Source organism: Oncorhynchus tshawytscha, linkage group LG30, assembly GCF_018296145.1.
Source record: "Oncorhynchus tshawytscha isolate Ot180627B linkage group LG30, Otsh_v2.0, whole genome shotgun sequence".
NCBI classification, from domain to species: domain Eukaryota; kingdom Metazoa; phylum Chordata; class Actinopteri; order Salmoniformes; family Salmonidae; genus Oncorhynchus; species Oncorhynchus tshawytscha.
Window position 1 is genome coordinate 48,209,282 of NC_056458.1, and position 72,089 is coordinate 48,281,370.

Here is a 72,089-nt window from a genome sequence, read left to right on the forward strand (position 1 = left end):
CTCCAGAGTGTTAGTACATCTCCAGAGTGTTATAGCACATCTCCAGAGTGTTAATCCATCTCCAGAGTGTTATAGTACATCTCCAGAGTGTTATAGTACATCTCCAGAGTGTTAGTACATATCCAGACTGTTAATCCATCTCCAGAGTGTTAATCCAACTCCAGAGTATTATAGTACATATCCAGAGTGTTATAGTACATCTCCAGAGTGTTATAGTACATCTCCAGAGTGTTAATCCATCTCCAGAGTGTTATAGTACATCTCCAGAGTGTTATAGTACATCTCCAGAGTGTTAATCCATCTCCAGAGTGTTAGTACATCTCCAGAGTGTTATAGTACATCTCCAGAGTGTTAATCCATCTCCAGAGTGTTATAGTACATCTCCAGAGTGTCAGTACATCTCCAGAGTGTTATAGTACATCTCCAGAGTGTTATAGTACATCTCCAGAGTGTTATAGTACATCTCCAGAGTGTTATAGTACATCTCCAGAGTGTTACAGTACATCTCCAGAGTGTTATAGTACATCTCCAGAGTGTTAGTACATCTCCAGAGTGTTAGTACATCTCCAGAGTGTTATAGTACATCTCCAGAGTGTTATAGTACATCTCCAGAGTGTTAGTACATCTCCAGAGTGTTAGTACATCTCCAGAGTGTTATAGTACATCTCCAGAGTGTTATAGTACATCTCCAGAGTGTTATAGTCCATCTCCAGAGTGTTATCGTACATCTCCAGAGTGTTATAGTACATCTCCAGAGTGTTATAGTACATCTCCAGAGTGTTATAGTACATCTCCAGAGTGTTATAGCACATCTCCAGAGTGTTAATCCATCTCCATGGTGTTATAGTACATCTCCAGACTGTTAATCCATCTCCAGAGTGTTAATCCAACTCCAGAGTATTATAGTACATATCCAGAGTGTTATAGTACATCTCCAGAGTGTTATAGTACATCTCCAGAGTGTTAATCCATCTCCAGAGTGTTATAGTACATCTCCAGAGTGTTATAGTACATCTCCAGAGTGTTAGTACATCTCCAGAGTGTTAGTACATCTCCAGAGTGTTATAGTACATCTCCATAGTGTTATAGTACATCTCCAGAGTGTTATAGTCCATCTCCAGAGTGTTATCGTACGTCTCCAGAGTGTTATAGTACATCTCCAGAGTGTTATAGTACATCTCCAGAGTGTTAGTACATCTCCAGAGTGTTATAGCACATCTCCAGAGTGTTAATCCATCTCCATGGTGTTATAGTACATCTCCAGACTGTTAATCCATCTCCAGAGTGTTAATCCAACTCCAGAGTATTATAGTACATATCCAGAGTGTTATAGTACATCTCCAGAGTGTTATAGTAAATCTCCAGAGTGTTAATCCATCTCCAGAGTGTTAGTCCATCTCCAGAGTGTTAGTACATCTCCAGAGTGTTATAGCACATCTCCAGAGTGTTAATCCATCTCCAGAGTGTTATAGTACATCTCCAGAGTGTTATAGTACATCTCCAGAGTGTTAGTACATATCCAGACTGTTATAGTACATCTCCAGAGTGTTATAGTACATCTCCAGAGTGTTAGTACATCTCCAGAGTGTTAGTACATCTCCAGAGTGTTATAGTACATCTCCAGAGTGTTATAGTACATCTCCAGAGTGTTACAGTACATCTACAGAGTGTTACAGTACATCTCCAGAGTGTTATAGTACATCTCCAGAGTGTTAGTACATCTCCAGAGTGTTATAGTACATCTCCAGAGTGTTATAGTACATCTCCAGAGTGTTAGTACATCTCCAGAGTGTTAGTACATCTCCAGAGTGTTATAGTACATCTCCATAGTGTTATAGTACATCTCCAGAGTGTTAGTCCATCTCCAGAGTGTTATAGTACATCTCCAGAGTGTTATAGTACATCTCCAGAGTGTTAGTACATCTCCAGAGTGTTATAGCACATCTCCAGAGTGTTAATCCATCTCCATGGTGTTATAGTACATCTCCAGAGTGTTAATCCATCTCCAGAGTGTTATAGTACATATCCAGACTGTTATTCCATCTCCAGAGTGTTAATCCAACTCCAGAGTATTATAGTACATATCCAGAGTGTTATAGTACATCTCCAGAGTGTTAATCCATCTCCAGAGTTTTAATCCATCTCCAGAGTGTTAGTCCATCTCCAGAGTGTTAATCCATCTCCAGAGTGTTAGTACATCTCCAGAGTGTTATAGTACATCTCCATAGTGTTATAGTACATCTCCAGAGTGTTATAGTCCATCTCCAGAGTGTTATAGTACATCTCCAGAGTGTTATAGTACATCTCCAGACTGTTATAGTACATCTCCAGAGTGTTAGTACATCTCCAGAGTGTTATAGCACATCTCCAGAGTGTTAATCCATCTCCAGAGTGTTAGTACATCTCCAGAATGTTATAGTACATCTCCAGAGTGTTAATCCATCTCCAGAGTGTTAATCCATCTCCAGAGTGTTAATCCATCTCCAGAGTGTTAATCCATCTCCAGAGTGTTAGTACATCTCCAGAGTGTTAATCCATCTCCAGAGTATTATAGTACATATCCAGAGTGTTATAGTACATCTCCAGAGTGTTAATCCATCTCCAGAGTGTTATAGTACATCTCCAGAGTGTTAATCCATCTCCAGAGTGTTATAGTACATCTCCAGAGTGTTATAGTACATCTCCAGAGTGTTAGTACATCTCCAGAGTGTTAGTACATCTCCAGAGTGTTATAGTACATCTCCAGAGTGTTACAGTACATCTCCAGAGTGTTATAGTACATCTCCAGAGTGTTAGTACATCTCCAGAGTGTTAGTACATCTCCAGAGTGTTATAGTACATATCCAGAGTTTTAATCCATCTCCAGAGTGTTAGTCCATCTCCAGAGTGTTAATCCATCTCCAGAGTTTAATCCATCTCCAGAGTGTTAGTCCATCTCCAGAGTGTTAATCCATCTCCAGAGTGTTAGTACATCTCCAGAGTGTTATAGTACATCTCCAGAGTGTTATAGTACATCTCCAGAGTGTTATAGTACATCTCCAGAGTGTTAATCCATCTCCAGAGTTTTATAGTACATCTCAAGAGTGTTATAGTACATCTCCAGTGTTATAGTACATCTCCAGAGTGTTATAGTACATCTCCAGAGTGTTACAGTACATCTCCAGAGTGTTATAGTACATCTCCAGAGTGTTAGTACATCTCCAGAGTGTTATAGTACATCTCCAGAGTGTTATAGTACATCTCCAGAGTGTTAGTACATCTCCAGAGTGTTAGTACATCTCCAGAGTGTTATAGTACATCTCCATAGTGTTATAGTACATCTCCAGAGTGTTATAGTACATCTCCAGAGTGTTATAGTACATCTCCAGAGTGTTATAGTACATCTCCAGAGTGTTAGTACATCTCCAGAGTGTTATAGCACATCTCCAGAGTGTTAATCCATCTCCATGGTGTTATAGTACATCTCCAGAGTGTTAATCCATCTCCAGAGTGTTATAGTACATATCCAGACTGTTAATCCATCTCCAGAGTGTTAATCAAACTCCAGAGTATTATAGTACATCTCCAGAGTGTTATAGTACATCTCCAGAGTGTTAATCCATCTCCAGAGTGTTATAGTACATCTCCAGAGTGTTATAGTACATCTCCATAGTGTTATAGTACATCTCCAGAGTGTTATAGTCCATCTCCAGAGTGTTATAGTACATCTCCAGAGTGTTATAGTACATCTCCAGACTGTTATAGTACATCTCCAGAGTGTTAGTACATCTCCAGAGTGTTATAGCACATCTCCAGAGTGTTAATCCATCTCCAGAGTGTTAGTACATCTCCAGAGTGTTATAGCACATCTCCAGAGTGTTAATCCATCTCCAGAGTGTTAGTCCATCTCCAGAGTGTTTTTCCATCTCCAGAGTGTTAATCCATCTCCAGAGTGTTAGTACATCTCCAGAGTGTTAATCCATCTCCAGAGTATTATAGTACATCTCCAGAGTGTTATAGTACATCTCCAGAGTGTTAATCCATCTCCAGAGTGTTATAGTACATCTCCAGAGTGTCAGTACATCTCCAGAGTGTTATAGTACATCTCCAGAGTGTTATAGTACATCTCCAGAGTGTTATAGTACATCTCCAGAGTGTTATAGTACATCTCCAGAGTGTTATAGTACATCTCCAGAGTGTTATAGTACATCTCCAGAGTGTTATAGTACATCTCCAGAGTGTTAATACATCTCCAGAGTGTTAGTACATCTCCAGAGTGTTATAGTACATCTCCAGAGTGTTATAGTACATCTCCAGAGTGTTAGTACATCTCCAGAGTGTTAGTACATCTCCAGAGTGTTATAGTACATCTCCAGAGTGTTATAGTACATCTCCAGAGTGTTAATCCATCTCCAGAGTGTTATAGCACATCTCCAGAGTGTTAATCCATCTCCATGGTGTTATAGTACATCTCCAGACTGTTAATCCATCTCCAGAGTGTTAATACAACTCCAGAGTGTTATAGTACATCTCCAGAGTGTTATAGTATCTCCAGAGTGTTATAGTACATCTCCAGAGTGTTAATCCATCTCCAGAGTGTTAATCCATCTCCAGAGTGTTAGTACATTATAGTACATCTCCAGAGTGTTATAGTACATCTCCAGAGTGTTATAGTACATCTCCAGAGTGTTATAGTACATCTCCAGAGTGTTATAGTACATCTCCAGAGTGTTATAGTACATCTCCAGAGTGTTATAGTACATCTCCAGAGTGTTATAGTACATCTCCAGAGTGTTATACATCTCCAGAGTGTTAATCCATCCCCAGAGTGTTAGTACATCTCCAGAGTGTTATAGTACATCTCCAGAGTGTTATAGTACATCTCCAGAGTGTTAAGTACATCTCCAGAGTGTTAATCCATCTCCAGAGTGTTATCCATCTCCAGAGTGTTATAGTACATCTCCAGAGTGTTAATCCATCTCCAGAGTGTTAGTACATCTCCAGAGTGTTATAGTACATCTCCAGAGTGTTAATCCATCTCCAGAGTGTTATAGTACATCTCCAGAGTGTATAGTACATCTCCAGAGTGTTATAGTACATCTCCAGAGTGTTATAGTACATCTCCAGAGTGTTATAGTACATCTCCAGAGTGTTATAGTACATCTCCAGAGTGTTATAGTACATCTCCAGAGTGTTATAGTACATCTCCAGAGTGTTATAGTACATCTCCAGAGTGTTAGTACATCTCCAGAGTGTTATAGTACATCTCCAGAGTGTTATAGTACATCTCCAGAGTGTTTCCATCTAGTACATCTCCAGAGTGTTATAGTACATCTCCAGAGTGTTATAGTACATCTCCAGAGTGTTATAGTCCATCTCCAGAGTGTTATCGTACATCTCCAGAGTGTTATAGTACATCTCCAGAGTGTTATAGTACATCTCCAGAGTGTTATAGTACATCTCCAGAGTGTTATAGTACATCTCCAGAGTGTTAATCCATCTCCAGAGTGTTATAGTACATCTCCAGAGTGTTATAGTACATCTCCAGAGTGTTAAGTACATCTCCAGAGTATTATAGTACATATCCAGAGTGTTATAGTACATCTCCAGAGTGTTATAGTACATCTCCAGAGTGTTATAGTACATCTCCAGAGTGTTATAGTACATCTCCAGAGTGTTATAGTACATCTCCAGAGTGTTATAGTACATCTCCAGAGTGTTATAGTACATCTCCAGAGTGTTATAGTACATCTCCAGAGTGTTATAGTACATCTCCAGAGTGTTAGTACATCTCCAGAGTGTTATAGTACATCTCCAGAGTGTTAGTACATCTCCAGAGTGTTATAGTACATCTCCAGAGTGTTATAACATCTCCAGAGTGTTAGTACATCTCCAGAGTGTTAATCCATCTCCAGAGTGTTATAGTACATCTCCAGAGTGTTATAGTACATCTCCAGAGTGTTAATCCATCTCCAGAGTGTTATAGTACATCTCCAGAGTGTTATAGTACATCTCCAGAGTGTTAATCCATCTCCAGAGTGTTAGTACATCTCCAGAGTGTTATAGTACATCTCCAGAGTGTTATAGTACATCTCCAGAGTGTTAATCCATCTCCAGAGTGTTAGTACATCTCCAGAGTGTTATAGTACATCTCCAGAGTGTTATAGTACATCTCCAGAGTTTTATAGTACATCTCCAGAGTGTTAATCCATCTCCAGAGTGTTATAGTACATCTCCAGAGTGTACAGTACATCTCCAGAGTGTTATAGTACACCTCCAGAGTGTTATAGTACATCTCCAGAGTGTTATAGTACATCTCCAGAGTGTTATAGTACATCTCCAGAGTGTTATATTACATCTCCAGAGTGTTAATCCATCTCCAGAGTGTTATAGTACATCTCCAGAGCATTATAGTACATCTCCAGAGTGTTATAGTACATCTCCAGAGTGTTATAGTACATCTCCAGAGTGTTATAGTACATCTCCAGAGCGTTATAGTACATCTCCAGAGTGTTATAGTACATCTCCAGAGTGTTATAGTACATCTCCAGAGTGTTATAGTACATCTCCAGAGTGTTAGTACATCTCCAGAGTGTTAGTACATCTCCAGAGTGTTATAGTACATCTCCAGAGTGTTATAGTACATCTCCAGAGTGTTAATCCATCTCCAGAGTGTTATAGTACATCTCCAGAGTGTTATAGTACATCTCCAGAGTGTTATAATACATCTAGTGTTAGTACATCTCCAGAGTGTTATAGTACATCTCCAGAGTGTTAATACATCTCCAGAGTGTTATAGTACATCTCCAGAGTGTTATAGTACATCTCCAGAGTGTTAATCCATCTCCAGAGTGTTATAGTACATCTCCAGAGTGTTAATCCATATCCAGAGTGTTATAGTACATCTCCAGAGTGTTATAGTACATCTCCAGAGTGTTATAGTACATCTCCAGAGTGTTAATCCATCTCCAGAGTGTTAATCCATCTCCAGAGTGTTATAGTAAATCTCTAGAGTTTTATAGTACATCTCCAGAGTTTTATAGTACATCTCCAGAGTGTTATAGTACATGTCCAGAGTGTTAGTACATCTCCAGAGTCACGACATTCCCATTCCGTCGAAAATTTGCTTCAAAAATAAGTAAAATATTGACGGCGTGTGAACAGATTGGCAGAGTTCAATGTGAAAACTCTGGATCAAATAACCATCAGCCCCAAGTAGTAAATTTATTTAGTGTTTACGCTTTGATTTTGTTTTGCACAGATTTAGCTTGCCTCAATTTACCATTCTTCTTTTTGGCTGTCTTTAAGAAATGAGCATTCCTGAAAAAATAATGAGGCTTCAGACTCTGTGTGTGTGTGTGTATGTGTGTATGTGTGTGTGTGAGAGAGAGAGAGAGAGAGAGAGAGAGAGAGAGAGAGAGAGAGAGAGAGAGAGAGAGAGAGAGAGAGAGAGAGAGAGAGAGAGAAGAGAGAAGAGAGAGAGAGAGAGAGAGAGAGAGAGAGAGAGAGAGAGAGAGAGAGAGAGAGAGAGAGACAGAGAGAGAAAAAAAAATCTTAAATTCACACAGGACACCGGATAAGACAGGAGAAATACTCCAGATATAACAGACTGACCATAGCCCCCCGACACATAAAATACTGGAGGCTGAGACAGGAGGGATCGGGAGACACTGTGGCCCCGTCCGACGATACCCCCAGACAGGGCCAAACAGGCAGGATATTATAACCACATGCTCACAAACACTCACAAACATGTTCACAACTTCATGGTTGCTAGATTTACAAAGGAGAATAGCACACAGCTCAATGATGAGTAGATGGCGCCCTCTGCTGGACTGGACTGTACATTTCATGAGGCTTTAATAGCTCGGGCTGCGTTCCAATTCTCTACTCGCACTATGCAGATTTGACAAGCTTAAACAAATTGGTAGAAGATTCACGTAGCCTTTCACGATGGAGCTACTACCACGATGGAGCTACAACCACGATGGAGCTACTACCACGATGGAGCTACTACCACGATGGAGCTACTACCACGATGGAGCTACTACCACGATGGAGCTACTACCACGATGGAGCTACTACCACGATGGAGCTACTACCACGATAGAGCTACTACCACAATGGAGCTACTACAAGATCCACCTGTCACATCTTCACAAGTGCATAAGGCCTATCCAGGGTCTATGGGTCGATTGGATCTGAGTGTGCTGTTCTACATCCTTGTGGATTTAAAAGGAACAGACCGGTGTGAGGTGTATGGTGGAACCTCCCTCCATCCATTATTTCAACAATCCAATACCAGTTTCAGAGGTTAAACTGGAAGTGAATCAAACAGTCCCTGTCTATCAGAGAGTCTAAACTGGAAGTGAATCAAACAGTCCATGTCAATCAGAGTCTAAACTAGAAGTGAATCAAACAGTCCATGTCTATCAGAGTCTAAACTAAAAGTGAATCAAACAGTCCATGTCTATCAGAGTCTAAACTAGAAGTGAATCAAACAGTCCATGTCTATCAGAGTCTAAACTAAAAGTGAATCAAACAGTCCATGTCTATCAGAGTCTAAACTAGAAGTGAATCAAACAGTCCATGTCAATCAGAGGTTAAACTGGAAGTGAATCAAACAGTCCATGTCAATCAAAGTCTAAACTGGAAGTGAATCAAACAGCGTTTCTAATCTATTCATAGTCACTTCACCCCCACCTACATGTACAAATTACCTCTCTATGTCCCTCTCCCTCTTCCCCTCTATATCTCTCTCCCTCTTCCCCTCTCAATCTCCCTATTCCCGTCTCTATGTCCCTCTCTCTCTTCCCCTCTATGTCCCTTTCTATGTTCCTCTCTCTCTTCCCCTCTCTATGTCCCTCTCCCTCTTCCCCCTCTCTATATCCCTCTCCCTAATCCCCTCTCTATATCGCTCTCCCTAATCCCCTCTCTATATCCCTCTCCCTCTCCCCTCTCTATATCCCTCTTCCCCTCTCTATATCCCTCTCCCTAATCCCCTCTCTATATCGCTCTCCCTAATCCCCTCTCTATATCCCTCTCCCTCTCCCCCTCTCTATATCCCTCTTCCCCCTCTCTATATCCCTCTCCCTAATCCCCTCTCTATATCGCTCTCCCTAATCCCCTCTCTATATCCTTCTCCCTCTCCCCCTCTCTATATCCCTTTTCCCCTCTCTATATCCCTCTCCCTAATCCCCTCTCTATATCCCTCTCCCCCTCTCTATATCCCTCTCCCTCTCCCCTCTCTATATCCCTCTTCCCCCTCTCTATATCCCTCTCCCTCTCCCCCTCTCTATATCCCTCTCCCCCTCTCTATATCCCTCTTCCCCCTCTCTCCCAGCTCTCAGATGAATAAGTTCTTTCTGGGGGAGGTGTCTGTACAGGAAGCAGCACCATCTCTCTCACTGGGTCTCTTTCTTCATCTGGGTTATGCTGCAGAACCGCAGCAAGATGTTAGGAAAGATAAACAACATGATCACTGATAATCCTGGTGCTGGATTCCTATAAACAATCTGTAAAAAAATGACAGCACGTTTAGCAATGCAATGATGCGTTTTAAGAGACAAAATGATTTACTGTATCTCCCTCTCTTTCTCTCTCTCTCCTAATAAAGCAAAAATCTGTCTCTCATCTGTCGCTCTCTCTCTCTCTCCCTCTCTCTCTCTCGCTCTCTCTCTCGCTCTCCCCTAATAAATAAAAAATGTGTCTCTCTTCTGTCGCTCTGTCTGTTTCTCTCTCCCTCCTCCTCGCTCTTTCCCAGTCAGGGGAGTCTGTACTCAGTGCTCAGGCAGTCTGTAAGATGCTGAGTGAGCTGTCAAACATGGATAGTGAGAAAGAGACCAAGCTCTTTTTAAAATTAAATTAACTATCCTCCATGAAGGAGTTCTCCCAGAAGTTTGATAACCTAGTCAAAGGTAGTGCTGTCTGTGCGTGTGTCTGTGTGTGTGCCTGTGTGTGTGTTTCTGTGTCTGTTTCTGTGTGTCTGTGTCTGTGTGTCTGTGTCTGCCTGTGTCTGTGTCTGTGCGTGTGTCTGTGCCTGTGTCTGTGTCTGTATCTGTGTGTCTGTGTCTGTGTGTCTGTGTCTGTGTCTGTATCTGTCTGTCTGTGTCTGTGTCTGTGTGTTTCTGTCTGTCTGTGTCTGCGTCTCTGCCTGTGTATGTGTGTCTGTGTCTGTGTCTGTGTGTCTGTGTCTGTATCTGTCTGTCTGTGTCTGTGTGTCGGTGTCTGTATCTGTCTGCCTGTGTCTGCGTCTGTGCCTGTGTGTCTGTGTCTGTGTCTGCGCCTGTATCTGTGTGTCTGTGTCTGTGTGTCTGTGTGTCTGTGTCTGTGTGTCTGTGTCTGTATCTGTCTGTCTGTGTCTGTGTGTCGGTGTCTGTATCTGTCTGCCTGTGTCTGCGTCTGTGTCTGTGTGTCTGTGTCTGTGTCTGCGCCTGTGTCTGTGTGTCTGTGTCTGTGTGTCTGTGTCTGTGTGTCTGTATCTGTCTGTCTGTGTCTGCGTCTGTGCCTGTGTCTGTGCCTGTGTGTTTTTTTGTCATTCATCTTTATAAAACTAACCAGACCCTTAGATTTTCAGAGCTTGTGTATTGGAACATGGAGGATAGTTAATTTAATTTTCTCAGGACTAACTCAGCAAAAAAAAAAATGTTTGTAGAAAAATATTAAATGGGAAATATTTTAGTTGTTGTTGTAACGTTTAATTAACAACCATTTTTTTTTGACTAACTAACAACAAAGTCATTATCAACTCTGCGTTATGTCACGGTCAGGTTTAAGAAGCATATCTACAGTACATTTTTTTACATTTAAATTCTTATTTTCAATGAGGGCCTGGGAACAGTGGGTTAACTGGTCTAGGAACAGTGGGTTAACTGGTCTAGGAACAGTGGGTTAACTGGTCTAGGAACAGTGGGTTAACTGGTCTAGGAACAGTGGGTTAACTGGCCTAGTGGGTTAACTGGTCTAGGAACAGTGGGTTAACTGGTCTAGGAACAGTGGGTTAACTGGTCTAGTGGGTTAACTGGTCTAGGAACAGTGGGTTAACTGGTCTAGTGGGTTAACTGGTCTAGGAACAGTGGGTTAACTGGTCTAGGAACGGTGGGTTAACTGGTCTAGGAACGGTGGGTTAACTGGTCTAGGAACGGTGGGTTAACTGGTCTAGGAACGGTGGGTTAACTGGTCTAGGAACAGTGGGTTAACTGGCCTAGGAACAGTGGGTTAACTGGTCTAGGAACAGTGGGTTAACTGGTCTAGTTAACTAGGAACAGTGGGTTAACTGGTCTAGGAACAGTGGGTTAACTGGTCTAGGAACAGTGGGTTAACTGGTCTAGGAACAGTGGGTTAACTGGTCTAGTGGGTTAACTGGTCTAGGAACAGTGGGTTAACTGGTCTAGTGGGTTAACTGGTCTAGGAACAGTGGGTTAACTGGCCTAGGAACAGTGGGTTAACTGGCCTAGGAACAGTGGGTTAACTGGCCTAGGAACAGTGGGTTAACTGGCCTAGGAACAGTGGGTTAACTGGCCTAGGAACAGTGGGTTAACTGGCCTAGGAACAGTGGGTTAACTGGCCTAGGAACAGTGGGTTAACTGGCCTAGGAACAGTGGGTTAACTGGTCTAGGAACAGTGGGTTAACTGGTCTAGGAACAGTGGGTTAACTGCCTGTTCAGGGGCAGAACGACAGATTTGTACCTTGTCAGCTCGGGGATTTGAACTTGCAACCTTCCGGTTACTAGTCCAACGCTCTAACCACTAGGCTACCCTGCCGTCCCCAGAGGAGTCCGCTAGGTGCTAGATGTTTACCACCCACAACCTGAGTAACGTTGTCAAAAAAAGAGCAGGCTACTCTGGGGCCCGACATCAGCATCATTGTACGAGATGCCCTCATGCAGCCTGTTGGGAAAAGTGCAATCACTTTGCAAAACACTTCAAAAAAGTAAGGTAACATGAAATAGTAGAGGCTCCCGAGTGGCACAGCGGTCTAAGGTACTGCATCTCAGTGCTAGAGGCGTCACTACAGACACCCTGGTTTGATTCCAGGCTGTATCACAGCTGTCTAAGGTACTGCATCTCAGTGCTAGAGGTGTCACTACAGACACCCTGGTTTGATTCCAGGCTGTATCACAGCGGTCTAAGGTACTGCATCTCAGTGCTAGAGGCGTCACTACAGACACCCTGGTTTGATTCCAGGCTGTATCACAGCTGTCTAAGGTACTGCATCTCAGTGCTAGAGGCGTCACTACAGACACCCTGGTTCGATTCCAGGCTGTATCACAGCTGTCTAAGGTACTGCATCTCAGTGCTAGAGGCGTCACTACAGACACCCTGGTTCGAATCCAGGCTGTATCACAACCGGCCGTGATTGGGAGTCCCACAGAGCGGCGCACAATTGGCCCAGTGTCTAGCCGGGTTTGGCCGGGGTAGGCCGTCATTGTAAATAAGAATTTGTTCTTAAACTGACTTGCCTAGTTAAATAAAGGTTGAATAAAAATAGTAACTGTTGCCAGTCGACTTTGTAACACCAGACTAACCGTGTATCTCTTTCTCTACTAATGAGGAGATAGTTTGTTGTTTGTGATGGTTCTCTGGGTGGATCCCGTGATGGTACTCTGGGTGGATCCCGTGATGGTTCTCTGGGTGGATCCTGTGATGGTACTCTGGGTCCATCCCGTGATGGTTCTCTGGGTCCATCCCGTGATGGTTCTCTGGGTCCATCCCGTGATGGTACTCTGGGTCCATCCCGTGATGGTTCTCTGGGTCCATCCCGTGATGGTTCTCTGGGTCCATCCCGTGATGGTACTCTGGGTCCATCCCGTGATGGTTCTCTAGGTGCATCACGTGATGGTTCTCTGGGTCCATCCCGTGATGGTTCTCTGGGTCCATCCCGTGATGGTTCTCTGGGTCCATCCCGTGATGGTACTCTGGGTCCATCCCGTGATGGTTCTCTGGGTCCATCCCGTGATGGTACTCTGGGTCCATCCCGTGATGGTTCTCTAGGTCCATCACGTGATGGTTCTCTGGGTCCATCCTGTGATGGTTCTCTGGGTCCATCCCGTGATGGTACTCTGGGTCCATCCCGTGATGGTACTCTGGGTCCATCCCGTGATGGTTCTCTGGGTCCATCATGTGATGGTTCTCTGGGTCCATCCCGTGATGGTACTCTGGGTCCATCCCGTGATGGTTCTCTGGGTCCATCCCGTGATGGTTCTCTGGGTCCATCCCGTGATGGTTCTCTGGGTCCATCACGTGATGGTTCTCTAGGTCCATCCCGTGATGGTTCTCTGGGTCCATCACGTGATGGTTCTCTAGGTCCATCCCGTGATGGTACTCTGGGTCCATCCCGTGATGGTTCTCTAGGTCCATCACGTGATGGTTCTCTGGGTCCATCCCGTGATGGTTCTCTGGGTCCATCCCGTGATGGTTCTCTGGGTCCATCCCGTGATGGTTCTCTGGGTCCATCCCGTGATGGTTCTCTGGGTCCATCCCGTGATGGTACTCTGGGTCCATCCCGTGGTGGTTCTCTGGGTCCATCTCGTGCCAACAGTCAATTAATGACGGATGACATTCTGACCCCATGCTTGCCTGGGGACCCGGCTGCCATAGCAACAAGCTGCTGGAGCCCATCATCTACATGGGGAGAAACACATTCAGAGCACAGACAGACTCACTATGTCCACTAACATTCACATTCACCGCTCACAAACATACTGGAACATGCTGTTTTTACATACACGTCCAGACATAATGTTGTGTGGTGGGGGAATGGTTCTATTTCAGCCTTGCTCTGTATTTCTCTGTATTTCTCTATTTATTCTCTGTATTTCTCTGTTTATTCTCTGTATTTCTCTATTTATTCTCTGTATTTCTCTGTTTATTCTCTGTATTTCTCTGTATTTCTCTGTTTATTCTCTGTATTTCTCTGTATTTCTCTATTTATTCTCTGTATTTCTCTATTTATTCTCTGTATTTCTCTGTATTTCTCTATTTATTCTCTGTATTTCTCTGTATTTCTCTGTTTATTCTCTGTATTTCTCTATTTATTCTCTGTATTTCTCTGTTTATTCTCTGTATTTCTCTGTATTTCTCTGTTTATTCTCTGTATTTCTCTGTATTTCTCTATTTATTCTCTGTATTTCTCTGTATTTCTCTATTTATTCTCTGTATTTCTCTGTATTTCTCTGTTTATTCTCTGTATTTCTCTGTATTTCTCTGTTTATTCTCTGTATTTCTCTGTATTTCTCTGTTTATTCTCTGTATTTCTCTGTATTTCTCTGTTTATTCTCTGTATTTCTCTGTTTATTCTCTGTATTTCTCTGTTTATTCTCTGTATTTCTCTGTATTTCTCTGTTTATTCTCTGTATTTCTCTGTATTTCTCTGTTTATTCTCTGTATTTCTCTGTATTTCTCTATTTATTCTCTGTATTTCTCTGTATTTCTCTATTTATTCTCTGTATTTTTCTGTATTTCTCTGTTTATTCTCTGTATTTTTCTGTATTTCTCTGTTTATTCTCTGTATTTCTCTGTATTTCTCTGTATTTCTCTGCATTTTCTCTGTATTTCTCTGTAAAAGAACCCTCCTATATCTGGATTTGAACATTGAAAATAATAGTTCCACGACAGACACTATCATATTGTTCCAATAATGCCAATAATGCCATAATGGTATTGCCCTGTCTCTGTATACAGTGAGCCCCAAAAGTATTGGGACACTGAAAGTTGTTATTAATTTGGCTCTGTGTTCCAGCACTTTGGATTTAAAATGATACAATGACTATGAGGTTAAAGTGCAGACTGTCAGCTTTAATTTGAGGGTATTTTCATCCATATTGGGTGAACCATTTAGAAATTGCAGCACCTTTTGTACATGGTCCCTAAATTTTAGAGGACCAAAATTATTGTGACGAATTCACTTACATTTAAGGATCAATGGTAGAGACGAGAAGCAGCAGGTACAGGGAGTGAACAGGGAGTGAACAGGGAGTGAACATACGGGATACGGACAGGGGAAACGGAATCGACATTAATGCTGACACAGGGATGAAACAGAGTCCAATGAAGCGCTGATACACGTAATGATGGTGACAGGTGTGCGTAAAGCTCTCGAGTGCCAGAGAGGGAGAGCGGTCAGCAGGCGTGACATTACAATATGTGTGTATTTGGTCCCATATTTATGGTACTACATCAAGCTGGTGACGCTAATACACATTTGTTGGATGCATTTGTTTTGGTTGTGTTTCAGATGAATTTGTGCCCAATAGAAATGAAAGATAAATAATCTATTCTGTCATTTTGGAGTCACTTTTATTGTAAAAAAGAATATAATGTATTTCTAAACACTACCACGTGGATGCTACCATAATAATGTATAATCCATCAATTAATCGTGAATAACGATGAGTGAGAAAGTTAGAGTCAGACATATCATACCTTCCCTGTTATTGGTAATGGTGAGAGGTTAGCATGTCTTGGGGTTATGATATAACATGCTAACCTCCCCTGTTATTGTAATGGTGAGAGGTTAGCATGTCTTGGGGTTATGATATAAAATGCTAACCTCACCTGTTATTGTAATGGTGAGAGGTTAGCATGTCTTGGGGTTATGATATAAAATGCTAACCTCCCCTGTTATTGTAATGGTGAGAGGTTAGCATGTCTTGGGGTTATGATATAAAATGCTAACCTCCCCTGTTATTGTAATGGTGAGAGGTTAGCATGTCTTGGGGTTATGATATAAAATGCTAACCTCCCCTGTTATTGTAATGGTGAGAGGTTAGCATGTCTTGGGGTTATGATATAAAATGCTAACCTCCCCTGTTATTGTAATGGTGAGAGGTTAGCATGTCTTGGGGTTATGATATAAAATGCTATCCTCCCCTGTTATTGTAATGGTGAGAGGTTAGCATGTCTTGGGGTTATGATATAAAATGCTATCCTCCCCTGTTATTGTAATGGTGAGAGGTTAGCATGTCTTGGGGTTATGATATAAAATGCTATCCTCCCCTGTTATTGTAATGGTGAGAGGTTAGCATGTCTTGGGGTTATGATCGGGGGAAAGCAAAGTGGCACAGTCCGGTATGGCGTCCGGAAAAATAAATAGTGGGGGTACGCCATACCGGTTAAACATGAGCCTATCACAATAAGGAAATCTGTTGAGAAATCTGTAGGCAGTCTATAGCCTCCAAAACAGTGGCAGAGGCCCACATTTTTGACTTGCCTGTTTTGCATTAATACGTGTCACATATCAGTTTGCAAACAATGTAAACAAAAAAAAAATGTTTTAAATCATTGAGATATTAAAGAAGCATAAATACATGGTCTCTTTTTTTGTTTTCTTAACCTCTAGCGTCGAGCAATCCCGTATCCGGGAGCGTAATCATAGCCTCAAGCTCATTACCATAACGCAACGTTTCCTATTCATGAAAATCGCAAATGAAATGAAATAAATATACTGAAACACAAGCTTAGCCTTTTGTTAACAACACTGTCATCTCAGATTTTCAAAATATGCTTTTCAACCAAAGCTACACAAGCATATGTGTAAGAGTATTGATAGCCTAGCATAGCATTAAACCTAGCATTCAGCAGGCAACATTTTCACAAAAACAAGAAAAGCATTCAAATAAAATCATTTACCTTTAAAGAACTTTGGATGTTTTCAATGACGAGACTCTTAGTTAGATAGCAAATGTTAATTTTTTCCAAAAAGATTATTTGTGTAGACGAAATAGCTCCGTTTTGTTCATCACGTTTGGCTAAGAAAAAGACCGGAAAATGCAGTCACTTACAACGCCAAACTTTTTTCCAAATTAGCTCCATAATATCGACAGAAACATGGCAAACGTTGTTTAGAATCAATCCTCAAGGTGTTTTTCACATATCTATTCGATAATCTATCAGTGGTGGCAGTTGGCTTCTCATCAGAAGCAAACGGAAAAAAACTGCAGCTGGAGATTACGCAATAATTGCGACGGAGGACACCAAGCGACCACCTGGTAGATGTAGTCTCTTATGGTCAATCTTCCAATGACCAAATAGAAAAAACCCGTCACAATACGTCACAATGCTGCAGACACCTTGGGGAAAACGTGGAAAACGTAAGCTGACTCCTAGCTCCTTCACAGCCATATAAGGAGTCATTGCCATGAGGCGGTTTCAAAACATGCGGCACTTCCTGATTGGATTTTTATCTGGGTTTTTTCTGTAACATCAGTTCTGTGGCACTCACAGACAATTTCTTTGCCGTTTTGGAAACGTCAGAGTGTTTTCTTTCCAAAGCTGTCAATTATATGCATAGTCGAGCATCTTTCGTGACAAAATATCTTGTTTAAAACGGGAACGTTTTTCATCCAAAAATTAAAATAGCGCCCCCTATATCCAAGAAGTTATGTAAGGCAGATCCAAATGCAGGTGTTTCAGCCTAGCTCAGTGCTTTCTGTGGTGGTGGGGCAGCCAGGGGAAAATACGGAGGGTAGGGGTTGGTAATGTTCTCTAGTTGTGCCGTGATTGGCTCAGTGTTTTGTCAGTCATGGGGACACTACGTCACCGCCAAGTCTAAGGCTAGAGCTCGAAAATTCAAGCCCGTTGGGTGCTACCATAGAGTTACATTAGAAGTGCCCATCCAAGAAGGCTCAAGATCATTGGCCACAGATAAAATGACATCAAATCATATTATATCTACAGTAGCTTTGATTGGCCTGATCATGTCAACATCATACTTTCAAAATCTTAGGTAGCAGTCATCATTAGCACTCTACTGGCAAATCCTGTTTAATCCTTGTCATATGTGGAGAAATAATGAAGAGAAATGATGGATAAAACGTAACGTAAAACAGCCATTGGACATAAACACAACAAGTTGGAAACCACAAATTCAACAATGAGTGGTTTGGAAGTAATCAGTGGCTAATTGAAAGCATTGCAAAGCAATCATTAGCCTGCCATTCAGTGGAGTGGCTGTGTGGTCCCAAGTCTGGGATTAAGGGTCTCTTTTACAAGTTTAAAATGATAAACATTCAACATCGGCCATGCCAAGGAGATATGTATACTGTAGCTAAGAAAGTAAAACTAAGTGTATGTTGTGTAATAAGCTGTTAGTAGCCGATGTGCCTCACCCTAATAATTTGGTCTATTTTCCCCTCTTAATTTCGCCTACTGTTCTGACTTGGTGGTGCACATGAACCCTTTAGCCTGTTTTAGAGACATGTAATCATAGAATATTGGAAGAGCTTTCATTGTCTGCTTATATGCCCCCTTTATTTATCCTACGGTTCTGACTTGGTGTACAGGGGGTACACTGTAAGAACGGCCCATGTTCTGAATTCTGTCGCTGTACATTTTAAAAGTGCTGAACAAATACTTATATTGACTACGTCAGTCCTCATTAATGTCTTAATCAAAATGATGGCTTGCCTCTTGTCGTCCCTTAGTACATCTCAAACCAGCCAGCCATATTTTACCTTTATTTAACTAGGCAAGTCAGTTAAGAACAAATTGTTATTTACATTGACAGCCTAACCTGGCCCAAACCCTAACCTGGATGACACTGGGCCAAATGTGCACCACTCTGTGGGCTAAGCCCTATGGGACTCCCAATCACAGCCGGTTGTGATACAGCCTGGAATTGAACTAGGGTCTGTGGTGAAGCCTCTAGCACTGAGATGCAGTGCCTTAGACCACTGTGCCACTCAGGGAGATATTTCAGGTATGTATTTTTCAAAGGCAGTAAATGAGGCTGAATGAACTGTTTCGCTGCCAGACAAGGCTCCTGATAGCCAGGTGTAGCAGTGGTGAGGTGTTGGGACTTATGTAGGCCCTAACAGTTTGCAGGCACCGTTTCTCACCGTTACATTGTAATTAATGTGTTGTGTATGCATGCATCCTACTTTTTTCTTTTTTTTTGCCCCATGTACATGCTAACATCGCTACTGCTTCAAAGTGTCATGTGGTTCCACGAGAAGACTGAGATTTGTCAAAGCAGAGATGAGTGGCCAACACCGAGGCGCGCAGACAGCAGTGGGGGCATTAATTCTGGCCTAATGTCAATCGCCAAATGTGGTGTTTTGTGTAACAGATGTCTCTTTCCGTTCACAACTACAGTGGGGGAAAAAAGTATTTAGTCAGCCAACAATTGTGCAAGTTCCCCCACTTAAAAAGATGAGAGAGGCCTGTAATTTTCATCATAGGTACACTTCAACTATGCCAGACAAAATGAGAAAAAAAAATCCAGAAAATCACATTGTAGGATTTTTAATGAATTTATTTGCAAATTATGGTGGAAAATAAGTATTTGGTCACCTACAAACAAGCAAGATTTATGGCTCTCACAGACCTGTAACTTCTTCTTAAAGAGGCTCCTCTGTCCTCCACTCGTTACCTGTATTAATGGCACCTGTTTGAACTTTTTATCAGTATAAAAGACACCTGTCCACAACCTCAAATAGTCACACTCCAAACTCCACTATGGCCAAGACCAAAGAGCTGTCAAAGGACACCAGAAACAAAATTGTAGACCTGCACCAGGCTGAGAAGACTGAATCTGCAATAGGTAAGCAGCTTGGTTTGAAGAAATCAACTGTGGAAGCAATTATTAGGAAATGGAAGACATACAAGATCACTGATAATCTCCCTCGATCTGGGGCTCCAAGCAAGATCTCACCCCGTGGGGTCAAAATGATCACAAGAACGGTGAGCAAAAATCCCAGAACCACATGGGGGGACCTAATGAATGACCTGCAGAGAGCTGGGACCAAAGTAACAAAGCCTACCATCAGTAACACACTACGCCGCCAGGGACTCAAATCCTGCAGTGCCAGACGTGTCCCCCTGCTTAAGCCAGTACATGTCCAGGCCCGTCTGAAGTTTGCTAGAGAGCATTTGGACGATCAAGAAGAAGATTGGGAGAATGTCAAATGGTCAGATGCAACCAAAATATAACTTTTTGGTAAAAACTCAACTCGGCGTGTTTGGAGGACAAAGAATGCTGAGTTGCATCCAAAGAACACCATACCTACTGTGAAGCATGGGGGTGGAAACATCATGCTTTGGGGCTGTTTTTCTGCAAAGTGACCAGGACGACTGATCCGTGTAAAGGAAAGAATGAATGACGCCATGTATCGTGAGATTTTGAGTGAAAACCTCCTTCGATCAGCAATGCCATTGAAGATGAAACGTGGCTGGGTCTAACGCCCTAACAAAAGTAGCTACTTGGACATAAATAATGGCCATTATCGAACAAATCAAACATTTATTGTGGAACTAGGATTCCTGGGAGTGCATTCTGATGAAGATAATCAAAGGTAAGTGAATATTGATCATGTTATTTCTCATTTCTGTTGACTCCAACATGGCGGATAATTTTATTTGTTTTCTGAGCGCCGTTCTCAGATTATTGCATGGTGTGCTTTTTCCGTAAAGTTTTTTTTAAATCTGACAGTTGCATTAAGGAGAGGTATGTGAGACCAATGGGTGGCTGTGTCAGAAACGCGCTTGTATTTGTTAGCTCTTCCAGCAATATTAAGGCAATTATCAAACTTGAAAAAACATTACAATACTTTCACAACATATTTCACAACACATTAAGTGTGTGACCTCAGGCCACTACTCTACTAACACTTATCTACAACACCAACATTTGTACGTGTGTGTATAGTGCATAGATTATCGTGTGTTTGTATACATGTGTCTATGCCTATGTTTGTGTTGCTTAACAGTCCCCGCTGTTCCATAAGGTGTATTTTTATCTGTTTTTTAAATCTGATTCTACTGCTGCATCAGTTACCTGATGTGGAATAGAGTTCCATGTAGTCATGGCTCTATGTAGTACTGTGGAATAGAGTTCCATGTAGTCATGGCTCTATGTAGTACTGTGGAATAGAGTTCCATGTAGTCATGGCTCTATGTAGTACTGTGGAATAGAGTTCCATGTAGTCATGGCTCTATGTAGTACTGTGGAATAGAGTTCCATGTAGTCATGGCTCTATGTAGTACTGTGGAATAGAGTTCCATGTAGTCATGGCTCTATGTAGTACTGTGGAATAGAGTTCCATGTAGTCATGGCTCTATGTAGTACTGTGGAATAGAGTTCCATGTAGTTATGGCTCTATGTAGTACTGTGGAATAGAGTTTCATGTAGTCATGCCTCTATGTAGTACTGTGGAATAGAGTTTCATGTAGTCATGCCTCTATGTAGTACTGTGGAATAGAGTTCCATGTAGTCTTGGCTCTATGTAGTACTGTGGAATAGAGTTCCATGTAGTCATGGCTCTATGTAGTACTGTGGAATAGAGTTCCATGTAGTCTTGGCTCTATGTAGTACTGTGGAATAGAGTTCCATGTAGTTATGGCTCTATGTAGTAACTGTGCGCCTCCCACAGTCTGTTCTGGACTTGGACTGTGGCAGAGACCTCTGGTGGCATGTCTTGTGGGGTATGGATGGGTGTCCGACCTGTCTGACAATAGTTCAAACAGACAGCTATATATTTTACATAACTAGAATGAAATTGACTTTCTATGATCTCTCTCCCTATCTGCTCTGATAGACATGAGCCAGCAACTGTCAACTCTCTGCTCTGATAGACATGAGCCTGCTACACTCATCTCTCTGCTCTGATAGACATGAGCCAGCAACTGTCATCTCTCTGCTCTGATAGACATGAGCCAGCAACTGTCAACTCTCTGCTCTGATAGACATGAGCCAGCAACTCATCTCTGCTCTGATAGACATGAGCCTGCAACTGTCATCTCTCTGCTCTGATAGACATGAGCCTGTAACTGTCATCTCTCTGCTCTGATAGACATGAGCCTGCAACTGTCATCTCTCTGCTCTGATAGACATGAGCCTGCAACTCTCATCTCTCTGCTCTGATAGACATGAGCCTGCAACTCTCATCTCTCTGCTCTGATAGACATGAGCCTGCAACACTCATCTCTCTGCTCTGATAGACATGAGCCTGCAACTCTCATCGCTCTGCTCTGATAGACATGAGCCTGCAACTCTCATCGCTCTGCTCTGATAGACATGAGCCTGCAACTCTCATCTCTCTGCTCTGATAGACATGAGCCTGCAACTCTCATCTCTCTGCTCTAATAGACATGAGCCTGCAACTCTCATCTCTCTGCTCTGATAGACATGAGCCTGCAACTCTCATCTCTCTGCTCTGATAGACATGAGCCTGCCACTCTCATCTCTCTGCTCTGATAGCCACTCTCATCTCTCTGCTCTGATAGACATGAGCCTGCAACTCTCATCTCTCTATTCTGATAGACATGAGCCTGCAACTCTCATCTCTCTGCTCTGATAGACATGAGCCTGTAACACTCATCTCTCTGCTCTGATAGACATGAGCCTGCAACTGTCATCTCTCTGCTCTGATAGACATGAGCCTGCAACTCTCATCTCTCTGCTCTGATAGACATGAGCCTGCAACTCTCATCTCTCTGCTCTGATAGACATGAGCCTGCAACTCTCATCTCTCTGCTCTGATAGACATGAGCCTGCAACTCTCATCTCTCTGCTCTGATAGACATGAGCCTGCAACTCTCATCTCTCTGCTCTGATAGACATGAGCCTGCAACTGTCATCTCTCTGCTCTGATAGACATGAGCCTGCAACTCTCATCTCTCTGCTCTGATAGACATGAGCCAGCAACTCTCATCTCTCTGCTCTGATAGACATGAGCCTGCAACACTCATCTCTCTGCTCTGATAGACATGAGCCTGCAACTCTCATCGCTCTGCTCTGATAGACATGAGCCTGCAACTCTCATCTCTCTGCTCTGATAGACATGAGCCTGCAACTCTCATCGCTCTGCTCTGATAGACATGAGCCTGCAACTCTCATCTCTCTGCTCTGATAGACATGAGCCTGCAACTCTCATCTCTCTGCTCTAATAGACATGAGTCTGCAACTCTCATCTCTCTGCTCTGATAGACATGAGCCTGCAACTGTCATCTCTCCAGCGTTGCACTTCATCTATTTCCTTATAGAATCGTGGATTCTATTTCCTTATAGAATCATGGATTCTATTTCCTTATAGAATAGAATCATGGATTCTATTTCCTTATAGAATCATGGATTCTATTTCCTTATAGAATCATGGATTTATAGAATCATGGATTCTATTTCCTTATAGAATCATCGATTTATAGAATCATGGATTCTATTTCCTTATAGAATCATGGAGTCTATTTCCTTATAGAATCATCGATTTATAGAATCATGGAGTCTATTTCCTTATAGAATCATGGATTCTATTTCCTTATAGAATCATGGATTCTATTTCCTATTTCCTTATAGAATCATCGATTTATAGAATCATGGATTCTATTTCCTTATAGAATCATGGAGTCTATTTCCTTATAGAATCATCGATTTATAGAATCATGGAGTCTATTTCCTTATAGAATCATGGAGTCTATTTCCTTATAGAATCATGGATTCTATTTCCTTATAGAATCATGGATTCTATTTCCTTATAGAATCATAGATTCTATTTCCTTATAGAATCATCGATTTATAGAATCATGGATTCTATTTCCTTATAGAATCATCGATTTATAGAATCATGGAGTCTATTTCCTTATAGAATCATGGATTATATTTCCTTATAGAATGATGGATTCTATTTCCTTATATAATCAGCCGAAGGGTTCTGAAGGAACTGCACCACCCCTGATGAATTGAAATACATTTGCCAACGTTATATAATTACTGCTGTCTGTTCAGAAATAAATTAAATCACCCAGAACAGCCTATTACACCACGAGAAGGCCTATAATTTAGCGACAGCGGATCAATAGCTACTTTTTGAAAATAACCTAGCTGTGGATTGTAGCCCAATAACAAGGAACAGCCATCAGTCGGGAACGCGCGGCAAATCTCTGCGTGAACAAACAGCATGCAGACAAAACAGGCCTTTCGCAATATTTCAATTACAATCGAGGAAAAAGACAAGTTGGAAATCAAATGGCTCCTGTTGAGAAGAGAAGACGCTATGCTGTAGTCTACCAACCTATTTGATCAACTTCCAAATATTGTTTTACAATATAAAACAATATAGTTTTTTGACGGAGCGCATCAGCCATCATCAGCGAGTGAGCTGCGCGTCATTGGGTGAGTCAGTGAAACAGGAAAGGTTTTTAGGACTATCATTTCCTCCTCATATTGTAGCCTACAATATGTGTTTCTCCACACACCGAGGCCTACAGGCTATTGATGGCCTCCAGACAAAGGTCGTTTTTTCTTTTTAGCTCAGGTTCTCAGTTTGTCAGTGTCAAAGTAGCCTGTCATTTCGATCATTTGTTAATGATCATTCAAATAGATTCTGCCGAAGTCTCCAGTCATGTAGAATTGCATGAAATGCATTTTTAAAAGACACTTTTTACCCGGACACTAGGCTTACTAAAAATGTTCCCAAAATGTGTGCAACTTCTGTACGTGCCTCTACTCTACTGCTCTATGCCACTATGCAAATGCGAGCAATTCTTTATTATATACGTTGTTTTCTATTCTTCTCCTCTTTCGTTCCGGTACCTCAGAACTCCCTCACCACCTTCTCGTGTTCCCGATTTACACATTTATCACTGGTTTTACTAATATACCTTTCTGAACCTTCTAAACTGCCCCCATCACACGCATCCAACATATTACTAATTTACAATAAAAAATCAAAATATTTCTCTCTGAACACGTGTATGATTTATCTTAAGGCTTTCCTACTTGTATATTAAAAAAAGAAAATCAAACTTCATTTGGATTATATCTACAACCTTTTCTAAAAAAATAAAAATTAAATTGATAAACTTTATCACAAAATGGTTAAGTTGAAATATCTCCAAAAGTTGTGATGACACGAGAACATCTTTTGTTCAGCATGAACAGTGGCAGCCAGAGAAAGTGTTGGGGTAATAATTTGGTGACATCTTGTGGTCTTTATGTGAATTACGGGTAGTTACCTCCTACTACCCCTACTATTTAAAAAATGTATTCTGCACTGTTGATGAGGGCCCATAAATATGCATTTCACTGTTAGCCTACACCTGTTGTTTACTGTATTTATCTAATGAATGCCCTAATATCTAGCTAATACTGTATTTATCTAATGAATGTCCTAATATCTAGCTAATACTGTATTTATCTAATGAATGTCCTAATATCTAGCTAATACTGTATTTATCTAATGAATGTCCTAATATCTAGCTAATACTGTATTTTTCTAATGAATGTCCTAATATCTAGCTAACAGTGTATTTAGCTTCTTACTTCTGTTTCACATCACTAGCCTCTCTTCCAGCTGTTCCTGTTCCCAACAGGCTATAGGGTACGCAAACCTCTCAGCAATAAGCCATTCCTCAAGCCTCTCCCAAATTGGCCATTCCTCTTCTCATAAAAAAATCCCTGGAAAAGCTATAGGCTACAAAAGCTATAGGACATTAATTTTGATAATTGTTTCATACTATGCCTAATGGCCTATTAGGGGGAAATAATCAGTCTTGCTCTTGCTAATTACTGAATGCCTACAGCATAGATAATTAATGTCAGGGGAAATGAAGACCCAACTGAGCACAGTAAAAGAGAAGATCCAAAGGAATGTACAACCATAAGAAGACATTTCAGCAATGAGGCAATGAGTTTAGGCCTAAAAGATGCGCAGGCTAAACCGTGTTTGTTGATCAATTGTAACTATTATTTAAATGTATCAATTGATCAACAAACACGGTAGTATTTTTAATTAGGCCTAAATGTACATTGAAGTATTATTTGCAGTTGTCCCTATGACAATGACAATGAACACACCCTGAAAGCACTGATTGGTCTGAACCAGTATCTGTGTGCTAGAGACCTCATGACTGGTCTGAACCAGTATCTGTGTGTTAGAGACCTCATGAATGGTCTGAACCAGTATCTGTGTGTTAGAGACCTCATGACTGGTCTGAACCAGTATCTGTGTGTTAGAGACCTCATGAATGGTCTGAACCAGTATCTGTGTGTTAGAGACCTCATGAATGGTCTGAACCAGTATCTGTGTTAGAGACCTCATGAATGGTCTGAACCAGTATCTGTGTGTTAGAGACCTCATGAATGGTCTGAACCAGTATCTGTGTACTAGAGACCTCATGAATGGTCTGAACCGGTATATGTGTACTAGAGACCTCATGACTGGTCTGAACCAGTATCTGTGAATTAGAGACCTCATGACTGGTCTGAACCAGTATCTGTGTACTAGAGACCTCATGACTGGTCTGAACCAGTATCTGTGAATTAGAGACCTCATGACTGGTCTGAACCAGTATCTGTGTATTAGAGACCTCATGACTGGTCTGAACCAGTATCTGTGTTAGAGACCTCATGACTGGTCTGAACCAGTATCTGTGTACTAGAGACCTCATGAATGGTCTGAACCGGTATCTGTGAATTAGAGACCTCATGACTGGTCTGAACCAGTATCTGTGGGTAGAGACCTCATGACTGGTCTGAACCGGTATCTGTGGGTTAGAGACCTCAGAATATGAAATTGCGCTTGAGGCAATGTAATGCGTAGTTCGAACATGTCGATCATATCTTTAGTGCGTAGTGAGTAGAGTGGGCAGCAGCTACATCATTTTTTATTTTATTTTAAATAACATAGATGCTAAGACATCTCTGTATCAATAGCCAGGGCAAATCGGTAGCCAACCAAATAACCCCACAACTCAACAATAAGTCTCAGTACCTCCTAAAATTGCATGAAAATGGGAGGGTAGGATCAGATAAACAGAACACATCTTTGAAACAGAAACAATATACAATTTGTGAAAGGCCTATTGTGTTCAAAGTAAGTAAACGGATGACTTTTATTTTGAAGCTTTTTGCGCGATTTGGACCGTAAGACATGAATATTTGTAGTCTTCAGTAGTTACCACAGTCACAAGGTCATAATGCCTGCCTATTTCTAAATTGTATCTTCTTAAAATGTGATTTTAAAACTAACCCTACCCTTATCCACACTGCTAACCTTATGACTAATCCTAACCTTAAATGAAGACCAAAAAGATTATTTCTGTTTTCTGAAATTTTATGATAGAACTTTGTGGCTGTGATAACTAGTGGAAACTTATTCGGATCCGTTAATGTCACTGATTTCATGGGACTTTAGTTCATTTTCCGGTCTTGCGGTGCGGTGTGCAGAATCCAGGAGTGGCCTTTCAATTTCGGTGACGTCGTCACATCGCGACTTCCGGATTCTCGATGACCGCCGTTATGAAGAGAAACTGCGCGCCGATTTTGAGCCTCAACTACCAATTCACATTGAGATCTAGCAGTCTGTATAACCAAAATGGATACGCAGTTTCTGAAAATACCACCGAAGCGCACATGAGTTTCTCTCCAACTACTGTGTAACGTTCGTTTCACAGAATGGACCTGCCGTGTGTCGAGTGGCAAAAGCACGTTGAACAGAAGTGGAGCCGACTCACTCTTGATGAGAAGAAATGCTTCTCGTCCCTGTTGGACATAGATGAGGTCTTTGATTTTGGCCTGTCTCAAGTAATGTGAGTAGCCAATACGTGCACGTCTCTCTAGCATACAGCATGTCATTGGCTAGCAAAATAACACTAGGCATTCTACTTTCTTCCAGACCATGGCTTGAAGGAATCATGTTTTTGTTTCGGGAAAGGTTCGGGGAATTTACGCAAATTACGGAGCAGGTTAGGGGAATTTACGCAGCAGGTTAGGAGATCTAACACAGGCAGCAGAATTAACACAGGCAGCAGGTTAGGAGAATTAACACAGGCAGCAGGTTATGGGAATTAATTTAGGCAGCGGGTTAGGAGAATTAATTTAGGCAGCGGGTTAGGATAATTAATTTAGGCAGCGGGTTTGGATAATTAATTTAGGCAGCGGGTTTGGATAATTAATTTAGGCAGCGGGTTAGGAGAATTCATTTAGGCAGCGGGTTAGGAGAATTAATTTAGGCAGCGGGTTAGGAGAATTAATTTAGGCAGCGGGTTTGGATAATTAATTTAGGCAGCGGGTTAGGAGAATTCATTTAGGCAGCGGGTTTTGAGAATTAATTTAGGCAGCGGGTTTGGAGAATTCATTTAGGCAGCGGGTTAGGAGAATTCATTTAGGCAGCGGGTTAGGAGAATTCATTTAGGCAGCGGGTTAGGAGAATTAATTTAGGCAGCAGGTTAGGATAATTAATTTAGGCAGCGGGTTAGGAGAATTAATTTAGGCAGCGGGTTAGGAGAATTAATTTAGGCAGCGGGTTTGATAATTCATTTAGGCAGCGGGTTTGTGATAATTAATTTAGGCAGCGGGTTAGGAGAATTCATTTAGGCAGCGGGTTTTGAGAATTAATTTAGGCAGCGGGTTTGGAGAATTCATTTAGGCAGCGGGTTAGGAGAATTCATTTAGGCAGCGGGTTAGGAGAATTCATTTAGGCAGCGGGTTAGGAGAATTCATTTAGGCAGCGGGTTTGGATAATTCATTTAGGCAGCGGGTTAGGAGAATTCATTTAGGCAGCGGGTTAGGAGAATTCATTTAGGCAGCTGGTTTGGAGAATTCATTTAGGCAGCGGGTTAGGAGAACTTGCGCAGCAGGTTAAGAGAAGTAGGTTAAAGTTAGGAAAGGGTTTACTGTATGGTTTGTTGGATCCCTTCTAGCTATGACCCTTCTCCCGAAGTGTTCAGCCATTAACTTTGCCCAGGACTCTCACACGTGAACTACAATCCCGTCGCTGTGTTTTTAGTTTAGCATCACCACAATGTGGCTTTTCAAACACATGGCCCTTTAATCAGTGACTGCTTAGTTAGCGGTGGTGCTGATGTAATGGATGTGAAAAGAAGCGGTGGTGCTGAAAAAGTACACTTAGCGGTGGTGCTGAGTGTAACGGATATGAAACGACTAGCTTAGTTAGCGGTGGTGCTGATGTAACGGATGTGAAACGGCTAGCTTAGTTAGCGGTGGTGCTGATGTAACGGATGTAAAACGCTAGCTTAGTTAGCGGTGGTGCTGATGTAACGGATGTGAAACGGCTAGCTTAGTTAGCGGTGGTGCTGATGTAACGGATGTGAAACGGCTAGCTTAGTTAGCGGTGGTGCTGATGTAACGGATGTGAAACGACTAGCTTAGTTAGCGGTGGTGCTGATGTAACGGATGTGAAACGGCTAGCTTAGTTAGCGGTGGTGCTGATGTAACGGATGTGAAACGGCTAGCTTAGTTAGCGGTGGTGCTGATGTAACGGATGTGAAACGCTAGCTAGTTAGCGGTGGTTCGCGCTAAATAGCGTTTCAATCGGTGACGTCACTTGCTCTGAGACCTTGAAGTAGTGGTTCCCCTTTGCTCTGCAAGGGCCGCGGCTTTTGTGGAGCGATGGGTAACGATGCTTCGAGGGTGACTGTTGTTGATGTGTGCAGAGGGTCCCTGGTTCGCGCCCGGGTATGGGCGAGGGGGACGGTCTAAAGTTATACTGTTACTGTAGCAACACAAGGAGGCTGCTGAGGGGAGGATGGCTTATAATAATGTCTGGAACGGGTTTGTTGGTGTCAAACACGTGGAAAACATGAGGTCCAACGACACCCTTTTTCATTGACTGTCTTTCAGCCAAGAGGACGTGGACTTTCTGTCGGGCATTTCCAAGGACGATCCTGTCCAGAAGGACCTGGAGCGAGCTGCCAGATGCCGGAAGGAGGGCAACTCCAGCTTTAAAACCAGGGACTACACGGCTGCTGTCCTGCACTACTCACAGGTAACATCTTTACAACCAGGGACGACCCTGCTGCTGTCCTGCACTACTCACAGGTAACATCTTTACAACCAGGGACGACCCTGCTGCTGTCCTGCACTACTCACAGGTAACATCTTTACAACCAGGGACGACAATGCTGCTGTCCTGCACTACTCACAGGTAACATCTTTACAACCAGAGACGACCCTGCTACTGTCCTGCACTACTCACAGGTAACATCTTTACAACCAGAGACGACCCTGCTACTGTCCTGCACTACTCACAGGTAACATCTTTACAACCAGAGACGACCCTGCTGCTGTCCTGCACTACTCACAGGTAACATCTTTACAACCAGGACGACCCTGCTGCTGTCCTGCACTACTCACAGGTAACATCTTTACAACCAGGGACGACCCTGCTGCTGTCCTGCACTACTCACAGGTAACATCTTTACAACCAGGGCCGACCCTGCTGCTGTCCTGCACTACTCACAGGTAACATCTTTACAACCAGAGACGACCCTGCTACTGTCCTGCACTACTCACAGGTAACATCTTTACAACCAGAGACGACCCTGCTACTGTCCTGCACTACTCACAGGTAACATCTTTACAACCAGGGACGACCCTGCTGCTGTCCTGCACTACTCACAGGTAACATCTTTACAACCAGGGACGACCCTGCTACTGTCCTGCACTACTCACAGGTAACATCTTTACAACCAGGGACGACCCTGCTGCTGTCCTGCACTACTCACAGGTAACATCTTTACAACCAGGGACGACCCTGCTACTGTCCTGCACTACTCACAGGTAACATCTTTACAACCAGAGACGACCCTGCTGCTGTCCTGCACTACTCACAGGTAACATCTTTACAACCAGGGACGACCCTGCTACTGTCCTGCACTACTCACAGGTGTGTGTGTGTGTTCTCACCAACACTCTTTTTTCCCCCGATGTACCGATTTACATGGTTTATGAATTGACACGTGCACTGAATACAACAGGTGTAGACCTCAAAGTGAAATGCTTACTTACAAGCCCTTAACCAACAATACAGTTTTAAGGGGGGGAAAGTGTTAAGTACAAAATAAGAAATAAAAGAAACAAATAATTAAAGAGCACTAAAATAACAATGTGGAGGCTATATACAGGGTATTACGGTATAGAGTCAATGTGGAGGCTATATACAGGGTGTTGTGGTACAGAGTCAATGTGGAGACTACATACAGGGTATTACGGTACAGAGTCAATGTGGAGACTACATACAGGGTATTACGGTACAGAGTCAATGTGGAGGCTATATACAGGGTGTTGTGGTACAGAGTCAATGTGGAGACTACATACAGGGTATTACGGTACAGAGTCAATGTGGAGACTACATACAGGGTATTACGGTACAGAGTCAATGTGGAGGCTATATACAGGGGGTACCGGTACAGAGTCAATGTGGAGACTATATACAGGGTATTACGGTACAGAGTCAATGTGGAGGCTATATACAGGGGGTACCGGTACAGAGTTAATGTGGAGGCTATATACAGGGTATTACGGTACAGAGTCAGTGTGGAGGCTATATACAGGGTATTACGGTACAGAGTCAGTGTGGAGGCTATATACAGGGTATTACGGTACAGAGTCAATGTGGAGGCTATATACAGGGTATTACGGTACAGAGTCAATGTGGAGGCTATATACAGGGTATTACGGTACAGAGTCAATGTGGAGGCTATATACAGGGTGTTACGGTACAGAGTCAATGTGGAGGCTATATACAGGGTATTACGGTACAGAGTCAATTCGGAGGCTATACATGGTATTACGGTACAGAGTCAATATGGAGACTATACACAGGGTATTACGGTACAGAGTCAATATGGAGACTATATACAGGGTATTACGGTACAGAGTCAATGTGGAGACTATATACAGGGTATTACGGTACAGAGTCAATGTGGAGACTATATACAGGGTATTACGGTACAGAGTCAATGTGGAGGCTATATACAGGGTATTACGGTACAGAGTCAATGTGGAGGCTATATACAGGGTATTACGGTACAGAGTCAGTGTGGAGGCTATATACAGAGGGTACCGGTACAGAGTCAGTGTGGAGGCTATATACAGAGGGTACCGGTACAGAGTCAATGTGGAGACTATATACAGGGTATTACGGTACAGAGTCAATGTGGAGACTATATACAGGGTATTACGGTACAGAGTCAATGTGGAGACTATATACAGGGTATTACGGTACAGAGTCAATGTGGAGGCTATATACAGGGTATTACGGTACAGAGTCAATGGAGGCTATATACAGGGTATTACGGTACAGAGTCAATGTGGAGGCTATATACAGGGCAATACGGTACAGAGTCAATGTGGAGGCTATATCAGAGTCAATGTGGAGACTACATACAGGGTATTACGGTACAGAGTCAATGTGGAGGCTATATACAGGGGGTACCGGTACAGAGTCAATGTGGAGACTATATACAGGGTATTACGGTACAGAGTCAATGTGGAGGCTATATACAGGGGGTACCGGTACAGAGTTAATGTGGAGGCTATATACAGGGTATTACGGTACAGAGTCAGTGTGGAGGCTATATACAGGGTATTACGGTACAGAGTCAGTGTGGAGGCTATATACAGGGTATTACGGTACAGAGACAATGTGGAGGCTATATACAGGGTATTACGGTACAGAGTCAATGTGGAGGCTATATACAGGGTATTACGGTACAGAGTCAATGTGGAGGCTATATACAGGGTATTACGGTACAGAGTCAATGTGGAGGCTATATACAGGGGGTACCGGTACAGAGTCAATGTGGAGGCTATATACAGGGTATTACGGTACAGAGTCAATATGGAGGCTATACAGGGTATTACGGTACAGAGTCAATATGGAGACTATATACAGGGTATTACGGTACAGAGTCAATATGGAGACTATATACAGGGTATTACGGTACAGAGTCAATTTGGAGACTATATACAGGGTATTACGGTACAGAGTCAATGTGGAGGCTATATACAGGGTATTACGGTACAGAGTCAATGTGGAGGCTATATACAGGGTATTACGGTACAGAGTCAGTGTGGAGGCTATATACAGAGGGTACCGGTACAGAGTCAATGTGGAGGCTATATACAGGGTATTACGGTGTAGAGTCAATGTGTAGGCTATATACAGGGTATTACGGTATAGAGTCAATGTGGAGGCTATATACAGGGTATTACGGTATAGAGTCAATGTGGAGGCTATATACAGGGTATTACAGTACAGAGTCAATGTGGAGGCTATATACAGGGTATTACGGTACAGAGTCAATGTGGAGGCTATATACAGGGTATTACGGTATAGAGTCAATGAGGAGGCTATATACAGGGTATTACGGTATAGAGTCAATGTGGAGGCTATATACAGGGTATTACGGTACAGAGTCAGTGTGGAGGCTATATACAGAGGGTACCGGTACAGAGTCAATGAGGAGGCTATATACAGGGTATTACGGTACAGAGTCAATGTGGAGGCTATATACAGGGTATTACGGTACAGAGTCAATGTGGAGGCTATATACAGGGTATTACGGTGTAGAGTCAATGTGTAGGCTATATACAGAGTATTACGGTACAGAGTCAATGTGGAGGCTATATACAGGGTATTACGGTGTAGAGTCAATGTGTAGGCTATATACAGAGTATTACGGTATAGAGTCAATGAGGAGGCTATATACAGGGTATTACGGTATAGAGTCAATGTGGAGGCTATATACAGGGTATTACGGTATAGAGTCAATGAGGAGGCTATATACAGGGGGTACTGGTACAGAGTCAATGTGGAGGCTATATACAGGGTGTTACGATACAGAGTCAATGTGGAGGCTATATACAGGAAAAAAATCTGCCGTTTCCAGCTACAATAGTCATTTACAACATTAACATTGTCTACACTGTATTTCTGATCAATGATGCAGGCAATTACATTGATGGAAGCTACTATCTATCTGCAATATTAAAACTGATCTACCCCCTTAAAAAAATAAAAATAATGCTCTCTCCCTGTGTCTCTCCACTCCCTGTCTCCCCCCTCTCTCCACTCCCTGTCTCCCCCTCTCTCCACTCCCTGTCTCCCCCCTCTCTACTCCCTGTCTCCCCCTCTCTCCACTCCCTGTCTCCCCCTCTCTCCACTCCCTGTCTCCCCTCTCTCCACTCCGTCTTCCCCCCTCTCCACTCCCTATCTCTCCACTCCCTGTCTTCCCCCTCTCTCCACCCCTGTCTTTCCACTCCCTGTCTCCCCCTCTCTCCACTCCCTGTCTTTCCACCCCTGTCTTCCCCCTTTCTCCACCCCTGTCTTTCCACTCCCTGTCTTCCCCTTCTCTCCACTCCCTGTCTCCCCCTCTCTCCACTCCCTGTCTCCCCCTCTCTCCACTCCCTGTCTCCCCTTCTCTCCACTCCCTGTCTTCCCCCTCTCTCCACTCCCTGTCTCCCCCTCTCTCCACTCCCTGTCTCCCCCTCTCTCCACTCCCTGTCTCCCCCTCTCTCCACTCCCTGTCTCCCCCTCTCCCTCCCTGTCTCCCCCTCTCTCCACTCCCTGTCTCCCCCCCCCTCCACTCCCTGTCTCCCCCCCCCTCCACTCCCTGTCTCCCCCCCTCTCCACTCCCTGTCTCCCCCCCCCTCCACTCCCTGTCTCCCCCCTCTCCACTCCCTGTCTCCCCCCCTCCACTCCCTGTCTCCCCCTCTCTCCACTCCCTGTCTCCCCCCCTCTCCACTCCCTGTCTCCCCCCTCTCCACTCCCTGTCTCCCCCTCTCTCCACTCCCTGTCTCCCCCTCTCTCCACTCCCTGTCTCCCCCTCTCTCCACTCCCTGTCTCCCCCTCTCTCCACTCCCTGTCTCCCCCTCTCTCCACTCCCTGTCTCCCCCTCTCTCCACTCCCTGTCTCCCCCTCTCTCCACTCCCTGTCTCCCCCTCTCTCCACTCCCTGTCTCCCCCTCTCTCCACTCCCTGTCTCCCCCTCTCTCCACTCCCTGTCTCCCCCTCTCTCCACTCCCTGTCTCCCCCTCTCTCCACTCCCTGTCTCCCCCCTCTCTCCACTCCCTGTCTCCCCCTCTCTCTCCTCCCTGTCTCCCCCTCTCTCTCCTCCTGTCTCCCCCCTCTCTCTCCTCCCTGTCTCCCCCTCTCTCCACTCCCTGTCTCCCCCTCTCTCCACTCCTGTCTCTCCCCCCTGTCTCTCCACTCCCTGTCTCCCCCTCTCTCCACTCCCTGTCTCCCCCTCTCTCCCTCCCTGTCTCCCCCCTGTCTCTCCACTCCCTGTCTCCCCCTCTCTCCACTTCCTGTCTCTCCCCCTGTCTCCCCCCTCTCCCCCTCTCTCCACTCCCTGTCTCCCCCTCTCTCCACTCCCTGTCTCCCCCTCTCTCCACTCCCTGTCTCCCCCTCTCTCCACTCCCTTTCTCCCCCTCTCTCCACTCCCTGTCTCCCCCTCTCTCCACTCCCTGTCTCCCCCTCTCTCCACTTCCTGTCTCTCCACTCCCTGTCTCCCCCCTCTCTCCACTCCCTGTCTCCCCCTCTCTCCACTCCCTGTCTCCCCCTCTCTCCACCCTGTCTCTCCACTCCCTGTCTGTCTCTCCCCCTCTCTCCCTCCCTGTCTCCCCCTCTCTCCACTCCCTTTCTCCCCCTCTCTCCACTCCCTGTCTCCCCCTCTCTCCACTCCCTGTCTCCCCCCTCTCCACTTCCTGTCTCTCCACTCCCTGTCTCCCCCTCTCTCCACTCCCTGTCTCCCCCTCTCTCCATTCCCTGTCTCCCCCTCTCTCCACTTCCTGTCTCTCCACTCCCTGTCTCTCCCCCTCTCTCTCCTCCCTGTCTCCCCCCTCTCTCCACTCCCTGTCTCCCCCTCTCTCCACTCCCTGTCTCCCCCTCTCTCCACTCCCTGTCTCCCCCTTCCTGTCTCTCCACTCCCTGTCTCCCCCTCTCTCCCCCCTCTCTCCTCCCTGTCTCCCCCTCTCTCCTGCAGGGTGTGTGTCATGCGTCTCTGAGCTCGGAGCAGCTCTCTCTGTGCTATGCCAACCGTTCTGCAGCGCTATTCCACCTCCAGCGCTACAGGGTGAGTGGAACAAGAGTACTTCTCACTAGTTTGTCTTACGTCCAGTCTTCTCACTAGTTTGTCTTACGTCCAGTCTTCTCACTAGTTTGTCTTACGTCCAGTCTTCTCACTAGTTTGTCTTACGTCCAGTCTTCTCACTAGTTTGTCTTACGTCCAGTCTTCTCACTAGTTTGTCTTACGTCCAGTCTTCTCACTAGTTTGTCTTACGTCCAGTCTTCTCACTAGTTTGTCTTACGTCCAGTCTTCTCACTAGTTTGTCTTACGTCCAGTCTCCTCACTAGTTTGTCTTACGTCCAGTCTTCTCACTAGTTTGTCTTACGTCCAGTCTTCTCACTAGTTTGTCTTACGTCCAGTCTTCTCACTAGTTTGTCTTACGTCCAGTCTTCTCACTAGTTTGTCTTACGTCCAGTCTTCTCACTAGTTTGTCTTACGTCCAGTCTTCTCACTAGTTTATATCATCTTCATTATTACACTGCTTACCTTTCCATTTCAGATATTGTTTTTTTGAGGTGTGTGTGTGTGTGTGTTCCATCTTTGTATTGTTTGACTTCAGAGCTTCTCCAATGTATTTCTTCTCCTCAGGAGTGCCTCGAGGACATCGACAGAGCCCTGAACCATGGCTACCCAAGTCACCTGAAGCACAAACTACAGGACAGACAGGCACAGTGCCTCAACCACTTCCCCAACGGGACAGAGGGGATAACCACCGCCAAGCAGGGGGCAGGGCACCAGGCAGAGGGGGTGTGTAGCAGGACCAACTCAACAAATCCCAAACCAAAGTCCCCAAACTCCCAGCAGCAGAATGGGAGTGCTTCCGTGTCGTGTCTCTCCCCTGGTTTGTCCGTATGCTTCAGCCCTGAAAAAGGGCGACACCTGGTGGCCACCAAGGGAATCACGGCCGGAGAGGTGATATTGGAGGACAGGGCTTACAGCTGTGTGCTAATACCAGGGATGGGGGGAGGGAGAAGAGAGGAGACGGAGGAAGCAGGAGGAGTGTTTGGGACCGAGGTGAGGTACTGTCATCAGTGTTTGGGGGAGACGGTGAGCCCTGTGCCATGTGAGGGGTGCAGCTACGCTCGCTACTGCTCAGAGGGGTGTCGGAGGGGCGCGTGGGAGTGGCATCATCGCTGGGAGTGTCCAATCGGAGCCGAGCTGAGTACTGCGGGGGTGATGTCACAGCTGGCGCTGAGGGTGGCGTTAAAAGCGGGGGTGAAGGAGGTACTGAGGGCACGGGAACCAATCAGAGACGGGGATAATGATTCTAAACTAATCAGAGAGAAGATTAGCTCCAAGAATTCCAGTTTTAAGCCAATCACAGAAAAGATCCGCCCAAAGATGAAGAATTCTGGGTCCAGTGACGCCACCTCAACTGAGCCGAAGGTCAACGACCCCTCTGCTTATTACCATGGTGATTCCTACCTGAGCGTCTACCACCTGCTGCCTCATGTGAATGGCCACGCCCCCAGCCTGCGCTTCTTGTGCTCTGTCACCATAGCAACGCTCTACCTGCGGCTGCGCCAGGCGGGACCTCCACCTGTGTCCTGGGAGAGGGGAGGAGCCTCAGAAAGCATGACGTGCAGTAACCAATCGCGGGCCCCCGAGGAGGGAGAGGGCTGGGCTCCGGAGCTATGCCTGCTGGGAAGTGTAGCTCTGAGGCACATGCTGCAGCTGAGATGTAATGCCCAGGCAGTGAGCCTGCTCAGAGACACAGGTGAGTGTGAGTCAGTCGGAGAGGAAGAGGTGAACTGAGAGGCCCTACTCCACCCCAAAATCTGTCCTCACAAGAATAAAGTGTGAAGCAGACCGACTGGAGATTTTTTTTGTATGGAGGTCAATGAGAGGGTGTTAAATCTGGTCAACATAGCCTCACTTAGCAAATTAGCAATTTCATTCTAACACCCAAACTGGGTGCACTACCGTGCTCAAATTGACCCCCCCCACACACACCAAACGCGATCACGACACACAGGTTCAAATATCAAAACAAACTCTGAACCAATTATATTAATTTGGGGACAGGTCGAAAAGCATTAAACATTTATGGCAATTTAGCTAGTTAGCTTGCACTTGCTAGCTTTTTTGCTGTTGCTAGCTAATTTGTTCTATTTAGCTAACTTGCTGTTGCTAGCTAATTTGTCCTGGGATATAAACGTTGTTGTTATTTTACCTGAAATGCACAAGGTCCTCTACTCCGACAATTAATCCAGACATAAAACGGCCAACCGAATCGTTTCTAGTCATCTCTCCTCCTTTCAGGCTTTTTCTTCTTTGGACTTTATATGGCGATTGGCATCTCATAGTTACCTTGACGACCGACCGAACTCAGTTCATCTTTCAGTCACCCACGTGGGTATAACCAATGAGGAGATGGGAGAGGCAGGACTTGCTCAGTGTCAGAAATAGAAGTGACTTCTATTTTAGCGCTTGGCAACTCAGACGCTTGTTGGCGCGCAAGCAATATTTGAATAAAAACATGCATTTAAATTGAATTTGCAACGCTGGCACCCGCGACGTGACCGGTGTGGTCAGCGTTATGTGATCTGATACAAGTTTCGTAATGTTTAGGTTGTTACGTATATACTGATGTAAGTAGACCCGGTGGCTTCCCCCACGGCTTCCCCCACGGCTGTTCACATGTGCATCTGCCTTCTCATTAGTTAGAATGTTCCCGCCTTCTGCCTTTTCAGGGACATTCTATTTCCATTGTTAAAGCAGACAGACAGTACAATATCTTGTCAATATAATGGATAATTTTTGTTTCAGTTTAATGTCTTTGTCGTATTTAGTCTGGTGGATGTGTTCTACATGGGCCCCTATTCTCTATATCGCACACTGTTTTTTTTACTGCAAAGGCCCATGGGACTCAACGTACGTGCGTTATGTAGGGATTAGACCTACTCCGTAAACGCATAGGAGAGAACATTTCCTGTCTGACCTTAGAATGACCTTTTGACCTTCCCATGACCTTCCCAGGTGATTTTACTGCGGTGCAGTCCACCCAGGAAGTGCGCATTGCCACGGCAATATTCCCCACACTGAGTATCCTAAACCACTCCTGCTGCCCCAACACAAGCCTCAACTTCAGGACCTCTCACCTGGTCTCACCTCAACCAGACCGAGGCTCTACTGATGAACTGGTTTCCACTGAGCCTGTTTCTACTGGTCCTGAGGCCTGTTCTGCTCCTGTCTCCGTCTCAGCTGGAGTAGCTGTCTCTATCAGAGCATCCAGAGACATCTGTCCTGGACAGGAAGTCCTCCACTGTTACGGTGAAGAAGAGATCCGTCTGTCTCCCTCCTATCTGTCGGTCTCTCTCATCTGTCTGTCTGTCTGTACCTCTCTCGTCTGTCTGTCTGTCTGTCTGTCTGTCTGTCTGTCTGTCTGTCTGTCTGTCTGTCTGTCTGTCTGTCTGTCTGTCTGTCTGTCTGTCTGTCTGTCTGTCTGTCTGTCTGTCTGTCTGTCTGTCTGTCTGTCTGTGTCTGTCTGACTTGTCTGTCTTTTGTCAGTTTCTTTTCCTCTGTCTGTTTCCTGATTCAGTTTCTGAAACTCCTTTTTCAATGTTTATACTCCTAAACATTATACACCTCTCCTCCCCTACCTCCTCCCTTAAATCCTCCCTTACATCCTACCTTACATTCTCCCAATCTCCTCCCTTACCTCCTCCCAATCTCCTCCCCTACCTCCTCCCCTACCTCCTCCCCTTACCTCCTCCCCTACCTTCTCCCTTACCTCCTCCCCTACCTCCTCCCAATCTCCTCCCCAACCTCCTCCCCAACCTCCTCCCCAACCTCCTCCCCAACCTCCTCCCTTACCTCCTCCCTTACCTCCTCCCCAACCTCCTCCCTTACCTCCTCCCTTACCTCCTCCCCAACCTCTCCCAACCTCCTCCCTTACCTCCTCCCCAACCTCTCCTCAACCTCCTCCCCAACCTCCTCCGTTACCTCCTCCCAACCTCTCCCCAACCTCCTCCCTTATCTCCTCCCTTATCTCCTCCCTTACCTCCTCCCTTACCTCCTCCCTTACCTCCTCCCTCACCTCCTCCCTCACCTCCTCCTCAACCTCCTCCTCAACCTCCTCCCCAACCTCCTCCCTTATCTCTCCCTTATCTCCTCCCTTACCTCCTCCCTCACCTCCTCCCCACCTCCTCCCCAACCTCCTCCCCAACCTCCTCCCAATCTCCTCCCCAACCTCCTCCCTTACCTCCTCCCCAACCTCCTCCCCTACCTCCTCCTCCCAATCTCCTCCCCTACCTCCTCCCTTACCTCCTCCCAACCTCCTCCCTTACCTCCTCCCTTACCTCCTCCCCAACCTCCTCCCTTACCTCCTCCCCAACCTCTCCCAACCTACCTCCTCCTCAACCTCCCAACCTCCGTTACCTCCTCTCAACCTCCTCCCAACCTCCTCCTCAACCTCCTCCTCAACCTCCTCCCTTACCTCCTCCCACCTCCTCCCAACCTCCTCCCAACCTCCCCAACCTCCTCCCCAACCTCCTCCCCAACCTCCTCCCCAACCTCCTCCTCCCCCAACCCCTCACCTCCTCCCAACCTCAACCTCTCCCCAACCTCCTCCCCACCTCCTCCCCGCAACCCTCCCCAACCTCCTCCCAACCTCCTCCCACCTCTTCCCCCAACCTCCCTCCAACCTCTCTCCCCAAACCTCTCTCCCCCCAACCTCCTCTCTCCCCGCAACCTCTCTCCCCGCAACCTCTCTCCCCGCAACCTCTCTCCCCGCAACCTCTCTCCCCGCAACCTCTCTCCCCGCAACCTCTCTCCCCGCAACCTCTCTCCCCAGACCTCTCTCCCCGCAACCTCTCGCAACCTCTCCCGCAACCTCTCTCCCCGCAACCTCTCTCCCCGCAACCTCTCTCCCCGCAACCTCTCTCCCCGCAACCTCTCTCCCCGCAACCTCTCTCCCCGCAACCTCTCTCCCCGCAACCTCTCTCCCCGCAACCTCTCTCCCCGCAACCTCTCTCCCCGCAACCTCTCTCCCCGCAACCTCTCTCCCCGCAACCTCTCTCCCCGCAACCTCTCTCCCCGCAACCTCTCTCCCCGCAACCTCTCTCCCTACCCCATTTCCTCACTCCCCTCTTCCCCCTCTCAGGTCCTCACAGCAGCAGGATGGTGTTGTGTGAGCGTCGGCGACTCCTACAGGAGCAGTACCACTTCCTGTGTATCTGTCAGGCCTGCAATCTGGAGCAGGGGGAGGGGCCAGAGGGCGGAGGGGCAGGGCCAGACACACACCTGCAGTGTGGGAAATGCGAGGCACCTGTAAAGGTGGGAGTTTCTCATCTTTAATTACATACATTTCTCCATCTTCTTCTCAGTTAATGTTTCTGTTTTTACTTAGACTAGTAATTCATCCTCAAAATCTAGTCAGAGTAGATGGTGCCTAACTATGCCATCCATCATCAATCAATCAACACGTGTTAGTGTGTGTGTGTTTCAGCAGTGCAGCGTGGACAGTGCAGGGTGGTTCGTGTGTGTGCGGTCGTCTTGCGGTCATCGTGTGTCACGCTCTGAAATGGACCTCAGACTGCAGGAGGTCAGAGTTCTTCTGGAGCAGGCAGTGGACCTCCTGGAGACAGACAGACCAGGTGTGTGTGTACCTGCATATGATATGGAATATGACTGGCTGTGATGTTGGTCATGTCATTTTCCTGGTGAAATGTGTTTTATTCCCCATGAGATCACTGTTGTTTATGTGATGAACAAGGTGTCACTTCTGTCCCTCCCCTTCTCTGTCCCCCCCCACCCTCCTTCCCCCTCCCCCTCACTCGTTCTAGCCCAGTCTGTCATGTTGTTACAGAAGGCAGTGTCTCAGGCTGGTGTCTTCCTGAAAGAGACTCATCCTCTACAGGGAGAACTGGCTGATACCATGGCCAGAGCATATTCCACTATGGGTGAGGAGGACTTGTGTGTGTGTGTGTGTGTCTGTCTGTCTGTCTGTGTGTGTACCTGCGTTCTTGTAGTGACTGTGTTCTGTGTCTCTGTTTAGGTGAGTGGCGAGGGGCAGCGTGCCAGTTGGAGCGTAGTGTTTTAGCCATCTGTTCCCAGTACGGACAGGACAGTATTGAACTGGGACTTCAGCTCTTTAAACTGGCACAGCTACACTTCAATGGGTGAGAACAACTCCCGCTGAATGGGCTGAGGCATAGAGGAGAGCCAATCATATACAGCTGTGTGTTTCTGGCTCCGCATCACCTCTCTTCTCCCTTATTGCTCCCCCCCCCCACACACCATCTCTCCATCCCCTCTCTAACCTCTCTCTCTCTCTACCCCCCCATCTCTCCATCCCCTCTCTAACCTCTCTCTCTCTCTCTACCCCCCACCTCTCCATCCCCTCTCTAACCTCTCTCTCTCTCTACCCCCCATCTCTCCATCCCCTCTCTAACCTCTCTCTCTCTACCCCCCACCTCTCCATCCCCTCTCTAAACTCTCTCTCTACCCCCTACCTCTCCATCCCTTCTCTAACCTCTCTCTCTACCCCCTACCTCTCCATCCCCTCTCTAACTCTCTCTCTCTACCCCCTACCTCTCCATCCCCTCTCTAACCTCTCTCTCTACCCCCCCCATCTCTCCATCCCCTCTCTAACCTCTCTCTCTACCCCCTACCTCTCCATCCCCACTCTAACCTCTCTCTCTACCCCCCTCCCACCTCTCCATCCCCACTCTAACCTCTCTCTCTCTTCCCCCCCCCACCTCTCCATCCCTCTCTAACCTCTCTCCCCCCCCACCTCTCCATCCCACTCTAACCTCTCTCTCTCTACCCCCTCCCACCTCTCCATCCCCACTCTAATCTCTCTCTCTACCCCCCTCCCACCTCTCCATCCCCCTCTAACCTCTTTCTCTCTCTCTACCCCCACCCACCTCTCCATCCCCCTCTAACTAACCTCTCTCTACCCCCCCCCCACCTCTCCATCCCCACTCTAACCTCTCTCTCTCTCTCTCCCCCCCCACCTCTCCATCCCCACTCTAACCTCTCTCTCTCTACCCCCCTCCCACCTCTCCATCCCCACTCTAACCTCTCTCTCTCCCCCCCCACCCACCTCTCCATCCCCTCTCTAACCTCTCTCTCTCTACCCCCCCCACCCTCCATCCCCTCTCTAATCCCCTCTCTAACCTCTCTATCCCTTCTCTCTCTCTCTACCCCCCCACCACCTCTCCATCCCCACTCTAACCTCTCTCTCTCTCTACCCCCCCCCCACCTACCTCTCCATCCCCACTCTAACCTCTCTCTCTCTCTCTCTCTACCCCCCCCCACCTCTCCATCCCCACTCTAACCTCTCTCTCTACCCCCCCCACCTCTCCATCCCCACTCTAACCTCTCTTTCTCTCTACCCCCCACCTCTCCATCCCCACTCTAACCTCTCTCTCTCTACCCCCCCCACCCCCATCCCACCTGACCTCTCCATCCCCACTCTAACCTCTCTCTCTCCCCCCCCCACCTCTCCATCCCTCTCTAACCTCGCTCTCTACCCCCCACCTCTCCATTCCTCTCTAACCTCTCTCTCCCCCCCCCTCTCTCCATTCTCTCTACCTCCCTCTGTCTCCCAGGTTTCCCATCCCTCTCTCTGATCTCCAGGGCCAGAAGACTCCTGTCCCTCCACTCTGGACCCCACTGTCCTGAACAGGAACTCAGTCCATGGAGGACTCTCCAGGGGTGTTCTAACTGTCTCCAGGGGTGTCTGGAACTGGGGGTGTTCTACCTCCCTCTGTCTCAGGGGTTTGGAGGACTCCAGCTCTGTCTGTGATCTCCAGGGGGTGTTGGAGACTCCTGTCCCTCCACTGTGGACCCCACTGTCCTGGAGGACAGGGGGTGGAAGGACTGTCCAGGGGGTGGAGGACTGTCTACAGGGGTGTTGTAGGACTGTCTACAGGGGGTGTTGGAGGACTGGGGGTGTTGTAGGACTGTCTACAGGGGTGTTGGAGGACTGGGGGTGTTGTAGGACTGTCTACAGGGGGTGTTGGAGGACTGGGGGTGTTGTAGGACTGTCTACAGGGGGTGTTTGAGGACTGGGGGTGTTGTAGGACTGTCTACAGGGGTGTTGGAGGACTGGGGGTGTTGTAGGACTGTCTACAGGGGGTGTTGTAGGACAGGTAGGGAGAGGTGAGTGAGTGAGTGGCAGTGTTGTAGTACTTGAGACCGGTCTCTTTGAGTCTCTCAATCTTGTCTCTGTGTAGGATACATTTGTCCTCTGTCTTGACTCAGACTCATTTCTTCCTGACACCAGCGGAGTAAAAAAAAACATCAGCTTCCATTCAATAAGGGAATAAAACCGCTTGGCCAGGACAAATATATCCACTCCTTTCTTGAAACATGTAATACCTGAACAACCTTTAAATCTGTTCTAGACACAGTGGTGAACCTGGTGAACAGCCTTTAAATCTGTTCTAGACACAGTGGTGAACAGCCTTTACATCTGTTCTAGACACAGGCCCTTTGCTGCAGTCCATGATCAGAAGTAAACCTCTTTAGCCTCATGGGTGGAATGTTATTCATATTGTTCCTAATTAATGAAGTTTATAAAAAATAAACAAAATTCCGGTGTTTATACGTCTGGGTTTTTTGTTGTTAACTGAAATATAATTTAAAAAATGTTCTGTGATGAATATAAGGTGTAATATCGAGATGCAATTTTAATTTCAGCTCTTTTTTTTCTCAACAATTTTTATTTCAACTTTATATCTGACATGGTCATTTCTTTGTTTTGTTTTTTTAAAGCCTCTAAACTTGTGTGTGTGGTGTATACTTTTGTTTCAAAGTAGATTTAAGATCAATACTCTGTGACCCTGATTTAGCCCACTGCAGTAAAAGGTTAACTTCTTGTTGAAAGTTATTCTTAAAAAGGGAGAAGCTAACAAATTAGCAACAACATCCTCTTCGATAACACCTGCTGCTGCAAACTAGCCTACAACAAAAGATCGCTAGCTAGACCTTCGAGAAAATTACTGCTCGCTATTGCACAGTGACCTGTTGACCTTTTGAGAAGGCGGAAGTTTTACATATGTTTTTTTTTTTTTGTAAAAACATTACACGTCAAAATGTGATTGGTTGAGTCCACTGTCACTCCAAAATGTTGCCCCCTAATACAGTTGATTGGCAGATGCCTTCTATCTATCTTCTGATGGCCTAGTTGACTTAGCTAGATTTATCTCCTCAGACGACAAAAGAAAAATCCTGATTTAGATATTTTTCTCTTTATTTATTTATTTATTTCTGTTTCTAACAAGGAAAATACTTGTAGAGAACAGGCTACTGTGACGAATGGTGCTTATTTAATAACATTACATCGGGTTTGTTTGGGGTGGTCTCTCTCCTTTTTAGATGACCTTAGAGAAAGAGAATGTCTATACAAAAGGTAAGTTAAAGAAAAAAATCAGTCAATTTGTTTCAGCTCTCATGTTATATATTACAGTACTAGAGTTGATGAAACAACCGACAGCATCATGTAGGCTAGCAATCTCTCCCTCAGTTACACCACAACAACAACAACGTAGCCAGAGCAGGTCCCTATGCAAACCACGGCAAACTGTTTAGAACCACAGGAAGTTGGCTTTAAAACGACATGTTTTTCTCTGCCTCGTAGCAAAAGGTGCAGAACAGCATGAGATTAGCTCAGACAGGAGTGCCTGTGCTACGCCACTGCTTACCTCCAAATCAATGGGGTTGAACGTAGCCCATGTGAAGAGTCCTCCATGATATTCTTCACACGGCTAAGTGAGGGGTGTCCCCTCTCGACGGGGCGGTGGGGGCGCCCCCTCTCGGCGGGGCGGTGGGTGCGCCCCCCTCGACTGTGCGGTGGGGGCGCCCCCTCTCGACTGGGCGGTGGGGGTGCGGTCCCTCTCGACGGGGCGGTGGGGGTGCGCCCCCTCTCGACGGGGCGGTGGGGGTGCGGCCCCTCTCGACGGGGCGGTGGGGGTGCGCCCCCTCTCGACTGGGCGGTGGGGGTGCGCCCCCTCTCGACTGGGCGGTGGGGGTGCGGCCCCTCTCGACTGGGGCGGTGGGGGCGGCCCCTCTCGACTCCATTTCTGGGCTGGAACCAATATTTAATTTTCCAGGGGGTGCGACCCCAATTTATCTTCGACGAAAGAACATGAGGGGTGCGCCCCCTCTCGACGGGGCGGTGGGGGTGCGCCCCCTCTCGACCCCAAACTTTGGGGCGGTGGGGGTGCGCCCCCTCTCGAATGGGCGGTGGGTGGGGGCGCCCCCTCTTGACTCCATTTCTGTTGACTGGAACCAATATTTAATTTTCCAGGTTCATCCAAGACCATTTTTTTTTTTTTGTCCAATTTATCTTCCAATGCTTTTCAATGAAAGAACATGAGGAATTGTAATTTGGTCTACTTCTCTGAAATGACCCCAAACCCTTTGGTCTACTTCTCTGAAATGACCCCAAACCCTTTGGTCTACTTCTCTGAAATGACCCCAAACCCTTTGGTCTACTTCTCTGAAATGACCCCAAACCCTTTGGTCTACTTCTCTGAAATGACCCCAAACCCTTTGGTCTACTTCTCTGAAATGACCCCAAACCCTTTGGTCTACTTCTCTGAAATGACCCCAAACCCTTTGGTCTACTTCTCTGAAATGACCCCAAACCCTTTGGTCTACTTCTCTGAAATGACCCCAAACCCTTTGGTCTACTTCTCTGAAATGACCCCAAACCCTTTGGTCTACTTCTCTGAAATGACCCCAAACCCTTTGGTCTACTTCTCTGAAATGACCCCAAACCCTTTGGTCTACTTCTCTGAAATGACCCCAAACCCTTTGGTCTACTTCTCTGAAATGACCCCAAACCCTTTGGTCTACTTCTCTGAAATGACCCCAAACCCTTTGGTCTACTTCTCTGAAATGACCCCAAACCCTTTGGTCTACTTCTCTGAAATGACCCCAAACCCTTTGGTCTACTTCTCTGAAATGACCCCAAACCCTTTGGTCTACTTCTCTGAAATGACCCCAAACCCTTTGGTCTACTTCTCTGAAATGACCCCAAACCCTTTGGTCTACTTCTCTGAAATGACCCCAAACCCTTTGGTCTACTTCTCTGAAATGACCCCAAACCCTTTGGTCTACTTCTCTGAAATGACCCCAAACCCTTTGGTCTACTTCTCTGAAATGACCCCAAACCCTTTGGTCTACTTCTCTGAAATGACCCCAAACCCTTTGGTCTACTTCTCTGAAATGACCCCAAACCCTTTGGTCTACTTCTCTGAAATGACCCCAAACCCTTTGGTCTACTTCTCTGAAATGACCCCAAACCCTTTGGTCTACTTCTCTGAAATGACCCCAAACCCTTTGGTCTACTTCTCTGAAATGACCCCAAACCCTTTGGTCTACTTCTCTGAAATGACCCCAAACCCTTTGGTCTACTTCTCTGAAATGACCCCAAACCCTTTGGTCTACTTCTCTGAAATGACCCCAAACCCTTTGGTCTACTTCTCTGAAATGACCCCAAACCCTTTGGTCTACTTTCTGAAATGACCTGAAATGACCCTGAAATGACCCCAAACCCTTTGGTCTACTTCTCTGAAATGACCCCAAACCCTTTGGTCTACTTCTCTGAAATGACCCCAAACCCTTTGGTCTACTTCTCTGAAATGACCCCAAACCCTTTGGTCTACTTCTCTGAAATGACCCCAAACCCTTTGGTCTACTTCTCTGAAATGACCCCAAACCCTTTGGTCTACTTCTCTGAAATGACCCCAAACCCTTTGGTCTACTTCTCTGAAATGACCCCAAACCCTTTGGTCTACTTCTCTGAAATGACCCCAAACCCTTTGGTCTACTTCTCTGAAATGACCCCAAACCCTTTGGTCTACTTCTCTGAAATGACCCCAAACCCTTTGGTCTACTTCTCTGAAATGACCCCAAACCCTTTGGTCTACTTCTCTGAAATGACCCCAAACCCTTTGGTCTACTTCTCTGAAATGACCCCAAACCCTTTGGTCTACTTCTCTGAAATGACCCCAAACCCTTTGGTCTACTTCTCTGAAATGACCCCAAACCCTTTGGTCTACTTCTCTGAAATGAAATGACCCCAAACCCTTTGGTCTACTTCTCTGAAATGACCCCAAACCCTTTGGTCTACTTCTCTGAAATGACCCCAAACCCTTTGGTCTACTTCTCTGAAATGACCCCAAACCCTTTGGTCTACTTCTCTGAAATGACCCCAAACCCTTTGGTCTACTTCTCTGAAATGACCCCAAACCCTTTGGTCTACTTCTCTGAAATGACCCCAAACCCTTTGGTCTACTTCTCTGAAATGACCCCAAACCCTTTGGTCTACTTCTCTGAAATGACCCCAAACCCTTTGGTCTACTTCTCTGAAATGACCCCAAACCCTTTGGTCTACTTCTCTGAAATGACCCCAAACCCTTTGGTCTACTTCTCTGAAATGACCCCAAACCCTTTGGTCTACTTCTCTGAAATGACCCCAAACCCTTTGGTCTACTTCTCTGAAATGACCCCAAACCCTTTGGTCTACTTCTCTGAAATGACCCCAAACCCTTTGGTCTACTTCTCTGAAATGACCCCAAACCCTTTGGTCTACTTCTCTGAAATGACCCCAAACCCTTTGGTCTACTTCTCTGATGAAATGACCCCAAACCCTTTGGTCTACTTCTCTGAAATGACCCCAAACCCTTTGGTCTACTTCTCTGAAATGACCCCAAACCCTTTGGTCTACTTCTCTGAAATGACCCCAAACCCTTTGGTCTACTTCTCTGAAATGACCCCAAACCCTTTGGTCTACTTCTCTGAAATGACCCCAAATGAAATGACCCCAAACCCTTTGGTCTACTTCTCTGAAATGACCCCAAACCCTTTGGTCTACTTCTCTGAAATGACCCCAAACCCTTTGGTCTACTTCTCTGAAATGACCCCAAACCCTTTGGTCTACTTCTCCCAAACCCTTTGGTCTACTTCTCTGAAATGACCCCAAACCCTTTGGTCTACTTCTCTGAAATGACCCCAAACAAACCCTTTGGTCTACTTCTCTGAAATGAAATGACCCCAAACCCTTTGGTCTACTTCTCTGAAATGACCCCAAACCCTTTGGTCTACTTCTCTGAAATGACCCCAAACCCTTTGGTCTACTTCTCTGAAATGACCCCAAACCCTTTGGTCTACTTCTCTCTGAAATGACCCCAAACCCTTTGGTCTACTTCTCTGAAATGACCCCAAACCCTTTGGTCTACTTCTCTGAAATGACCCCAAACCCTTTGGTCTACTTCTCTGAAATGACCCCAAACCCTTTGGTCTACTTCTCTGAAATGACCCCAAACCCTTTGGTCTACTTCTCTGAAATGACCCCAAACCCTTTGGTCTACTTCTCTGAAATGACCCCAAACCCTTTGGTCTACTTCTCTGAAATGACCCCAAACCCTTTGGTCTACTTCTCTGAAATGACCCCAAACCCTTTGGTCTACTTCTCTGAAATGACCCCAAACCCTTTGGTCTACTTCTCTGAAATGACCCCAAACCCTTTGGTCTACTTCTCTGAAATGACCCCAAACCCTTTGGTCTACTTCTCTGAAATGACCCCAAACCCTTTGGTCTACTTCTCTGAAATGACCCCAAACCCTTTGGTCTACTTCTCTGAAATGACCCCAAACCCTTTGGTCTACTTCTCTGAAATGAAACCCCAAACCCTTTGGTCTACTTCTCTGAAATGACCCCAAACCCTTTGGTCTACTTCTCTGAAATGACCCCAAACCCTTTGGTCTACTTCTCTGAATTGACCCCAAACCCTTTGGTCTACTTCTCTGAAATGACCCCAAACCCTTTGGTCTACTTCTCTGAAATTAAATGACCCCAAACCCTTTGGTCTACTTCTCTGAAATGACCCCAAACCCTTTGGTCTACTTCTCTGAAATGAAATGACCCCAAACCCTTTGGTCTACTTCTCTGAAATGAAATGACCCCAAACCCTTTGGTCTACTTCTCTGAAATGACCCCAAACCCTTTGGTCTACTTCTCTGAAATGACCCCAAACCCTTTGGTCTACTTCTCTGAAATGACCCCAAACCCTTTGGTCTACTTCTCTGAAATGACCCCAAACCCTTTGGTCTACTTCTCTGAAATGACCCCAAACCCTTTGGTCTACTTCTCTGAAATGACCCCAAACCCTTTGGTCTACTTCTCTGAAATGACCCCAAACCCTTTGGTCTACTTCTCTGAAATGACCCCAAACCCTTTGGTCTACTTCTCTGAAATGACCCCAAACCCTTTGGTCTACTTCTCTGAAATGACCCCAAACCCTTTGGTCTACTTCTCTGAAATGACCCCAAACCCTTTGGTCTACTTCTCTGAAATGACCCCAAACCCTTTGGTCTACTTCTCTGAAATGACCCCAAACCCTTTGGTCTACTTCTCTGAAATGACCCCAAACCCTTTGGTCTACTTCTCTGAAATGACCCCAAACCCTTTGGTCTACTTCTCTGAAATGACCCCAAACCCTTTGGTCTACTTCTCTGAAATGACCCCAAACCCTTTGGTCTACTTCTCTGAAATGACCCCAAACCCTTTGGTCTACTTCTCTGAAATGACCCCAAACCCTTTGGTCTACTTCTCTGAAATGACCCCAAACCCTTTGACCCCAAACCCTTTGGTCTACTTCTCTGAAATGAAATGACCCCAAACCCTTTGGTCTACTTCTCTGAAATGACCCCAAACCCTTTGGTCTACTTCTCTGAAATGACCCCAAACCCTTTGGTCTACTTCTCTGAAATGACCCCAAACCCTTTGGTCTACTTCTCTGAAATGACCCCAAACCCTTTGGTCTACTTCTCTGAAATGACCCCAAACCTTTTGGTCTACTTCTCTGAAATGAAATTGACCCCAAACCCTTTGGTCTAGTTCTCTGAAATAAAATTGACCCCAAACCCTTTGGTCTACTTCTCTGAAATGAAAATGACCCCAAACCCTGAGGTCTACTTCTCTGAAATGAAATTGACCCCAAACCCTGATAAGTCTCAATCAAATAAAGTGGCATACAGTATGATCTAGTTGCTGTGACGTCATTGTTTTCTCCTACTAAACTCAGTTGAATGTACTGACTGTCAGTTTCTCTGGATGATGAGAGTATATGCTAAATGACCAGAAATGTACATAGTGTTGATGGTAGTTTCTATGGGAACGTTGTCTATGTATTAGAATGTAAATATAATATCTTATCTTGGCTTTATGACCTCATCAGCGATCTCTTTTCTGAAATCATTTCTGTCTGATATGACACAAGTATGGGACTCTGCTGAAGTCTGCGTTTCAGTCTGTCATCACAACTGTCAGAGGAAGAGTGAGCAAACGGTGCCGATTCACTGAGGCGAGGAAGACAACCTGACGATCATTTAAAAAGGGGCATGGTTTCCTGGGACACCTGCCAATCCGAGATGAGCGGATGGAGAGCTGCCAATCAGAGGGCTGGGGAGGTCAAGGTCAGAGAGGAAAATGAGTCAAATCAGCTGGTGAGAAGGATACCAGCCAATGAGGAGGGGGACCCCAAAGAATGGGGGGACTGAGAGGGAGGGTGGGAATGGAGGGGGGGAGAGGGACTGGAGGGGAATGGGAAAAGACTCAAGAGGGTTTAAAAGCGATGGAGATGAATTCTCACACATACTGTGTAAATATATGTGTGTAACAGAAATGTCCAACCAAGTGGAAAAAGCCAGTCCATGTGTGGGAGTGACAGAAACCTGGAGATCTGTAGTGTGAAAGAGGGAGTGGGATTGGGAGACAGGGAGAGAGGGAGTGTGATTGGGGGAGACAGGAACAGAGGGTGTGAAAGAGAGGGAGACAGGAAGAGAGGGAGTGGGATTGGGGGAGACAGGAAGAGAGGGAGTGTGATTGGGGGAGACAGGAAGAGAGGGAGTGTGATTGGGGGAGACAGGAAGAGAGGGAGTGGGATTGGGGGAGACAGGAAGAGAGGGAGTGTGATTGGGGGAGACAGGAAGAGAGGGAGTGGGATTGGGGGAGACAGGAAGAGAGGGTTGGGAGACAGGAAGAGTGGGATTGGGGGAGACAGGAAGAGAGGGAGTGGGGAGACAGGAAGAGGGATTGTGGGGGTGACAGGAAGAGAGGGAATGGGATTGGGGGAGACAGGAAGAGAGGGAGTGGGATTGGGGGAGACAGGAAGAGTGGGATTGGGGGAGACAGGAAGAGAGGGATGGGATTGGGGGAGACAGGAAAGAGGAAGTGTGATTGGTGGAGACAGGAAGAGGGAGTGTGATTGGGGGAGACAGGAAGAGAGGGAGTGTGATTGGGGGAGACAGGAAGAGAGTGTTGGGAGACAGGAAGAGTGGGATACCAGGGGGAGACAGGAAGAGAGGGAGTGGGATTGGGGGAGACAGGAAGAGAGGGATTGGGGGAGACAGGAAGATGGGATTGGGGGAGACAGGAAGAGTGGGATTGGGGGAGACAGGAAAGAGGGTTTGGGGGAGACAGGAAGACATGGGATTGGGGGAGACAGGAAGAGAGGGAGTGGGATTGGGGGAGACAGGAAGAGAGGGAGTGGGATTGGGGGAGACAGGAAGAGAGGGATTGGGGGAGACAGGAAGAGAGGGATTGGGGGAGACAGGAAGAGTGGGATTGGGGGAGACAGGAAGAGTGGGATTGGGGGAGACAGGAAGAGTGGGATTGGGGGAGACAGGAAGAGAGGGAGTGGGATTGGGGGAGACAGGGAAGAGTGGGATTGGGGGAGACAGGAAGAGAGGGAGTGGGATTGGGGGAGACAGGAAGAGAGGAAGTGTGATTGGTGGAGACAGGAAGAGGGAGTGTGATTGGGGGAGACAGGAAGAGAGGGAGTGGATTGGGGGAGACAGGAAGAGAGTGTTGGGAGACAGGAAGAGTGGGATTGGGGGAGACAGGAAGAGAGGGAGTGGGATTGGGGGAGACAGGAAGAGAGGGATTGGGGGAGACAGGAAGAGTGGGATTGGGGGAGACAGGAAGAGTGGGATTGGGGGAGACAGGAAGAGTGGGATTGGGGGAGACAGGAAGAGTGGGATTGGGGGAGACAGGAAGAGAGGGAGTGGGATTGGGGGAGACAGGAAGAGAGGGAGTGGGATTGGGGGAGACAGGAAGAGGGAGGGATTGGGGGAGACAGGAAGAGAGGGATTGGGGGAGACAGGAAGAGAGGGATTGGGGGAGACAGGAAGAGTGGGATTGGGGGAGACAGGAAGAGTGGGATTGGGGGAGACAGGAAGAGTGGGATTGGGGGAGACAGGAAGAGTGGGATTGGGGGAGACAGGAAGAGAGGGATTGGGGGAGACAGGAAGAGAGGGAGTGGGATTGGGGGAGACAGGAAGAGAGGGAGTGGGATTGGGGGAGACAGGAAAGAGGGAGGGATTGGGGGAGACAGGAAGAGAGGGATTGGGGGAGACAGGAAGAGAGGGATTGGGGAGACAGGAAGAGTGGGATTGGGGGAGACAGGAAGAGTGGGATTGGGGGAGACAGTGGGATTGGGGGAGACAGGAAGAGTGGGATTGGGGGAGACAGGAAGAGTGGGATTGGGGGAGACAGGAAGAGTGGGATTGGGGGAGACAGGAAGAGTGGGATTGGGGGAGACAGGAAAGAGGGAGTGGGATTGGGGGAGACAGGAAGAGAGGGAGTGGGATTGGGGGAGACAGGAGAGAGGGAGTGGGATTGGGGGAGACAGGAAGAGTGGGATTGGGGGAGACAGGAAGAGTGGGATTGGGGGAGACAGGAAGAGAGGGAGTGGGATTGGGGGAGACAGGAAGAGAGGGAGTGGGATTGGGGGAGACAGGAAGAGTGGGATTGGGGGAGACAGGAAGAGTGGGATTGGGGGAGACAGGAAGAGAGGGAGTGGGATTGGGGGAGACAGGAAGAGAGGGTTGGTAGACAGGAAGAGTGGGATTGGGGGAGACAGGAAGAGAGGGAGTGGGATTGGGGGTGACAGGAAGAGAGGAAGTGGGATTGGGGGAGACAGGAAGAGAGGGAGTGGGATTGGGGGAGACAGGAAAGAGGGAGTGGGATTGGGGGAGACAGGAAGAGAGGGAGTGGGATTGGGGGAGACAGGAAGAGAGGGAGTGTGATTGGGGGAGACAGGAAGAGAGGGAGTGTGATTGGGGGAGACAGGAAGAGAGGGTTGGGAGACAGGAAGAGTGGGATTGGGGGAGACAGGAAGAGAGGGAGTGGGATTGGGGGTGACAGGAAGAGAGGGAGTGGGATTGGGGGAGACGGGAAGAGAGGGAGTGGGATTGGGGGAGACAGGAAGAGAGGTAGTGGGATTGGGGGAGACAGGAAGAGAGGGAGTGGGATTGGGGGAGACAGGAAGAGAGGGAGTGTGATTGGGGGAGACAGGAAGAGAGGAAGTGTGATTGGGGGAAACAGGAAGAGAGGGAGTGTGATTGGGGGAGACAGGAAGAGAGGGTTGGGAGACAGGAAGAGTGGGATTGGGGGAGACAGGAAGAGAGGGAGTGGGGGTGACAGGAAGAGAGGGAGTGGGATTAGGGGAGACAGGAAGAGAGGGAGTGGGATTGGGGGAGACAGGAAGAGATGGAGTGGGATTGGGGGAGACAGGAAGAGATGGAGTGGGATTGGGGGAGGCAGGAAGAGAGGGAGTGGGATTGGGGGAGACAGGAAGAGAGGGAGTGGGATTGGGGGAGACAGGTTGAGGGTTGAAGGCAGAGTGAGAAGATTGTGTGAGTTGGGAGGAGGAGTCGATATGTCTGTACGTGAATGTGTGTGTGTTTGTGCATCAGGTGTGAGAGACAGAGAACCAGCAGAGATTTGATGGTAGAATACGACTGTCTAGTGCTAAGCTAGGTCACTCTCAGTGATACTGACCTGTACAGTACCTTTACCCAGGTATATATCTGACTGTCCAGTGCTAAGCTAGGTCACTCTCAGTGATACTGACCTGTACAGTACCTTTACCCAGGTATATATCTGACTGTCTAGTGCTAAGCTAGGTCACTCAGTGATACTGACCTGTACAGTACCTTTACCCAGGTATATATCTGACTGTCTAGTGCTAAGCTAGGTCACTCAGTGATACTGACCTGTACAGTACATTTACCCAGGTATATATCTGACTGTCTAGTGCTAAGCTAGGTCACTCTCAGTGATACTGACCTGTACAGTACCTTTACCCAGGTATATATCTGACTGTCTAGTGCTAAGCTAGGTCACTCTCAGTGATACTGACCTGTACAGTACATTTACCCAGGTATATATCTGACTGTCTAGTGCTAAGCTAGGTCACTCTCAGTGATACTGACCTGTACAGTACCTTTACCCAGGTATATATCTGACTGTCTAGTGCTAAGCTAGGTCACTCAGTGATACTGACCTGTACAGTACCTTTACCCAGGTATATATCTGACTGTCTAGTGCTAAGCTAGGTCACTCAGTGATACTGACCTGTACAGTACCTTTACCCAGGTATATATCTGACTGTCTAGTGCTAAGCTAGGTCACTCAGTGATACTGACCTGTACAGTACCTTTACCCAGGTATATATCTGACTGTCTAGTGCTAAGCTAGGTCACTCAGTGATACTGACCTGTACAGTACCTTTACCCAGGTATATATCTGACTGTCTAGTGCTAAGCTAGGTCACTCAGTGATACTGACCTGTACAGTACATTTACCCAGGTATATATCTGACTGTCTAGTGCTAAGCTAGGTCACTCAGTGATACTGACCTGTACAGTACCTTTACCCAGGTATATATCTGACTGTCTAGTGCTAAGCTAGGTCATCTCAGTGATACTGACCTGTACAGTACCTTTACCCAGGTATATATCTGACTGTCTAGTGCTAAGCTAGGTCACTCAGTGATACTGACCTGTACAGTACCTTTACCCAGGTATATAGCTGACTGTCTAGTGCTAAGCTAGGTCACTCAGTGATACTGACCTGTACAGTACATTTACCCAGGTATATATCTGACTGTCTAGTGCTAAGCTAGGTCACTCTCAGTGATACTGACCTGTACAGTACATTTACCCAGGTATATATCTGACTGTCTAGTGCTAAGCTAGGTCACTCAGTGATACTGACCTGTACAGTACCTTTACCCAGGTATATATCTGACTGTCTAGTGCTAAGCTAGGTCACTCAGTGATACTGACCTGTACAGTACATTTACCCAGGTATATATCTGACTGTCTAGTGCTAAGCTAGGTCACTCAGCGATACTGACCTGTACAGTACCTTTACCCAGGTATATATATCTGACTGTCTAGTGCTAAGCTAGGTCACTCTCAGTGATACTGACCTGTACAGTACCTTTACCCAGGTATATATCTGACTGTCTAGTGCTAAGCTAGGTCACTCTCAGTGATACTGACCTGTACAGTACCTTTACCCAGGTATATATCTGACTGTCTAGTGCTAAGCTAGGTCAATCTCAGTGATACTGACCTGTACAGTACCTTTACCCAGGTATATATCTGACTGTCTAGTGCTAAGCTAGGTCACTCTCAGTGATACTGACCTGTACAGTACCTTTACCCAGGTATATATCTGACTGTCTAGTGCTAAGCTAGGTCACTCAGTGATACTGACCTGTACAGTACCTTTACCCAGGTATATATCTGACTGTCTAGTGCTAAGCTAGGTCACTCAGTGATACTGACCTGTACAGTACCTTTACCCAGGTATATATCTGACTGTCTAGTGCTAAGCTAGGTCACTCTCAGTGATACTGACCTGTACAGTACCTTTACCCAGGTATATATCTGACTGTCTAGTGCTAAGCTAGGTCACTCAGTGATACTGACCTGTACAGTACCTTTACCCAGGTATATATCTGACTGTCTAGTGCTAAGCTAGGTCACTCAGTGATACTGACCTGTACAGTACCTTTACCCAGGTATATATCTGACTGTCTAGTGCTAAGCTAGGTCACTCAGTGATACTGACCTGTACAGTACCTTTACCCAGGTATATATCTGACTGTCTAGTGCTAAGCTAGGTCACTCAGTGATACTGACCTGTACAGTACATTTACCCAGGTATATATCTGACTGTCTAGTGCTAAGCTAGGTCACTCAGTGATACTGACCTGTACAGTACCTTTACCCAGGTATATATCTGACTGTCTAGTGCTAAGCTAGGTCACTCAGTGATACTGACCTGTACAGTACATTTACCCAGGTATATATCTGACTGTCTAGTGCTAAGCTAGGTCACTCAGTGATACTGACCTGTACAGTACATTTACCCAGGTATATATCTGACTGTCTAGTGCTAAGCTAGGTCACTCTCAGTGATACTGACCTGTACAGTACCTTTACCCAGGTATATAGTATCTGAGGCTGCTAGCCAAATATTGTCCCACGTCTGTTATCATCTGATGAAAACAAAGCCATTTTCTGCCAAATGTGTTGCATTTTGTGGCAGGTAGCCTAGTGGGTTTAAGATCCGATTGTATGACTTTGTGACTGTGCCAGCTAGTGACCCCTCTGCCGAGCTGCCTCCAGGGCCAGATTCAATTACAATAAATGTCAATTAGCGATTTATTTTTCTTCGATGGTCCTGCGTTGTGAAAAAGCTAACGTGACCCCCCCCCCCTGCATGCTGTGCATAGTGAATTAAACGATCAGTTCAATAACACCTGTGTATTCTATAACCACACGTGCGTCACCGTCGGTAACATAGACAGGTATGGTTACTAACGACAATCCTGACTCAGACCTCCACCTGTCAATCACTGCGCCAAAATGCCACGGTAACAGTCCCTAATGACACCATGCATTATAGATACGGGGACTCGTCGCCACGTCAACGAACTTTGGCCCTTCTAAGGTTGGACACTGGTCTGTGTCCCTATTCCTTATATGGTACATTACAAAGCCATATGGGCCCTGGTCAAAACTAGTTTAAAAAAAAAAAAAAAAAAACATTTATTTAACCAGGTAGGCCAGTTGAGAACAAGTTCTCATTTACACCTGTGACCTGGCCAAGATAAAGCATAGCAGTGTGACACAAACAACAACACAGAGTTACACATGGGCTAAACAATAAACAAGCCGATGACACAGTAGAAAAAAAATAAAGTCTATATACAGTGTGTGCAAAAGGCATGAGGAGGTAGGCAATAAATAGGCCATAGGAGCGAAAAATTACAATTTAGCAGATTAACACTGGAGTGATAAATGATCAGATGATGTGCAAGTAGAGATACTGGTGTGCAAAAGAGCAGAAAAGTAAATAAAAACAGTATGGGGATGAGGTAGGTAGATTGGGTGGGCTATTTACAGATGGACTATGTACAGCTGCAGCGATCTATAGTGCACTACATAGGGATTAGGGTGCAATATGGGATGCTCAATTGAATGACAGAGATCAATGATGAGTTATTTGTATGAAATCATGTCTTGCCTTACTTATCCAAAAGGTTGTGATGGTCCTGAGCTCTGGTCTTTAGGGCTGTAGTCTGTATAGGTTCTGGGCTCTGGTCTTTAGGGCTGTAGTCTCTATAGGTCCTGGGCTCTGGTCTTTAGGGCTGTAGTCTCTATAGGTCCTGGGCTCTGGTCTTTAGGGCTGTAGTCTCTATAGGTCCTGGGCTCTGAGGTAGGTAGACTATAATCTCTAGGGGCTAACCTGGGCTCTGAATTAGGTAGACTATAGTCTCTAGGGGCTAACCTGGGCTCTGAGTTAGGTGGAGTATAGTATCTATAGGTCCTGGGCTCTGAGTTAGGTGGAGTATAGTATCTATAGGTCCTGGGCTCTGAGTTAGGTAGACTTTAGTATCTATAGGTCCTGGGCTCTGAGTTAGGTAGAGACTATAGTCTCTAGGGGCTAACCTGGGCTCTGAGTTAGGTAGACTATAGTATCTATAGGTCCTGGACTCTGAGGTAGGTGGACTATAGTCCTTTGTCTGGGTGTTGTGGTTCTTGGGGGCAGAACATACCCCTCTCCTTTTGTCCTGTCTCACCCTCTATTGGTGGGTTTTGTCCTGTCTTACCCTCTATTGGTGGTTTTCGTCCTGTCTTACCCTCTATTGGTGGGTTTTGTCCTATCTTACCCTCTATTGGTGGGTTTTGTCCTGTCTTACCCTCTATTGGTGGGTTTTGTCCTGTCTTACCCTCTATTGGTGGGTTTTGTCCTATCTTACCCTCTATTGGTGGGTTTTGTCCTGTCTTACCCTCTATTGGTGGGTTTTGTCCTATCTTACCCTCTATTGGTGGCTTAGTTTCCCATCCCTTAGGGAGGATACCATTGCTTGAGAAGGACTTCACACCCCACCCACTGATCATTTAATAGCCCCTCTGCCCTTTAAAAAAAACTCCCTCTGACACACACACTCTTCCTCTGACACACACACTCTTCCTCTGACACACACACTCTTCCTCTGACACACACACACACTGTCCGTTGCTCTTCCTCTGACACACTCAGTCCAATCTATTTGGGGTAAGGGGGTTCAGAGGAAACGCACAACGGGGCAGTTTGGCCAGGAGAGCATCCAGGAGAGAGAAGTCAGACTCTGCTGAAAATATTCCTCTACTTCACTGCCGTTTCAATGAGATATTTAATTAAATAGTCTGAGTTGAGGTTGTCGCATGAAACTGAAAATGTGGATCTACTGGAGTCAAATCAAATCAATATGCGCCAAATACAACAAGTGTTTACTTTACCGTGAAATGCTTTACTTACAAGCCCTTAACCAAGAGTGCAGTTCAAGAAGCGTCTAGAAAATATTGACTGAATAAACTAAAGTAAAAAATAATGAAAAGTAACACAATAAGATAACAATAACGAGACTATATACAGGGTATTACGGTACAGAGTCAATGTGGAGGCTATAAACAGGGTGGTATGGTACAGAGTCAATGTGGAGGATATATACAGGGTGTTATGGTACAGAGTCAATGTGGAGGCTATATACAGGGTGTTACGGTACAGAGTCAATGTGGAGGCTATATACAGGGTATTACGGTACAGAGTCAATGTGGAGGCTATATACAGGGGGTACCAGTACAGAGTCAATGTGGAGGCTATATAAAGGGTATTATGGTACAGAGTCAATGTGGAGGCTATATACAGGGGGTTACGGTACAGAGTCAATGTGGAGGCTATATACAGGGTATTACGGTACCAAGTCAATGTGGAGGCTATATACAGGGTATTATGGTACAGAGTCAATGTGGAGGCTATATACAGGGTATTACAGTGCAGAGTCAATGTGGAGGCTATATACAGGGTATTACGGTACAGAGGCAATGTGGAGGCTATATACAGGGTATTACGGTACAGAGTCAATGTGGAGACTATATACAGGGTATTACGGTACAGAGTCAATGTGGAGGCTATATACAGGGTGTTGTGGTACAGAGTCAATGTGGAGACTACATACAGGGTATTACGGTACAGAGTCAATGTGGAGTCTATATACAGGGGTACCGGTACAGAGTCAGTGTGGAGACTATATACAGGGGATACCGGTACAGAGTCAATGTGGAGGCTATATACAGGGGGTACCGGTACAGAGTCAAGGTGGAGACTATATACAGGGTGTTATGGTACAGAGTCAATGTGGAGGCTATATACAGGGTATTACGGTACAGAGTCAATGTGGAGGCTATATACAGGGTGTTATGGTACAGAGTCAATGTGGAGACTATATACAGGGTATTACGGTACAGAGGCAATGTGGAGTCCATATACAGGGGATACCGGTACAGAGTCAATGTGGAGGCTATATACAGGGTGTTATGGTACAGAGTCAATAGCGAGACTATATACAGGGTATTCCGGTACAGAGTCAGTGTGGAGTCCATATTTACGGAGGATACCGGTACAGAGTCAATGTGGAGGCTATATACAGGGTGTTATGGTACTGAGTCAATGTGAAGGCTATATACAGGGGGTACTGGTACAGAGTCAATGTGGAGGCTATATACAGGGTATTACGGTACAGAGTCAATGTGGAGGCTATATACAGGGTGTTATGGTACAGAGTCAATGTGGAGGCTATATACAGGGAGTACCGGTACAGAGTCAATGTGGAGACTATATACAGGGTATTACGGTACAGAGTCAATGTGGAGGCTATATACAGGGTGTTATGGTACAGAGTCAATGTGGAGACTATATACAGGGTATTACGGTACAGAGTCAATGTGGAGGCTATATACAGGGTATTACGGTACAGAGTCAATGTGGAGGCTATATACAGGGTGTTATGGTACAGAGTCAATGTGGAGGCTATATATAGTGGGTACCGGTACAGAGTCAATGTGGAGGCTATATACAGGGGATACCGGTACAGAGTCAATGTGGAGGCTATATACAGGGGGTACTGGTACAGAGTCAATGTGGAGGCTATATACAGGGGGTACTGGTACAGAGTCAATGTGGAGACTATATACAGGGTATTACGGTACAGAGTCAATGTGGAGGCTATATACAGGGTGTTATGGTACAGAGTCAATGTGGAGGCTATATACAGGGTGTTATGGTACAGAGTCAATGTGGAGGCTATATACAGGGTGTTATGGTACAGAGTCAATAACGAGACTATATACAGGGTATTCCGGTACAGAGTCAGTGTGGAGGCTATATACAGGGGATACCGGTACAGAGTCAATGTGGAGGCTATATACAGGGTATTACGGTACAGAGTCAATGTGGAAACTATATACAGGGTGTTACGGTACAGAGTCAATGTGGAGACTATATACAGGGTATTACGGTACAGAGTCAATGTGGAGGCTATATACAGGGTGTTACGGTACAGAGGCAATGTGGAGTCCATATACAGGGGATACCGGTACAGAGTCAATGTGGAGGCTATATACAGGGTGTTATGGTACAGAGTCAATAGCGAGACTATATACAGGGTATTCCGGTACAGAGTCAGTGTGGAGTCCATATTTACGGAGGATACCGGTACAGAGTCAATGTGGAGTCAATGTGGAGGCTATATACAGGGTGTTATGGTACTGAGTCAATGTGAAGGCTATATACAGGGGTACTGGTACAGAGTCAATGTGGAGGCTATATACAGGGTATTACGGTACAGAGTCAATGTGGAGGCTATATACAGGGTGTTGCGGTACAGAGTCAATGTGGAGGGTATATACAGGGGTACCGGTACAGAGTCAATGTGGAGACTATATACAGGGTATTACGGTACAGAGTCAATGTGGAGGCTATATACAGGGTGTTATGGTACAGAGTCAATGTGGAGACTATATACAGGGTATTACGGTACAGAGTCAATGTGGAGGCTATATACAGGGTGTTACAGTGCAGAGTCAATGTGGAGGCTATATACAGGGGGTATCGGTACAGAGTCAATGTGGAGGCTATATAGGGGGTACCGGTACAGAGTCAATGTGGAGGCTATATACAGGGGATACCGGTACAGAGTCAATGTGGAGGCTATATACAGGGGTACTGGTACAGAGTCAATGTGGAGGCTATATACAGGGGTACTGGTACAGAGTCAATGTGGAGACTATATACAGGGTATTACGGTACAGAGTCAATGTGGAGGCTATATACAGGGGTTATGGTACAGAGTCAATGTGGAGGCTATATACAGGGTATTACGGTACAGAGTCAATGTGGAGGCTATATACAGGGTGTTATGGTACAGAGTCAATGTGGAGGCTATATACAGGGGTATTACGGTACAGAGTCAATGTGGAGGCTATATACAGGGGTGTTACGGTACAGAGTCAATGTGGAGGCTATATACAGGGAGTACCGGTACAGAGTCAATGTGGAGACTATATACAGGGTATTACCGGTACAGAGTCAATGTGGAGGCTATATACAGGGTATTACGGTACAGAGTCAATGTGGAGGCTATATACAGGGTATTACGGTACAGAGTCAATGTGGAGGCTATATACAGGGTATTACGGTACAGAGTCAATGTGGAGGCTATATACAGGGTGTTATGGTACTGAGTCAATGTGGAGGCTATATACAGGGGGTACCGGTACAGAGTCAATGTGGAGGCTATATACAGGGGATACCGGTACAGAGTCAATGTGGAGGCTATATACAGGGGATACCGGTACAGAGTCAAGGTGGAGACTATATACAGGGTGTTTTGGTACAGAGTCAATGTGGAGGCTATATACAGGGTATTACGGTACAGAGTCAATGTGGAGGCTATATACAGGGTGTTACGGTACAGAGTCAATGTGGAGGCTATATACAGGGTATTACGGTACAGAGTCAATGTGGAGGCTATATACAGGGTATTATGGTACAGAGTCAATGTGGAGGCTATATACAGGGTGTTATGGTACAGAGTCAATGTGGAGGCTATATACAGGGTATTATGGTACAGAGTCAATGTGGAGGCTATATACAGGGATACCGGTACAGAGTCAATGTGGAGGCTATATACAGGGTATTACGGTACAGAGTCAATGTGGAGGCTATATACAGGGTGTTATGGTACAGAGTCAATGTGGAGGCTATATACAGGGTATTGCGGTACAGAGTCAATGTGGAGGGTATATACAGGGGTACCGGTACAGAGTCAATGTGGAGACTATATACAGGGTATTACGGTACAGAGTCAATGTGGAGGCTATATACAGGGTGTTATGGTACAGAGTCAATGTGGAGGCTATATACAGGGTATTACGGTACAGAGTCAATGTGGAGGCTATATACAGGGTATTACGGTACAGAGTCAATGTGGAGGCTATATACAGGGTGTTATGGTACAGAGTCAATGTGGAGGCTATATACAGGGGATACCGGTACAGAGTCAATGTGGAGGCTATATACAGGGTGTTACAGTACAGAGTCAATGTGGAGGCTATATACAGGGGGTATCGGTACAGAGTCAATGTGGAGGCTATATACAGGGGGTACCGGTACAGAGTCAAGGTGGAGACTATATACAGGGTGTTATGGTACAGAGTCAATATGGAGGCTATATACAGGGTATTACGGTACAGAGTCAATGTGGAGGCTATATACAGGGTATTACGGAACAGAGTCAATGTGGAGGCTATATACAGGGTGTTATGGTACAGAGTCAATGTGGAGGCTATATACAGGGTATTACGGTACAGAGTCAATGTGGAGGCTATATACAGGGTGTTATGGTACAGAGTCAATGTGGAGACTATATACAGGGTATTACGGTACAGAGGCAATGTGGAGTCCATATACAGGGGATACCGGTACAGAGTCAATGTGGAGGCTATATACAGGGGGTACCGGTACAGAGTCAATGTGGAGGCTATATACAGGGGATACCGGTACAGAGTCAATGTGGAGGCTATATACAGGGGGGTACTGGTACAGAGTCAATGTGGAGGCTATATACAGGGTATTACGGTACAGAGTCAATGTGGAGGCTATATACAGGGTGTTATGGTACAGAGTCAATGTGGAGGCTATATACAGGGTATTACGGTACAGAGTCAATGTGGAGGCTATATACAGGGTGTTACGGTACAGAGTCAATGTGGAGGCTATATACAGGGGGTACTGGTACAGAGTCAATGTGGAGGCTATATACAGGGTGTTATGGTACAGAGTCAATGTGGAGGCTATATACAGGGGTACCGGTACAGAGTCAATGTGGAGGCTATATACAGGGATACCGGTACAGAGTCAATGTGGAGGCTATATACAGGGGTTATGGTACAGAGTCAATGTGGAGGCTATATACAGGGTATTACGGTACAGAGTCAATGTGGAGGCTATATACAGGGTGTTACGGTACAGAGTCAATGTGGAGGCTATATACAGGGGTACTGGTACAGAGTCAATGTGGAGGCTATATACAGGGTATTACGGTACAGAGTCAATGTGGAGGCTATATACAGGGTGTTATGGTACAGAGTCAATGTGGAGGCTATATACAGGGGAGTACCGGTACAGAGTCAATGTGGAGGCTATATACAGGGTATTACCGGTACAGAGTCAATGTGGAGGCTATATACAGGGTGTTATGGTACAGAGTCAATGTGGAGGCTATATACAGGGTGTTATGGTACAGAGTCAATGTGGAGGCTATATACAGGGGATACCGGTACAGAGTCAATGTGGAGGCTATATACAGGGGTACCGGTACAGAGTCAATGTGGAGGCTATATACAGGGTGTTTTGGTACAGAGTCAATGTGGAGGCTATATACAGGGTATTACCGGTACAGAGTCAATGTGGAGGCTATATACAGGGGTACCGGTACAGAGTCAATGTGGAGGCTATATACAGGGTATTATGGTACAGAGTCAATGTGGAGGCTATATACAGGGTGTTATGGTACAGAGTCAATGTGGAGGCTATATACAGGGTGTTATGGTACAGAGTCAATGTGGAGGCTATATACAGGGGTACCGGTACAGAGTCAATGTGGAGGCTATATACAGGGTGTTACGGTACAGAGTCAATGTGGAGGCTATATACAGGGGTTACGGTACAGAGTCAATGTGGAGGCTATATACAGGGGATACCGGTACAGAGTCAATGTGGAGGCTATATACAGGGTGTTATGGTACAGAGTCAATGTGGAGGCTATATACAGGGTACCGGTACAGAGTCAATGTGGAGGCTATATACAGGGAGGATACCGGTACAGAGTCAATGTGGAGGCTATATACAGGGTGTTATGGTACAGAGTCAATGTGGAGGCTATATACAGGGGGTACTGGTACAGAGTCAATGTGGAGGCTATATACAGGGTATTACGGTACAGAGTCAATGTGGAGGCTATATACAGGGTGTTATGGTACAGAGTCAATGTGGAGGCTATATACACCGGGGGTACCGGTACAGAGTCAATGTGGAGGCTATATACAGGGTATTACGGTACAGAGTCAATGTGGAGACTATATACAGGGTGTTATGGTACAGAGTCAATGTGGAGGCTATATACAGGGTATTACGGTACAGAGTCAATGTGGAGGCTATATACAGGGTATTACGGTACAGAGTCAATGTGGAGGCTATATACAGGGTGTTATGGTACAGAGTCAATGTGGAGGCTATATACAGGGGGTACCGGTACAGAGTCAATGTGGAGGCTATATACAGGGGATACCGGTACAGAGTCAATGTGGAGGCTATATACAGGGGGTACTGGTACAGAGTCAATGTGGAGGCTATATACAGGGGGTACTGGTACAGAGTCAATGTGGAGGCTATATACAGGGGGTACCGGTACAGAGTCAATGTGGAGGCTATATACAGGGTGTTATGGTACAGAGTCAATGTGGAGGCTATATACAGGGTACCGGTACAGAGTCAATGTGGAGGCTATATACAGGGTGTTATGGTACAGAGTCAATGTGGAGGCTATATACAGGGTACCGGTACAGAGTCAATGTGGAGGCTATATACAGGGGATACCGGTACAGAGTCAATGTGGAGGCTATATACAGGGTTACTGGTACAGAGTCAATGTGGAGGCTATATACAGGGTACCGGTACAGAGTCAATGTGGAGGCTATATACAGGGTGTTATGGTACAGAGTCAATGTGGAGGCTATATACAGGGTGTTACGGTACAGAGTCAATGTGGAGGCTATATACAGGGGATACCGGTACAGAGTCAATGTGGAGGCTATATACAGGGTGTTATGGTACAGAGTCAATGTGGAGGCTATATACAGGGTACCGGTACAGAGTCAATGTGGAGGCTATATACAGGGGTTACCGGTACAGAGTCAATGTGGAGGCTATATACAGGGTGTTATGGTACAGAGTCAATGTGGAGGCTATATACAGGGGGTACTGGTACAGAGTCAATGTGGAGGCTATATACAGGGGGTATTACGGTACAGAGTCAATGTGGAGGCTATATACAGGGTGTTATGGTACAGAGTCAATGTGGAGGCTATATACAGGGGTACCGGTACAGAGTCAATGTGGAGCTATATACAGGGTATTACCGGTACAGAGTCAATGTGGAGGCTATATACAGGGGTTATGGTACAGAGTCAATGTGGAGGCTATATACAGGGTATTACGGTACAGAGTCAATGTGGAGGCTATATACAGGGTATTACGGTACAGAGTCAATGTGGAGGCTATATACAGGGTGTTATGGTACAGAGTCAATGTGGAGGCTATATACAGGGGTACCGGTACAGAGTCAATGTGGAGGCTATATACAGGGGATTACCGGTACAGAGTCAATGTGGAGGCTATATACAGGGGTTACTGGTACAGAGTCAATGTGGAGGCTATATACAGGGGTACTGGTACAGAGTCAATGTGGAGGCTATATACAGGGTATTACGGTACAGAGTCAATGTGGAGGCTATATACAGGGTGTTATGGTACAGAGTCAATGTGGAGGCTATATACAGGGTATTACGGTACAGAGTCAATGTGGAGGCTATATACAGGGTGTTATGGTACAGAGTCAATGTGGAGGCTATATACAGGGTATTACGGTACAGAGTCAATGTGGAGGCTATATACAGGGGTTACCGGTACAGAGTCAATGTGGAGGCTATATACAGGGGTACCGGTACAGAGTCAATGTGGAGGCTATATACAGGGTATTACGGTACAGAGTCAATGTGGAGGCTATATACAGGGTATTACGGTACAGAGTCAATGTGGAGGCTATATACAGGGGTTACGGTACAGAGTCAATGTGGAGGCTATATACAGGGGTTACGGTACAGAGTCAATGTGGAGGCTATATACAGGGTGTTATGGTACAGAGTCAATGTGGAGGCTATATACAGGGGTACCGGTACAGAGTCAATGTGGAGGCTATATACAGGGGTTACCGGTACAGAGTCAATGTGGAGGCTATATACAGGGGTTACCGGTACAGAGTCAATGTGGAGGCTATATACAGGGTGTTACCGGTACAGAGTCAATGTGGAGGCTATATACAGGGTATTACGGTACAGAGTCAATGTGGAGGCTATATACAGGGTGTTATGGTACAGAGTCAATGTGGAGGCTATATACAGGGTATTACGGTACAGAGTCAATGTGGAGGCTATATACAGGGGGTATTATGGTACAGAGTCAATGTGGAGGCTATATACAGGGTGTTATGGTACAGAGTCAATGTGGAGGCTATATACAGGGGTTATGGTACAGAGTCAATGTGGAGGCTATATACAGGGTGTTACCGGTACAGAGTCAATGTGGAGGCTATATACAGGGGTATTACGGTACAGAGTCAATGTGGAGGCTATATACAGGGTGTTATGGTACAGAGTCAATGTGGAGGCTATATACAGGGTATTACCGGTACAGAGTCAATGTGGAGGCTATATACAGGGGTACCGGTACAGAGTCAATGTGGAGGCTATATACAGGGTATTACGGTACAGAGTCAATGTGGAGGCTATATACAGGGTGTTATGGTACAGAGTCAATGTGGAGGCTATATACAGGGTGTTATGGTACTGAGTCAATGTGAAGGCTATATACAGGGGGTACTGGTACAGAGTCAATGTGGAGGCTATATACAGGGTATTATGGTACAGAGTCAATGTGGAGGCTATATACAGGGGATACCAGTACAGAGTCAATGTGGAGGCTATATACAGGGGGTACTGGTACAGAGTCAGTGTGGAGACTATATACAGGGGATACCGGTACAGAGTCAATGTGGAGGATATATATAGGGGATACCGGTACAGAGTCAAGGTGGAGACTATATACAGGGTGTTATGGTACAGAGTCAATGTGGAGGCTATATACAGGGTATTACGGTACAGAGTCAATGTGGAGGCTATATACAGGGTGTTACGGTACAGAGTCAATGTGGAGGCTATATACAGGGTGTTATGGTACAGAGTCAATGTCGAGACTATATACAGGGTATTACGGTACAGAGTCAATGGGGAGGCTATATACAGGGTGTTATGGTACAGAGTCAATGTGGAGGCTATATACAGGGTATTATGGTACAGAGTCAATGTGGAGGCTATATACAGGGGGTATGGTACAGAGTCAATGTGGAGGCTATATACAGGGTATTACCGGTACAGAGTCAATGTGGAGGCTATATACAGGGGGTTACCGGTACAGAGTCAATGTGGAGGCTATATACAGGGGTTATGGTACAGAGTCAATGTGGAGGCTATATACAGGGGTTACGGTACAGAGTCAATGTGGAGGCTATATACAGGGTGTTACGGTACAGAGTCAATGTGGAGGCTATATACAGGGGTTACGGTACAGAGTCAATGTGGAGGCTATATACAGGGGTACGGTACAGAGTCAATGTGGAGGCTATATACAGGGTATTACGGTACAGAGTCAATGTGGAGGCTATATACAGGGTGTTATGGTACAGAGTCAATGTGGAGGCTATATACAGGGGTTATGGTACAGAGTCAATGTGGAGGCTATATACAGGGTACCGGTACAGAGTCAATGTGGAGGCTATATACAGGGGTTATGGTACAGAGTCAATGTGGAGGCTATATACAGGGGGTATGGTACAGAGTCAATGTGGAGGCTATATACAGGGGTTACCGGTACAGAGTCAATGTGGAGGCTATATACAGGGGTTACCGGTACAGAGTCAATGTGGAGGCTATATACAGGGGTACCGGTACAGAGTCAATGTGGAGGCTATATACAGGGTGTTACGGTACAGAGTCAATGTGGAGGCTATATACAGGGTGTTATGGTACAGAGTCAATGTGGAGGCTATATACAGGGTATTACGGTACAGAGTCAATGTGGAGGCTATATACAGGGTACCGGTACAGAGTCAATGTGGAGGCTATATACAGGGTGTTATGGTACAGAGTCAATGTGGAGGCTATATACAGGGTGTTATGGTACAGAGTCAATGTGGAGGCTATATACAGGGGTACCGGTACAGAGTCAATGTGGAGGCTATATACAGGGGATTACCGGTACAGAGTCAATGTGGAGGCTATATACAGGGTGTTACGGTACAGAGTCAATGTGGGGGCTATATACAGGGTATTATGGTACTGAGTCAATGTGGAGGCTATATACAGGGGGTACCGGTACAGAGTCAATGTGGAGGCTATATACAGGGTATTATGGTACAGAGTCAATGTGGAGGCTATATACAGGGGTTATGGTACAGAGTCAATGTGGAGGCTATATACAGGGTGTTATGGTACAGAGTCAATGTGGAGGCTATATACAGGGGTATTACCGGTACAGAGTCAATGTGGAGGCTATATACAGGGTGTTATGGTACAGAGTCAATGTGGAGGCTATATACAGGGTATTACGGTACAGAGTCAATGTGGAGGCTATATACAGGGGTTATGGTACAGAGTCAATGTGGAGGCTATATACAGGGTATTACGGTACAGAGTCAATGTGGAGGCTATATACAGGGTGTTATGGTACAGAGTCAATGTGGAGGCTATATACAGGGTATTATGGTACAGAGTCAATGTGGAGGCTATATACAGGGTATTATGGTACAGAGTCAATGTGGAGGCTATATACAGGGTGTTATGGTACAGAGTCAATGTGGAGGCTATATACAGGGGATACCGGTACAGAGTCAATGTGGAGGCTATATACAGGGGATACCGGTACAGAGTCAATGTGGAGGCTATATACAGGGGGGTACTGGTACAGAGTCAATGTGGAGGCTATATACAGGGTGTTACCGGTACAGAGTCAATGTGGAGGCTATATACAGGGTATTACGGTACAGAGTCAATGTGGAGGCTATATACAGGGTGTTATGGTACAGAGTCAATGTGGAGGCTATATACAGGGGGTACTGGTACAGAGTCAATGTGGAGGCTATATACAGTACAGGAGGCTATATACAGAGTCAGAGTCAATGTGGAGGCTATATACAGGGTGTTATGGTACAGAGTCAATGTGGAGGCTATATACAGGGAGTACCGGTACAGAGTCAATGTGGAGACTATATACAGGGTATTACGGTACAGAGTCAATGTGGAGGCTATATACAGGGTGTTATGGTACAGAGTCAATGTGGAGGCTATATACAGGGGGTATTACGGTACAGAGTCAATGTGGAGACTATATACAGGGTATTACGGTACAGAGTCAATGTGGAGGCTATATACAGGGTGTTATGGTACAGAGTCAATGTGGAGGCTATATACAGGGGGTACCGGTACAGAGTCAATGTGGAGGCTATATACAGGGGATACCGGTACAGAGTCAATGTGGAGGCTATATACAGGGGATACCGGTACAGAGTCAAGGTGGAGACTATATACAGGGTGTTTTGGTACAGAGTCAATGTGGAGGCTATATACAGGGTATTACGGTACAGAGTCAATGTGGAGGCTATATACAGGGGGTACCGGTACAGAGTCAATGTGGAGGCTATATACAGGGTATTATGGTACAGAGTCAATGTGGAGGCTATATACAGGGTGTTATGGTACAGAGTCAATGTGGAGGCTATATACAGGGTGTTATGGTACAGAGTCAATGTGGAGGCTATATACAGGGGACACCGGTACAGAGTCAATGTGGAGGCTATATACAGGGTGTTACAGTACAGAGTCAATGTGGAGGCTATATACAGGGGGTACCGGTACAGAGTCAATGTGGAGGCTATATACAGGGTGTTATGGTACAGAGTCAATGTGGAGACTATATACAGGGTATTACGGAACAGAGTCAATGTGGAGGCTATATACAGGGTGTTATGGTACAGAGTCAATGTGGAGGCTATATACAGGGTATTACGGTACAGAGTCAACGTGGAGGCTATATACAGGGTGTTATGGTACAGAGTCAATGTGGAGGCTATATACAGGGTATTATGGTACAGAGTCAATGTGGAGGCTATAAACAGGGTATTATGGTACAGAGTCAATGTGGAGTCTATATACAGGGGGTACCGGTACAGAGTCAGTGTGGAGACTATATACAGGGGACAGCGGTACAGAGTCAATGTGGAGGCTATATACAGGGTGTTATGGTACAGAGTCAATGTGGAGGCTATATACAGGGTGTTCTGGTACAGAGTCAATGTGGAGGCTATATACAGGGTATTACGGTACAGAGTCAATGTGGAGGCTATATACAGGGTGTTATGGTACAGAGTCAATGTGGAGACTATATACAGGGTATTACGGTACAGAGTCAATGTGGAGGCTATATACAGGGTATTACGGTACAGAGTCAATGTGGAGGCTATATACAGGGTGTTACTGTACAGAGTCAATGTGGAGGCTATATACAGGGTGTTATGGTACAGAGTCAATGTGGAGGCTATATACAGGGGTACCGGTACAGAGTCAATGTGGAGGCTATATACAGGGGATACCGGTACAGAGTCAAGGTGGAGACTATATACAGGGTGTTTTGGTACAGAGTCAATGTGGAGGCTATATACAGGGTATTACGGTACAGAGTCAATGTGGAGGCTATATACAGGGGACACCGGTA

At 45.9% G+C, this 72,089-nt stretch overlaps 2 protein-coding genes across 4 annotated transcripts; one reads left to right on the forward strand and one right to left on the reverse strand.

Annotated features, from left to right (window-relative positions):
* Positions 1-12,501: 12,501 nt before the first annotated feature.
* On the reverse strand, positions 12,502-13,506 carry LOC121841372 (histidine-rich glycoprotein-like). Its single transcript, XM_042309161.1, has one exon. The coding sequence runs from the start codon at positions 13,504-13,506 to the stop codon at positions 12,502-12,504; it is 1,005 nt and encodes a 334-aa protein (XP_042165095.1).
* Positions 13,507-27,150: 13,644 nt separating this feature from the next.
* smyd4 (SET and MYND domain containing 4) lies at positions 27,151-42,016 on the forward strand. Of its 3 annotated transcripts, none has more exons than XM_042309554.1 (9): positions 27,151-27,501; positions 29,555-29,699; positions 35,700-35,789; positions 36,372-37,500; positions 38,763-39,056; positions 40,888-41,060; positions 41,233-41,380; positions 41,593-41,686; positions 41,782-41,922. In XM_042309554.1, the coding sequence occupies exons 1-8, from the start codon at positions 27,368-27,370 to the stop codon at positions 41,655-41,657; spliced, it is 2,178 nt and encodes a 725-aa protein (XP_042165488.1). In that variant the 5' UTR covers positions 27,151-27,367; the 3' UTR covers positions 41,658-41,686; positions 41,782-41,922. The 3 variants fall into 3 exon arrangements, with proteins under 3 accessions (XP_042165488.1, XP_042165486.1, XP_042165487.1); XM_042309552.1 differs by having other exon boundaries at positions 27,152-27,501; positions 41,570-41,686; positions 41,782-42,016; XM_042309553.1 differs by having other exon boundaries at positions 27,152-27,501; positions 41,236-41,380; positions 41,570-41,686; positions 41,782-42,016.
* The last annotated feature ends 30,073 nt before the right edge of the window (positions 42,017-72,089 follow it).

Bases quoted from the DNA above. Each gene is read 5' to 3' on its own strand.
- LOC121841372 (XM_042309161.1), bottom strand. From the start codon at position 13,506: ATGGACCCAGAGAACCACCACGGGATGGACCCAGAGTACCATCACGGG.
- smyd4 (XM_042309552.1), top strand. From the start codon at position 27,368: ATGGACCTGCCGTGTGTCGAGTGGCAAAAGCACGTTGAACAGAAGTGG. The intron at 37,501-38,762 runs GTGAGTGTGAGT...TGACCTTCCCAG, and splicing joins GAGCCTGCTCAGAGACACAG to GTGATTTTACTGCGGTGCAG. The intron at 41,061-41,232 runs GTGGGAGTTTCT...TGTGTGTTTCAG, and splicing joins AATGCGAGGCACCTGTAAAG to CAGTGCAGCGTGGACAGTGC.